The sequence below is a fragment of the Chelonoidis abingdonii genome, chromosome 4 (assembly GCF_003597395.2).
Source record: "Chelonoidis abingdonii isolate Lonesome George chromosome 4, CheloAbing_2.0, whole genome shotgun sequence".
Lineage (NCBI taxonomy): Eukaryota > Metazoa > Chordata > Testudines > Testudinidae > Chelonoidis > Chelonoidis abingdonii.
In genome coordinates, this window is record NC_133772.1 from 14,911,137 (window position 1) to 14,982,111 (window position 70,975).

At 48.0% G+C, this 70,975-nt stretch overlaps 2 protein-coding genes across 2 annotated transcripts in view; both read left to right on the forward strand.

The window, feature by feature from the left end:
* Positions 1–10,734: 10,734 nt before the first annotated feature.
* On the forward strand, positions 10,735–53,502 carry SLC45A3 (solute carrier family 45 member 3). The gene is made up of 5 exons (XM_032792509.2): positions 10,735–10,805; positions 38,213–38,646; positions 39,300–40,127; positions 42,204–42,469; positions 47,479–53,502. The coding sequence occupies exons 2-5, from the start codon at positions 38,475–38,477 to the stop codon at positions 47,917–47,919; spliced, it is 1,707 nt and encodes a 568-aa protein (XP_032648400.1). The 5' UTR covers positions 10,735–10,805; positions 38,213–38,474; the 3' UTR covers positions 47,920–53,502.
* Positions 53,503–61,787: 8,285 nt separating this feature from the next.
* Positions 61,788–70,975, forward strand: part of LOC116832068 (Krueppel-like factor 15) — an 11,051-nt gene continuing 1,863 nt past the window's right edge. The window contains exons 1-3 of the mRNA XM_032792512.2: positions 61,788–61,836; positions 65,953–67,037; positions 70,601–70,975. The exon at positions 70,601–70,975 is cut by the window's right edge and continues 1,863 nt beyond it. Of these exons, the coding sequence (XP_032648403.1) occupies positions 66,079–67,037; positions 70,601–70,772 (1,131 nt within the window). The 5' untranslated portion in view covers positions 61,788–61,836; positions 65,953–66,078 and the 3' untranslated portion in view covers positions 70,773–70,975. The remainder of the gene's footprint in view (positions 61,837–65,952; positions 67,038–70,600) is intronic.

A 70,975-nucleotide genomic window follows, 5' to 3' on the forward strand; every position in this document is an offset into this window, starting at 1 on the left:
ACCCTGATGAGCATGGTGTGCGACAGGGGTCAGCAACCTTTCAGAAGTGCTGTGCCAAGTCTTCATTTATTCACTCTAATTCAGGTTTCACGTGCCAGTAATACATTTTAACATTTTTAGGTCTCTTTCTATAAGTCTTTAATATATAACTAAACTATTGTTGTATATAAAGTAAATAAGGTTTTTTAAATGTTTAAGAAGCTTCATTTAAAATTAAATTAAAATGCAGAGCCCCCTGGACCAGTGGCCAGGACCTGGGCAGTGTGAGTGCCACTGAAAATCAGCTTGTGTGCTGCCTTCGGCACGTGTGCCATAGGTTGCCTACCCCTGGTGTAAGATCACATAAAGAATAGGATATGGGCCTGGGATTCTAAGCTCATTGGAGCAGAAGGAACTGTGTGTGTCTATGTGTAAAGCATTGTGCACATCTGTAGCTCTGTATGAGTGAATAATAGCAAAAAATCCCATGCTGTGGCTTGACACAGCAGTGAAAAATGCTTCCACATCACTCCAGCATTGCCAACCCTAAATAATATATAACAAATGGAAGAAAGGGGAAATTGATAGTAATAACAGTAAATCAGAAGTCTGTAGAAAATAAATAAAGAACAAAGAATGTAGGCCATACTTACAGGATGTTGGAAGCCAGGTCTGAAAAAGATTTTGGGGTCGTGGGGGATAATCAGCTGAATATGAGCTCTCAGCGTGACCTGTGGTCAAAGGAGCTAATACTCTTTGTACTGGAATGCATAAACAGGAAAATCTTGTGTAGGAGCAGAGAGGTTATTTTACTGCTCTGCTTGATATTGGTGCAACTACAGCTGGAATACAGTGTCCAGTTTTGCTGCTCAGGAAGGATATTGATATATTAGAGACGTTTCAGAGAAGAGCCATGGGAATGACTAGAAAACGTGCCTTATAGTGAGATACTCAAGGAGCTCAATCTATTTGACTTAACAAAGAAAAGGAATTATTTTAGGGAAGTGTGATGGGGCGTCTACCCCACACTATCCCATAAATGATTAATTGAACCCTAGGGAGGCAGCCAATTGGAGAAGACCCTAGGGAGGCTATGACAGGCAATTCGAGAGGGCTATGAGGAGCAGCCAATCAGGGCTGGGCAGGCCCATATAAGAAAAGCTGCAGGGCAGAGCAGGTCTGGTATTCCCTGGAGTTTGAGGACGGAGGACGAGTGGGTGCCTTGCAGGCAGAGGGCAGCTAGCATCTTGGACAGAGCAGTGCTGGGCAGGATCAGGGGAGCAAGAGCGAGCTGACTGCTGGCATCCTGGGGTCCTGAGACAGGGACGGAGAGGGTGCTGGGGGCTGCGGAGAAATGGCCCAGGGACGTAGACTGCAGGGTTGGAGGGGACACAGTATGTGGCTGCCATCTACAGGGTCCCTGGGCCGGGACCCAGAGTAGTGGGTGGGCCCAGGTATCTCCCTACCTTCACTTGCCACTGAGCAAGTGGCGGGACAGTGGACTATGGTTCCCCTGGCAGTGGGGAGAACAGAGAGTGACACAGCCGGAGGGCTCTGTCCTTAAGAGGACGCCAGGCCCTTTGGGACAACACGCTTCCTGGAGCAGACATGACGGCAGCAAGACACCACCAGACAAGGGCACACTGCTGAACTAAGCTAATTCCCAGGACAGCCAGCAGGAGGTGCCACAGCAGTGAGTCAAACCCCATCACAGGAAGTTCTATGGCCTGTGTTACACAGGAGGTCAGGCTAGATGATCACAAAGGTCCCTTCTGCCTTAGAAGCTATAGGGGGAAAAAATCTTCAGAAATCATGTATGGACACCAAAAATCATGAGACTCCCAATAATAAATGTTGGGTTCTTTTCATTTGCCTTCTCGTTGGAAGTTATGCTGCTCTTAGGTCACCTTTTCAAGCTCTGCAACCAAGAAGACTAGAAACCTGCTTTTATTTTTTTAATAAAAACGGAGAGTCTCCCCCAATCACTGCCCCCTCGATAGAAAGACCCAACTATCACTAGACTCCCAGTGAAATCACGAGAGACAGCAGCTCTATAAAACTGGCCAAGTGCTGCTACTCTCTCCACATGGAACTGGGAACACAGTCCAGAGAGGAGGCTGCTCCATTAGCCAGGACACAGGAATAAGCTGGCACAGTGTGGTCACTATAATTTGCTGTGACACACAAGAAAAGGAAATTATAACATGTTTTTTCAAACCTTCAGGCCCAGACGTTGTGTAACCTGGCAACAATCCAGCTGCAGTTAATGTCCCTCCCTGGGAAGCCTGGCCTCATGCCTCTCACTGGCAGCAAACACCGGGTGTCATTCCTGTAGCTCCTGAGAGTCTCTCCCTTCATCCCAGTTCTGCCTGCTCAGCTCACTTGCAGAGTCTAAAAGGCATGAAAGCTGGAACTGACCTTCCAATAACATCCCCTCCGTTTCCTAGAGCAGTCAGTGACATTGTTCTGAGGGTTCCTTGGCTAGCCTGGGGGCCTTAGTAACTTCAGCACTTTTGAAAATCTCCCTTCAGTCTCCTGTCCCTATGAATAGGGCTGGGGTGAACCTCTGTCCCTGGCATTCCTCCTGCATTTCAGAAGCCTGCCCTGGACATCTTTCCATAACCTGTTCATCTCTTTCTTCTTATGCTTGTGAAATGCTGCACAAAGCATGTGCACACACGACTATTGTGTGCACAGATTATATTCTGAGCCCTCTTGGGGTGTCACGATGCTGAAACCTTCCCCCGGAGCAAGAGAAAAGCTCACTAGATCAGAGCACTGTCTGCCTCCCGCACCTCCCACTGAGACAGGACACAAGGATTATTTCCTAAAACAGGCTCACCTCTGTCTCTAGGTTAGGGCAGTCAGCAGCAGCAGTGGCAGCTCCAGTCTCCTTTCCCCTCCTCTCCCTTTGGCAAAAACGGTTGGTCTTGAAGAACGCTCAGAACAAAACTCAACTGTTCCAATGGCTCCTCTTCAGGTTTGCTGGCAACTTTCTTCCAAAAGGATCAAGAAAATCCTTGGGAGCCAGCTGCCTCTCACCTCAGGCTGGAGAATGAACATGTTGTGGATTAGGGAGACAGCACAATGCATTGGACTCTGGACTGGGAATCAAGAGACATGGGTTGTCTTCCCAGCTCTGCCTCTGACCTGCTGTGTGTCTTTGGGTAAGTCACTTCACCTTTCCCCTGCACCCTTTGGGTTGTCTGCTTAGACTGCAAACTCTTTGGAGTGGGGACGTCTCTCATTGTGTGTACATGTGCAGCACCCACACAATGAGGCCCTGCCCTCAGGTGTCTTCTGGAATACAAATAATAATATGCTCTGAAGTCCATATCTAGGCACTGAAATCAGTAGTTTGATTTTCAAAGATGCTGAGCACCCAGCATCTTCTATTATCTTCAATGGCAGCTACTGATCTGGAAATCTATCCGCTGATCTAGGTTCCTAAGTATGGCATTAGCAGTCTTGCTTTAAACCCCCAGCTCTGAAAATCTGGGCCCCTTGTTTCTTCTCCTAAGAGAAAAATGCATGAGAGAAAAATACATTTCCTGTTTAGGGAGAATGAGAAGATAAGCCCTAAAGTGCAGCTGTCTGCTCTGGCCACCCTCTGCGCAAACAGCCAGCATACCCCTCTGCTCCCTTTGTCAGCTCTGTTGACTTTTTTTTCCTTATAGATGCATTAGACACAATTATACTCAATGCATCTCCCACGAGGATCACTTTGAGCTGGCACGAAAGTCTTGGGAATCCAGGGAGCACACAGGGCAAAGCAGGAGAAAGCTTCCTAAACTCACAAGTATCCAGCAAAAATTCCTCCCTTAATTCCAGAGGAAACTTCAGTGAGCACTAAATGAATATGTCACTTTGCAGTCAGCACACTTTCCCTCCAGAAAGAACAACGAAGAGTCATTGCGGCACCTGAGAGACTAACACATTTATTTGGGCGTAAACTTATTCACCCTTCCGTGTCAACTGTTGGGAATAAGCTACATCTACCCTGTTTGAATTGGCCTTGTTAGCACTGACCCCTCACTTGGTAAGGCAACTCCCATCTTTTCATGTGCTGTAATATATATACCTGCCCACTCTATTTTTCACTTCAAGCATCTGATGAAGTGAGTTTTAGCCCACCAAAGTTTACATCCAATAAATATGTTAGTCTCTAAGGTGCCACAAGGACTCCTTGTTGTTTTGCTGATACAGACTAACACGGCTACCCCTCTGAAACCTGTCTCTCCAGAGGATCTCCAAGGGCATTATAAATAACGGAGCCGCCTAAAACCTTAGGCAAGATGTGGAGAGAAAAGCTTATTTTCTCACTTTACAGAGAGGCACAGAAGATTGAGGTGATTTGCCGAAGATCATACTGCAGGTCAGTAGCAAGTCTGCAATGGAACCAGGGGCCGGATTCTGTGCTGCACCTTCAAGGTGGCCCAGCGCAGAAAGGTACAGCCCAGGAATGAGATGGGCTTTGCCCCTCCCGGATTCTGAGGTTTAAGGCAACTTCCTCAGTCCTGCCAGTAGGTTATCCCCATGGAATGGATGGAGTCAGAGCACTGCAGTCATGCCACCTGCTGCCAGCATGCCCCTATGCTGGGACTACGAAAGAAGGGTGCCCATATGCTAGCGGGTTAGGGGTTTGCCTGTAACAGGGTTCAAAAAAGAACTAGATAAGTTCATGGAGGGTAGGTCCATCAATGGCTATTAGCCAGGATGGGCAGGGATGGTGTCCCCAGCCTCTGTTTGCCAGAAGCTGGGAATGGGCAACAGGAAATGGATCATTTGATGGTTCCCTGTTGTTCATTCCCTGTGGGGCACCTGGCATCGGCCACTGTCGGAAGACAGGACACTGGGCTGGATGGACCTTTGGTCTGACCCAGTGTGGCCATTCTTAGCTCTGCGAAAGGAGAATTCCCCCAGAGGCCTCTCCATTGCCTTTCCAGGCCTGCATGGCAGGGACTGGAATCTGGCCCAAGTCTCCTGGCTCACAGTCTCCTCGTTGACATTGCCCTAACTGTTGCTAGAGAGGCTGAGCTGAATCTGCCACACTCCTTATACCCTGCACCAAATTGCCCAGGTTCAGGCTGTCTCAGTTCTCTGTTCACTCGTTCTGGGTTCTTCTTGCCACATGAGCTGCTGACACCCGGCCCCTGTCAAGATTTTGGCAGATACAGCAGGCACAGCGTGTACCCTGGTATGTTAGATTTGGATAAGCCCAGGGTAAATCGGCAATGTGATCTAATCGGGCACAAGCATCTGAAGTGGCAGTTAGTGGCAGTTAGCCCAGCACTTCCCCTTCCCCTTCCTCCTGATAGATTTAACTCTTGTTAAGTGTGTGTTTAACTTAAAGCACGTGGAATCAGTGGAACTAATGCTGTAATTAATGCTATGCTGGATTGGGGAGAGCATACTCAGGACCTTGCAGGATTGAGCCCTGAAACCATAAAATATAAAATGTTTTTAAAATTTGTAGCTGGGGCATGAGGGTGGGCAGTTTGGCTGGCTCAGGAGAGTTGCAGCTCTTCACCTCTAGCTGCCCAGCTCAAATACAGCCCGGCGACTGAGAGTTGTTACTGTATGGTGATGGATCAGAGGCCTCTGTGTAATGAATTTGTCAGGTCTCAGCCTAACCCCCTGTGGACAAGCATCAACACCACTCTCACTGTACGATTGAGAGGCAGCATGGAGGAAGATCTCACTGCCACTGCCCATACTCTAACAGTCCTGTGGCTAAATGGCATTGTCTTTTCACTGCCTGACAGTCACATTAAAATAGTAGAATCCCACAATCCATTCTCACCAGCAACTGCACACTGCACCATAGTAACTCTAGCTCAGGAACCAATCCATGCAACAAACCTCGATGCCAACTCTGCCCACATATCTACACCAGCGACACCATCACAGGACCTAACCAGATCAGCCATACCATCACTGGTTCATTCACCTGCACGTCCACCAATGTAATATACGCCATCATATGCCAGCAATGCCCCTCTGCTATGTACATCGGCCAAACTGGACAGTCACTACGGAAAAGGATAAATGGACACAAATCAGATATCAGGAATGGCAATATACAAAAACCTGTAGGAGAGCACTTCAACCTCCCTGGCCACACTATAGCAGACCTTAAGGTGGCCATCCTGCAGCAAAAAAACTTCAGGACCAGACTTCAAAGAGAAACTGCTGAGCTTCAGTTCATTTGCAAATTTGACACTATCAGCTCTGGACTCAACAAAGACTGTGAATGGCTTGCCAATTACAGAACCAGTTTCTCCTCCCTTGGTTTTCACACCTCTACTGCTAGAACAGGGCCTCACCCTCCCTGACTGAACTAACCTCGTTATCTCTAGCTTGCTTGCTAGCATATATATACCTGCCCCTGGAAATTTCCACTACCTGCGTCTGACGAAGTGGGTATTCACCCACGAAAGCTCACGCTCCAAAACGTCTGTTAGTCTATAAGGTGCCACAGGATTCTCTGCTGCTTTTACAGATCCAGACTAACACGGCTACCCCTCTGATACTAGAATCCCACTGGCGACTATAGCCCTGCCATTCCTGCTGTATTGTGCTTACAGCTTACAGCCACACGTACAATGCACCTGAGCTGTGGCCAGACAAGCCCTGCAGGTGAGGAGGCTGTGCCCTTCTGGTCCATTTACGGCTGTAACTTTCCCAGGCAGACCCGCCCCATCCTCAGTGTCAGTCTGGCGCATTAATATTATGTATTACTTACACAGTGCTGAGTGCTTTGCTGACAGCTAAGAAGGATATGTCCTTGCCTGAAAGAGCTTATCATTGAACATTTTCAATAAGATGCACTGGATGATAGCAATGAGCAGTGGGGGTGGAATAAATGGAGAGCAGGGCAAGGGTTACAAAAACAAGATCCTGCAGCTTCTTAGGGTGCCTGTGGGCCTGTCTTGTTCCAAACAGATCCATCCTCTGGCCCCAGTTCAGCAAAGCCTTTCAGCACAGAATCCATCCCCATTCAGCAAACAACGTAAGCACAAGCTTAACTTGAAGGCAATGGGATTTAGGCACAGGCTTAAAGTTAATCATGCACTCGCATGCTTTGTTGAAGAGGCAGGAACTGGGGCCTGTGTGTGCATGTGCACACATCATGCATGTCTTGTACAGAAGATGAAATGTGCAGAGTAAATGCTAGGAGTGATCGTTAATAATTATACTTGGCACGTGTGGTGTTTTTCATCTGTTGATCTCAAAGGGCTTTACAAAGGTGGGTAAATATCGTTAGCCTCATTTTACTGAGGGGGTGAATGAGAAAAGAGATGTGAAGGCTCAAATGCTCAAGAGCGACCCTTCATTATGAGCACCTCTGTTTGTGAGACCCTAGCTGGAGATGCTTTGGGCCTGATATTCAAAGATACTGAGCAGTCATAAGCAGCACAGGCACTGAACCGGTAAACGGTGGTGTGGCACACACGGGCATCTCCACCAAACTGCCTTCTCGGGCACCAGAATCTCAGTTTTCATATCAAGTTTCAAGCTGTTATAGCTGGGAAGAAAACTATGAAAATGTAACTGATACAGGGCTGTCTGCCTCAGTGATAATCATGTAAATGTCAGCATCATTAACCATTTCATTGCTCACGGAAGCAGGCAAACAAGGAGAGGAAAGATCATGGATCTGCACCATCTGCTGTCAGTGACGTCCCATTTTGGCTCCATGATTGGGTGGAGTTTGGGAGATGCCATCACTTTTTTTTTTCCTGCCACAGTCAAGACAGAGCAAAGCCCAAGGTGCCTAGCAAAGCTCATGGGCATATTCAAACTCCACTGAGCACTGGTCATGCCCTTGAGCACCCCCAAACACATGTAGAACATCTGCACAATCTACTGTGAGCAATGCCTCATTTTGATGATGACTCAGCGGGCAGAGCTGATTTCACAGTGGAGCATGGAAGAGTTTTGCCACCTTGTTTCCCCACTGTTCCCCCCATTCCACCCTTAACTCCAGCTGAAGTCAACAGGAGCAGCGGATGCTCAGCATCTTCAAAATTCCAAACCAAGAAGTCTCAAAGTGGGCTCCTCAAGAACAAAGACCCCTACCATTACAGGCCACCTTAAAAAATCTGGCTGCTTGTAGCTAGCCCAATGTCACACAGAGAGGCAGAGGCAGAACTGGGACTAGAACCCAGAAGTTCTGACTGCCATACTATGGCTCTAACCATTAGACCTTTGCAGTGCATCCTGGAGGCATGGTGTTTTGGGAGTCAGACATATGTTCCAGCTGAGAATACACCATACAGACTACACTGAAATAACACTCACTTACTTAATTGCCCATCTATAATTATAAGTGAACAAGGTTTCCCCAAATAGAAAACATGGAGGGCTCTGCCCACGCAAATTTACAAGCATAAACATAAGGAGACTCTTTTAAAATGTGCTTCCAGCTAAATATGGACTGGAGGGAACTTTTGCAGGAAACAGCAGCAGCGTTTCCACCCGTCAGCCATCCCAGTGAGCTGTGCCAATGAGTCAGTTCCCATCGGTTCAAGTGACAACAAGTGCAGGTGCTCCTGTGCTTTTCCCAGCAGTGCATGGATTCCCTTCAGCAAACTGTTCAGGAGGGAACAGCTGCTCAAAATGAAAACAAGACTGTCCATACACAACTGATCCAAACTGGAATACAAAGTGGGACTGAGACCCAAGCAGAGACCCAGTGGTACTCAGCTAAGGGACACTGTAAAAATAAGTGTCTGTGTCTCTGCAGCTGATAGAGCTGGGTGAATATATTGCAAAACAGTGGGCAATATATTCACCCAGCTCTCTCGGTTGCAGAGACACAGCTGGGTGATGCATCGGCATGCCAGTTTGACATCAGCTGAAGAACGGGCCCAAGTGACTGTTTGCAAACACTAGTTTGAATTAAGAGCAGCTGTTCGTGTCCACCACATTCCTGCCTTTTTTTTCATCTTCTGTTCATGAACATTCACACAAACAGATATTTGTTCACATAGATGTTTGGGGAATGGCTGTTGTTCGTACGGGCACCCGTCTTTACATGTGGATGAGGGGATTCATGGATGAACAAAAGCATTCATTATTCCTTAAATCATTCCATTCAGGCATCCAATCAAAGAGAAATATATATATATACCGAGTGACTTAAGCAACAAATCACACACCATGAATAATGAATAGGGGACTGGTCACAAACTGCCCATAGTGTGAAACGTGTTTTCATTCAGTTGAAACAATTACAGATTAGAGGGGCTGGAGACGGAAGGTCAATACTGTGGATCATTCACAATCAAGGATTAAAAAAAAAACTGGGGCTAAATTGTTCAAAATGACTAATGACACACTTTGGTTTGTTATTGTAGGGTTGCTGATGGCCTGGGCATTGGGGGCTGTGTTTTCTAGTTTGTTCAAGGGCTCTGTGGTTCTTATTTGTTATCATAGGTCTTGTCATAGGTGTTGAGACTGCATGCCCTGGATTCTTATTGTAGTGTTGCACAGGACCACAGGTCGATGTACTTTGTATTATTATTGTGGGGTTGCTCACAGGTATTTCATCTCTGTTGAATGAAGTCTAGTGCCTGGAAGCCAGCTTCACAGATCCTGGTGAACCACTTGATTATACAGGGCATTAATGTTCCTGGGTCTGGGTCAGCCAAGTATGGTGCTACGGTTCTGGCACGGTTCACTGGTGCCACTTCAGTGAAGTGGTCCAGCACCAGCATAGGTAGTGTTAGGTCTCAGGACCTTCTGGGTTGGCAGAGTCTAGTGCTCTGGATCCAGCGCATTTGACATTGGTCATCTACTTGCTTGAAGTAACTTGGCTGGAGCCCAGTGTAACTGGCACTAGAGTCAACCATGGTGGTGGAAATTGAGTTTGTACCCAGGTCAAGTGAGCCTTGGGCCCACCTAGGACTACATAGTTCAGTGGCAGAGATCCAACGTATTTACTTAGCTAAACCACTTGTCCAAGTGTCAGCAATACCTAGACCTCCAGGATAGTCAACTGGGGCTCTGGCATTCCTCTCCTGGGAGTTTCTCTTGACAAAATCAGGCTGGGGTCCTGACTAGGACATGGTATGGCCTCCTTGCCTCCCGAGTCCTTCCGCTGGGTTAGCTCTTGTTTTACTGTAGGCCTGCTGGAGGGCACCTGGCTGGTATTGTAGGGTTGCCCAGCGGCTGTGCCCTGTGGTGTGTTATTGTAGGGTTGCCCAGCGGCTGTGCCCTGTGGTGTGTTATTGTAGGGTTGCCCAGGGGGCTGCGCCCTGTGGGTGTTATTGTAGGGTTGCTCAGGGGAGCTGTGCCCTGTGGTGTATTATTGTAGGGTTGCCCAGGGGGCTGTGCCCTGTGGGTGTTATTGTAGGGTTGCCCAGGGGGGCTGCGCCCTGTGGTGTGTTATTGTAGGGTTGCCCAGGGGGCTGCGCCCTGTGGTGTGTTATTGTAGGGTTGCCCAGCGGCTGCTGCTCTTTTAACGTGCATTTTAAGCGGGGAAGGGAGGCATCTGTTTGAAAAGCAAGAGGCTCTCTCAATTCTCTGTGCTGACGCCAAGACACGGGGGCAGGGCAGGCTGGAGCCCCGCACGCCCCAGGAAGCCCGGGGCCGCGAGGGGATGCCCCCTCCTTCCCCCGCCCCAGCGCACCCCGCCGGGACAGTGCGTTCCCCCCAGCGCCGCGGCGGCGCATGCTCCCTGCGAGTGTCCAGCAGCGAGGAGATTTAAAAGGCGGCAGAGCGCGCAGCCCAGCGGAGCAGCCGTCCGGGAGCCGAGCCGAGCCGAGCCGAGCCGGACCGGACCGGACCGGACCGGACCGGACCTCCTGCCCCTCTCCAAGGTAGGGCGAGCGCGCGTGCGGGTCCCCTGCCCGCCGGGCGCGCTGGGCACTCGGGCTGAGCGGACGCGGCTCAGACTCTGCCGGGAAGCGGGGGCTGCCCCCGGCCGGGGAGAGGGGCCAGAGAACCCGGCCCCGGCAAAGGGCGAGCGGGGCGGGAGTGGCCGAGAGCAGGGGCCCGGCTGGGCTGCCCCATCCCTTGGCCGCTCAGCCACCTCGCCCGGCTTTCCGTGGGAACTCGGACCCCCCACGCGCGGGGCGGCTGACTCACTCCTAATCCCTGGGCCGGGGGTTCTGGGGGACACGCAGCAGCCCTCGGCAAAGCCTCTGTCAGATAGTCCCTGCTCCGCTGTCCTGCGTTTTGGGTTATTGCTTTCCTGGGGGGTCAATCAGTTCTGTCCTGGGACTGCCCTTGGAGGACACGCGGCTGCCTTTATTTTGGCTTTTTTTTTTCTTTTAAATAAATGTTTATTCCTTTTCATATCGGGCAATGAAATAACTTCATCTCTGGATCTCGCGTGTTTATTATGACCTTTCAGTGCTTTCCTTTCCCCAGGTTTGTGTTGTGCTGGCTCTACTTAGTTCAAAAACAAACCAGGAATCTGAACTATGTGGAACTCCGGGGTTGCTGAAGTTTGTCAGTCGTCTAATATGACTGTAAATATATATACATAGATATTCAGTTTTGACATACTCCAGCCTTTCCCTCTCATGCATAGAGCAAACAACATGCTTTTAACACACTCCTCATCTGTCAAGGGGGTGAGAGACCGCAGAAACTGGCGCTTTCTGGAGGAGGGAAGGGATTTTGAGGGCTAACACTCTTCCTGTAGCTGTAAATAAATGTGTTCTACCTCTCCTGAGGTATTTGAAAAGGTAGTCAAACGTGGTGCCTTTTTAAGTAACATTAGTAATAACAATGAGGCCATTGGAGACAGGGAGCTCCTTTTAATAAAAAAATATAGAAGTAGCTTTAGTCAGCACCAATGGATGGTGTAAAAGTGCAGGAGGTAGGTGAGAATGTCACATCACGTAGTGCCAATAAGAAACCAGTGTGTTGTGTTGTGTTGTTTGTGTCCTCCTGATCCAGTTTTGTTCTTGGTGGATTTTGTGTATTACTCTTCTGGCTGCTTTTGTGCAGTCCAGAAGTTGTTACATATGTTAGTCCTAAACACTGGAGGAAAGGGGAGGAAAGTCTCTAGGCAAGAAGAGAGATGAATCTGGACTTTCCAGAATCTTGGGAGACTTGCAGGGACAAACCAGCCAATGCGGTAATTAACCTGAATCAAAGACAACAAGCATGTCACAAAACTAGTAATGTTGGTATGACCTGAGTTCCTGATGGCCATGCTGTTTTAACTGAGTAGGTACCAGTTCATGTTTCCCTGTGTGCAGGGCCCTCCTAAATTCACGGCCATGAAAAATGCATCAAGGACCATGAAATCTGGTCTTTTATACAGCAGTGGTCCCTAAACTTTTTTGTCTGGCGGGCGCCAGACGACGAACCGCCGAGGACCGTGGTTGGCAGATGAGCATCCACTGAAATGCCACCGAGAAGTGGCAATGTCAATAGGCGTCGCCGCCAAAATGCCACTGACAAGCAGCGTCATCCAGAGGCGTCGCCACCAAAATGGTGCCGAAAATCAGCAGCATTTCAGCAGCGATGCCTCTGTATGCTGTTGCTTCTTAGCAGCATTTTGGCGGACGCTCGTCCGCAGACAGTACGCGGGCACACTTGGATGCCCTAGCGGGTGCCATGGCACCCACAGGCACTGCGTTGGGGACCACTGCTATACAGATTTCACAGGGGAGGCCAGTGTTTTTCAAATTGGGGATCCTGCCCAAAAGGGAGTTGCAGGGGGGTCACAAGGTTATTTTAGGGGAGTCATGGTATTGCCACTCTTTCTTCCATGCTGCCGTCAGAGCTTGGCGGCCGGAGAGCTGCGACTGTTGGCCAGATGCCCAGCTCTGAAGGTGGTGCCCCATCAGCAGCAGTTCAGAAGTAAGGGTGGCAATACCATACCGTGCCAGCCTTACTTGTGTGCTGCTGCTTTCAGAGCTGGGTGGCCAGAGAGTGGCGGCTGCTGATTGAGGGCCTTGCTCTGCAGGCAGCAGCACAGAAGTAAGAGTGGTAATACCATACTATGCCATCCTTACTTCTATGCTGCTGCTGGCAGCGAATCTGCCTTCAGAGCTGGGCTCCTGGCCAGCAGTCACTGCTCTCTGGCTGCCCAGCTCTGAAGGCAGCGCCGCCACCAGCAGCAGCACAGAAGTAAGGGTAGCAGTTTCACAACCCCTCCTACAATAATCTTGCTCCCCACTACACACACACCAACTGCTTTTTGAGTCAGGGCCCCTACAATTACAACACTCTGAAATTTTGGATTTAAATAGCTGAAATCATGAAATTTACTATTTCAAAAATCCCATGACTATGAAATTGACCAAAATGGACCATGAATTTGGTAGGGCCCTATCTATGTGTGACTGCTTTTAGATTAAATAGAAAGTGTAAGGAATTATGATTTTTTTGTTAGTGTCCTATCACTGATTTCAGTGCTTCTCCAAAGTCACTTGGTCTGCAAAACTGGACTGGGAATGTTTCAGGAACAACACTTCTACTCCCAGTCTGGACCTGGAAGGTTCATGGATAATGAAAAGGAATAAATCAAACTCAAACAAGGTTCAGTTCAGGTTTGGTTACGGTCTGAGATAAAGGTTCAAGGATGTCTGTATGTGACACTTGATCAGAACTTAACTGGGAGTTTTTTGAAAATTTTACTCTATTTCTCAAAGTGCCTAAATGACATAGGTTCCTAAATCACTTTCAGAAATGGGACTTGGGGTGCTGAGTCACTCAGACACTTCTGAAAATCTTTCCTGCTAACTTTTGAACAACTTCTAAGTTACTCACTATACCTGCAGGCCTCTTTCTATCAAAAAGGATCAATTCATGCCACCGGGACCCTTCTCGCATCTTTCCATTGTTCTTTGGTAGCTTTCCCACCCTTAAGGGAAGTGGTTCCTAGGGGCTTGCAGTGAAAGAGCCAGGCTTGGAAATCAGGGATTTCTAGCTTCTAGTCTTGTGCTGAGAATGCCCAGTTAGACTCTGGAACATGTTGCCGTAAGATATCCTTGAGGCCAAGGACTTAAGAGGATTTTAAAAAGGATTTGACATAATATGAATATCCAGAGTTGTTAATAAATAACTTTATGAAAGAAAGAAGTGAAAGCTTGACAAGGGAGAGTTTGATATATAAAACATCACGCTTCAGGACATAAACCAACCTTGAAGTACCAGGAGACAGGAGGAAATTTTCCCCTGTGGGAGGGTTTCCCATAAGAGTCTACTGCAGGGCTTATTCCTCTAAAGCAGCTGAAGTGGGCCAGTGTTGCAGAGGGGATACTGGACTAGATGGACCACAGCTCTGATCGTGTCTGGCAATTCCCACAATCATGTCTTGCCATCATCTCTAAGGGGTGGTCTGTTGTTTAAAACACAAGACAGCACTTGCTTGGGGAAAAAACTTTGAAACCTCTTGGGATGAATTACTGATAACATTAGGCCCAACCCCTATTGATTTGTGTTGGAGGTGTCCAGAGCTAGGGATTCTCCATACATAAATCTGAATAAGATAAAGATTCCTAAAGAATCCTATTGATTCAGAAATACATCGAATTCTGTACAGTACATTACAGACAAACACACAAGGAAATCCATCAGCACAATCTTCTAGAAGGTGAGGGGGGGTGGCATTGCTGCATTTGAGGTTGATGCTGGCAGTCAGAAACACTCGCTACATAAATCATGAGGGATGCTCATATCACCAGACTCTGAAATAAAAATAAAACCTTCTATAAAATCTGGAGCTGTCTTATTTTTGATGGAGTAACTACACAATACAGATGCTGAAAATAAACTCTTAATCATTTAATCTAACAATGTACTTCTGTTTGGAGCGCTAAAAGGATCAGTCTTCCCTTGGTTACACCTCTGTACCTCTCTGTGGAAATTCACCCTGGGTGGAACCTAATGTACTGTGCCAGTTTCATGCAATCAACTAGAGTAACTGCTAGTGTGTTCTCCAACGGAAAATCTGACATAGGAGTGCAGCTCTATGAAGTTGTGCTCTGGAAATCTCATCCTGCTTGTAATTTGTCTTGTTTTATTTTCACAATATAAATTACTGGCAATTGACAAACTGGATCAGACAACTTGTCCATGTAGCCCAGGATTCTGACTCCCACCATGGCTGGTGCCAGATGCTTTCTAGAAAAGTGCAAAAAAACCTCTTAATGGACAATGCAGAGTAACTTGTGTCTAGGGGCAAGTTCCTTCCAGTCAGTTAATGGCTGGCCCATTCACTGAGCATGGGAATTCATGCCCTTAAATTTGTATCCTAGCTTCTGTAGCAAAGGATGTTCTTCTAATTCATATGCATGTCTAATCCACTTGCTAAGCCCTTGGTTTGGCCCCAACCACTGGCGCAATGGCAGTGAATTCACCAAGTTAACGATTCATTGTGTAAACTATCTCCGTTTGGTCAGTTTTTAAATCTGTTACCTTTCAGTTTCATTTTGTGTTAAATTCTCAAACCATATAATTCTGGTGATCCCCATGCTGCAGCATCTGTCGCTCCACTTGGACTCTTCCTAGCTGTAGCCCAATTCAGGACTCTGTTTGTAGTGTTTCTAAAAGCTGTTTTGACTCTCACTTACAAAATCACAAGTCCCTCTTTGTCCCCTCCAGGCTATTTCTCATCTGTCTTTGCCACGTATTTCTTTGGTGTAACTTCAACCATGATCAGATTTGTGGACAGCTCCAAAACTGGAGTTGGACAGAAGCAAAGTGACCCAGAAAGATAAGAGCAGAGCAGAGGAAAGCAATAAAGGGGAAGATTGCTACTAATCAGTGTAAAGCCCTGCACCCTGGGAGAAGAAATAAGCAGCACAGAAGTAAGATGGGGGAAGGGAAAGGAAATTTAAAAAGCAGCACCTGGCAGGTTTATTTTCCTCTCTGCTGTCCCAGAGTCACTCTTTCATATAACCAAACCCTGTAGCTTCTGCATGAGAAGGTGCAGGGCTGGGATTGGGAGACAAGGAAGGGAGGTGTCCCTGGGAGGCTCTTTGTCTTAAGAATAGCAGAGAAGCTTGCAAACAGTTGAAGGCATCCATGAAATAATATGTGCTGCACCAGGAAAATATTGCCTGGAAGCATGTGAGTGAATTTCACTTTAGGATATGCAAGCAAAATCTCCACGAGCATGGAACATCCAGAGGACAGGAAAAGAGTAAGACAAAGATGTCCTTTGCAGTTTTTGTCATTTGGCTTGTCAAATCCCAGGTACCTGTTTTAAGACTCAGTGCAGAAAACTCTGACATCCTTTAAATCACAGTATTGCTTGTGCAATATGGCATTACTCACTGCAATAAGAGTAGCAGTGAGAGAGGTGCCTGTGTGTTTCACATCTAAGCCACCCAGGGGCTTGATCATGAAATATAACTATATGGAATGCTAAAAGACTCCTTTATTATTTTTGTGCTGCTCCTTGGAGGTCTCTAAACTTGTGGCTTTTTTTGTTTTCATAGCCTCAAATGTCAGTTCCTGGTTTAGTTTGACAATATTTAACATTTTTGCTAATCTGCATAAGAGAAAAAGCAGACCCCATGAATATTGTCTGGCAAAATAAGAAATGTAATAGAGGCACATAGCCCGAATGGCTTCTTTGTCTTGGTGGCAGAGGGAGGCTGAAACATGTTCTGCAGTAAGCAGGTGTTTGATCTACAGGCATTGAATAAACATTTTTCTTTTCCTCTAAATGCCCATACTGTGAAATTGCGGTCGCCGGTCCAGTTCTCAAGATCTTGTTCCATGTCTATGTGCGGTTAGTACCTCTGCAATGAAACGTGGCACTGATTTCCAGCTGTTTAGAGCCAGAATCCCAAGGCTGCCATTCCCAAGAGTTAAAAAAATTAGTCCCGAAGATCACAAGATCGTTTGGTTTTTGTTTTTTTTTAAATACATGATTTAATCCAATGTTGGGTTCTTTTTACCTTGCTTTCTGGTTTCTGAGCCTTTAGCCTACGTAGTCTTGTATACGTTCAACTAGCCTCTAACTATTTACATATCCTATTTGTATTACTGTGTGAAGAATAGGAGCCCCAGTCATGGGCCCAGGCCGCATTGCATTAGATGCTGCACAAACCCAGAACAAAAAGACAGTTGCTGCTCCAGGCCGCCTACAGTCTAAGTATAAGATGAGACAACAGATGGATACACGCTAACCAATGGGGGAGGACAAGGAAACAGTGAGACCGTATTGGTCCGTGTAATCGGCACAACAGCAACCTAACCATGGTCAAGTTTTTGGTGGGCATCACAACCAAGGAGGGTTACGGAGGAGAATGAGAGAGCGGTGCGGATGTTAAGGAGGAGCTGAGGGGCAGCATGGGCAAAGAACAAAGATGCTTGTTTGAAAATTAGAGCTCTCCCTTCCCATGAAATCTCTGGGCTGGTGTTTGAAATTCCCACACTGGGTATAAAACAGCAACTGAAATGATCAGTGGGCTGGATTTTCATGAGGACTAGCTCACAGCTGTGTAAGTAGAGCTTGGCTAAACAACATCTGGAGTGGGATGTACCTCACTCACTCACTCATGCCCGTCACCCCAATCGGGGTATGGGCCGCCAACCACAGATCTCCAGAGTCCTCCATCCTGGGCCATTCGCTCTAGCTGGTTCCAGGTATAGCCCATTTTTTTGCTATCAGCCTGAAGGTCGCGTTGCCAGGTGTTTTCAGGTTGTTGCTCCTCATCTCTGCTGCAACCTGCGCCGTCTTTCCTGACTCGTACATGGTCCTCACGTTCCATGTGCCTATGGTAATCCTCCTGGTTGCAAGAAGGGTAATCAGCTTAGTGGCTTCCTCACGGCTTTCACCACCCAGCGTCATGCATCTTCGAGTTGAAGACCCTTCTTTTTCCAGGGTAAAAGTCTCTGTTGTTGGCGTTTCTGTAGCAGGTTGATTTTTTTTACGGGGTGGAGTTGCTAGCCCCACGCCCAACCCTCCTCCTTTATCCTGACTTGGGACAGGCAGATGGCCCCAAAGGACCTCTCTGGTGGAGTTGGGATGTACCTACCCAAGTATATAAAGGGTGTAAGTAAGTGGAGGGGCACAGGACTCATACAGGGTATATAACCTGGACTAATGGGAAAGGGAAGAGGGAAATCTGGTGCATGGTTCTGAGGAGAGAACCTTCCCAGCTCTCAGATCTATTAGACTGTCGAATAATGCCCATGGGATATGCTGACAACCTCAATGCTTGAGACACATCAAACCAGACTGGACAAAGCACTAGAGAATGTACTGTTGGGAACAGTCCTGCATTCTCCCCTGTGGGGGAGATGATGCAATAGGGCCTTTTTCATCTTTAATTTCTCTGAACACAGTCCACTCTTATTCCCCCAGAAACTCCCATTCATCGTTGTTCGCAAATGCCATTCATAGCAGGGCACGAGCCTGGTAGGCGAGAGCGGCAAACTCTAGCTTTCCCCCGCACCAGTTGAAACTGAGCTTGGGCACTGGTTTGCATGTGTCCTCTTTTCTGGTCATCTTGGCTGCACAACTGTTGTGATAACCCTTGGCCAGGTACTTAGTAACGGGCAGTGCCAGCACCATAGTTTTGTGGCTGCAGTAGGCAGAGTGGAAAGCTCCAGCTCCTGCGATAATGGAAACTGCTGCCCATGGTGGCCTCACTATGTGCTAGAGGCATCCCCAGGGAGTAATGCAGAAGTATCCATAACTCACCAGAGGTCTCCTTCCCCTTCATGTGTATCCATGTAAATACGGCAGGATGCTAAGATGCCTGCAGGAGGAGAAAACCCTGCCTTTTCCAAAGAGAGCCTGCAATGGAGAGTGCACCGCTGACATCCTGCTAAACACAGCGTAGTTGTAAGAGGGGTCTCGCCCATCTGTCCTCTTCAGCAAATGCCTCCAGCATTAATGCAGCCCACTTTGTATCAGTGCAATGCTAATCTGTTAAGTGTGCACAACAAGAGATGAGCCCAAATTCTGGCTCCAAGCACTCCTGCACTAAGTGGCTGATCCTCCTTTCTCTGGACTATCACCCTGATAGGAACACAGCACTGGAAGGGATCGCCTGGGTCACTGACTCCAGTCTCCTGCTATCTCAAGTTACCCTATCACATTTCTATTAATAAATTTATCAAGCTTCACCTTAAATAACTAAGGCTGGGATTTTTACACAAGCGTGTAAATGGAATTAGATGCTCAATTCCCATTGGATGTCGGGGCTTTAAGTGAAATCCCAGCCTAAAGCCACTTCTTTAGAAAGATGAAAATCTCCTTCCAGGTACATAGAGCCGAGCAGCACCCTCATGTGAATTCTTACAGCTGTCTGTTAAATCCGTGGGAGATGGGAATTCACGATGGTTTGAGATGGTTTAAAAAAATGCCAATTTTCATGTGAAATTTTGAAAAATCTGTTTTTCCTCACCTCAGATTAATAAAAAACCTGACAGATTTCTGTGGGTAAACTTGATATTTTGGTAAAAATCTTTGGTTTGTTTTTACAAAAGTTGGAGATTTTCAACCACCATGAAAAGGTTCGTTTTGGTCAAAAAGCCATTGTTTCATCAGAAAAGCGTTTTGATGGAAGATCTGCGACCTGCTTTATTGATGATGCCAGGACCATAACAATCTTAATGAATATGAACGAAGGGAATGGGCTATAAAAGTGTCCCTAAAAGCGCTCTAACACCCCTTTTCATGGTGGGGTGGAGGGTAAATGCCAGACATTTCAGGGAGAACTATGGTCCACTGCCCAGTCCAGCTGCTTCTCACACACTCAATGGTCTGATATGACTCAGGGGAACTCCCTGCTTCTAGCTATCTTGAGGCTAGTCCTCAAACGGCAAGGTCTTTTGTCTGTTTCGAAGACTATTTCATTTTGATGACTGAAAACGGGAGGGAGAAACCCACCACCCTGCTGGTGGGGGTCAAAGGGCATGCTGAAAGGTAAGTTCGCATCAGTTCCTTCAGCAGAGACATAAATAACTGGAATTGCAGGCCAGAAAATTGCTATGAGAATGTACTAACTACCATGTGATTACAAAAGAGCCTATTCGTTCTATGTGCATCTGGGATTCAAAGTGTGTCCTCCAAGGAAGAGCACGACATCACACTCCTGAAATGTCAAGGACAAAGGGCTGTATAACTTTGAGATTGTTTTACTCCGGGATTTTCATGGATGATTTCTGGACAGTTGTGGTGCCCTCCCCACCCCCCACAGTCCCCAGTGGTGATCCTCTGTGTCTATCAAAAGATAGATTCACACACATACACACTATGTTCTCAAGACCATGTCTGCAAACAGCACTGTTCAGTGGAACTCCCTTTGGAGGGAGTGCTACTGGAGTACTCTTGCTACTTCTGAATTGGCCAGCAGGGGTATTAATAAGGCTAATGCGTCATTCCCTTCTGCCACCACTCACAAGGTTTGAGCATTTTGTCTCTGCTGCATTCCCAGAGAACCACAAATCATTTCAATAATCCAGCCAGGATGTTTTATATGTCAGTGCAGACCAGAGCCATTGGTCTGGCAATTAACTACATCAAGTGGAATATCTCAAGCACTGCAGCTTTCTAGCATTGCAAATTCTCCCCAAGGCTGGTGCTGGGAGTTCAAGGCACGATGCTGGCTCAGCAGTGAGTTAAGTCTGAAGCATCTGGCACCGGCCACTGTCAGAAGACAGGATAGGTAGACCATTGGTCTAACTCGTGATGGATAGTCTCATGTTCTTAAATCCCTGATTGTGAAGTATCCACCTTCCCGTCGTAAGCAAGAAGTTCTGCTCTCGCTTCCTATTTTCCCAGCTCTGTACACAGGCAGTGTGGTCTCAAGACAAGATAACCACTAACACCCTCACAGTTGCTACAGTCTTTGAGACTTTTTGTTGTCTCATCATCATAAATGAGTAAAGCAGCTATAATGCTGATACTGCAGGAGCCAGGGCTGACTTGCCAGTAGTGTGACTTGAGTTCAGTGTGACTTCAGCACATGTTGCTCATATGGGAAGAAGAGACTGAACTAGTTTTCCTTCCTATTGTGTTTCCAATAATGGAACTAAGAGGGACAGGCACTTTATACATTTCCTTCTTGTTTGTTCTCTTCTTTACCCCTTTTTTATGGCCAGTGCTGGACTGCTCCCCCAGACAATCTACGGAAGCATTACTATTTTTTTAACAAAAGTAATACAGGGGATCATGGGAAAAAAACATGTCAAATCTCATATGTTTTCCCAGGCGGATCTGATTTACACTGAAATTCCCTTTGCACCCTGAAAGAGCTTTGAGGCTGTCTCGCCTTCTGCCAGGACATTAAGTTGCAGAGGGGTGTGCTAGGGAAGGCCTTGTCCCTGGCATCCCAAGTGGAGTTTGAGTGGTCCAGCTTCAGCCATCCCTACTCCATTGGGTACCTCTGTCCAAGAAATTCAGTTGTTTTGAGCCCTTTACTAGCTAGTAGGGTGTGGTGCAAAAGTGGTCTGGTTTTTACATGAATGTCTAGCTGGTGGCAACACTTCCTCTGACCCTATGGATTTGGTATTGACTGTGTTGGTTGCTCTCAAATTCTGTAATTGCAGATTTTGTTTTTTTTTTAAACTTATTTTATTTTGCTGCCATTCTCAGTCTCGCATTTCTAAGCCTCTTGCATTTTTCAGATTCTTGACACCATGGAGAGATGTTAAGCTGGTGAGTTATCTGTCTAGGCAGGAGGACATGTGTGGAATCCCTGGATCATATGCTTCTTTCTTTTAGTTGTTAGTCAGAATGTTTCTAATTGTGGAATGTAATGATGAGCTAGTTTCCCATCTGTGACTGGATGTTTCAGGGCTTTTTTGTAATTTCCTTTGTCTTTGCTGTGTGCATGTGTAATGTCAGGGCTGACTTTTAACCTTCTTCCTCCATAAAAGTCCCCAACCACTCTCTTTAGGACTGCTGGGAAACTACTCAAGTGAGTCCTCAAATGTCCAGAACAAGAGGTTTGGGACACACTTCCTACAAATGGGCCTAAACCAACAGGTGCAGCAATGAGCCAGGGAATCTGTCCAGAGAGTCTGCATGCTCCATGTGGCTCAGGCTCAAATTGACCCTTGAAAGCTGGTCACTACTGGAAATGAGGCCCAGTGGGCCTGGTTCACCATTGCACTGCACCTTGCAAAGTCACTTGCACGAGTTGAAAATGCTACCTGGTCAGAATAGGAGCAGTTCACCCACTTTATGCCCATATAAATGGCTGTGCAAGGTGCTGGGAAAGGGCAAATTAAACCCTATCTGGCTTTCCTGGCACCCCCTGAATCTAGCTAAGCTATCCATGAGTATCCGTGTCAGCACCTAAAGAGTCTCTACCTCGTGTAGGAAGAAAGGCGGAGAGAGTTGTACTGAGGACTCAAGGGAACCTATTTCTTTCCATAATGAATTAACCCCTTCCTACCAAGAGCTGGGAATTGAGGGACATGGTGGCTGTTGAGCTGCTTCTGTTATTGAAAATCTGGTGACAAAAGCCCACAAGGTGACCTGGGAATGCACAGTACCCATGTGTTATTATACAGCGACTGAACGGGGGAGAGTCCCATTCCGACCTCCTCCTGCAGTCAGATGAGTCTGGAATTGGATCCAAGCTTGGCAGGCTGGGTCCTTTTCTAGTACTGAGAGAGGCAAAGGCAGATCCTGAACTTGGCAAAGCTGGGTGGAAGGAGCCACCTGAGGCATGGCTAACCCATCCAATTGCTTCCAGAAAACCAGACAGGCTTCTTTTGCGAATGAGCGGGGAGTGTGTGTGTCTGGCTGGAAGTAGGAGGGTTGTCACATTTTCTGTTTTATTATTAGTCTCTTTTGAGCGCTTCTGTTTCTGTTCCTAGAAACAGAAAGAGAGCAGCAGGGTGTAGGGGGGAGGGCAGATCCTGAGCCACCTGTTGGATTTCCACACTTGTGGAGGCCACTGTCCTTTTTAAGTGTCTGTGTCTTTCTCCTCACTCCCTACGCCCCAGCATTCAGTTCACAACCAGCCCATTGTGATGCCGGATTAGAGCAGCTGGGTGGAGCCTTTCAGGCTCAAGCGTAACTTCAGTCCCTTTAAAAAATCTTTGGAGGCTTTTTCTTTTTTTAATTTTTTTAAAGAGGATGGCAATGCCAACAAGGGGATAATTTGATGGATTACGCTGCGGGGCTGAGAGGCTCTCCCTAATCCTCTTTGTGCGTCTGTTTGACCAGACACGCAGCAGAAGCCCCCAGCCTCTGGCAGAGAAAAGGCAGCTCAGCAGGGTGTGTTTTACACACTGACATATAAATACGGGGGCCTAGTCATGTGGGGCTCCTCGGATATAATCTGTGCCAGTTCCCACTCCACGGAGGAGGGGAGGGAACCTGGCTGGAGCTTATTATTCTCCCCCCCCTATTCAATTTACATTTTTATTCTTCTGCTAATAATAAAAACTAGAGCAGGGGAGGGAAAGGAGAGGGGCAAACTAGGCCAGATGTCATGGTGATGGGCACAGTAGGCGAACCAGAATAAAAAGCAGAACCAAGTTTTCCCTGATCCCTGGGAGTGTTTGGATCCTGACTTCATCACATGGGCCCATCTCTTAAAATAAAGCCTGAGCAGGCATAGTGCTGTGGGACCCGCTTAGAGAGGAGTTGGAATGAAACTCTGGTTAGTTATTGAGCATCAGTCACAGGCCCAGTTGGAATGAAACTCTGGTCAGTTATTGAGCATCAATCACAGGCCCAGTTATCAGGTCTCAAAAAAAGATATTGCAGGACTGGAGAGGGTTCCAAGGAGGGTGATGAGAATCATAGAAACGTAAGGCTGGAAAGAACCTCATGAGGTCACGTCCAGCCCCCTGCACTGTGGCAGAACCAAGTAAACTAGACCATCCCTGACACGTGTTTGTCCAGCCTGTTCTTAAAAACTATTAGAGATGGGATGAGACCGATGTGGGAGGTCGATTATCTGCCTATGGTGGGGCTCTTACAGCTTCATCTGAAGCAGCTGGTGCTGGCCACTGTCAGAGACAGGATCTGGGCAAGATGGACCTTGTCTGGCGATGCTTATGTTCCTCCTGTGTTGAAGAAACAGCACTAGGGCCAGCCTCCGAAGTCCTGGGGAATAACGTGTTGTGTCTGAGACTCCCAGGTCCTGGATGCAGATGACGAAGCAGAAATTTGGTTCTGAGCAAACAAAGTTGTTCAGGGCTGGCTTGCAGGGCCATAGGTGCAGCAGTCCCATTGCTGTTCCCTCAACATTGTCCTAAGATCTCCTTCTTATGGCCAAGTTCAGCCCTGCCATATCTCAGTCACTGTGTTTGGCCCCTCGTTGCTGATTTGACCCTCTGAGTGGGCTAATGTCTTCCCTCCCCGACAGGTTCTAGCTTCTTTTTGATGGAAATGTGCCTGAGCTACAAAGCTCCAGTGCAGCTCTGAGCTTTCCCAGTGTTTGAGAGTGCCGGGATTGGGAGCCTTGGCTCTGGCATTTCTCCCTTGCACAGGAGTGCCTAGCAAGTCACGGTGAGAGGCCCTGCCATGTCCTGGCTCCTATCATTCTGCACTAACCGCTACGCCACATTCCCTCCTAATGCCGGCAGTAGAAGCCTGCAGCGCTGGCTCCTCATTCCTTGTCTTAATCACTCAATTAAGCCCTTCCATGGTGGGCTGCAACTGAGCCTTCCAGGCAGGAGGTACCTTCCTCTGCTACTCGACAGACCTGAAGTGGGCTGACCTCTGCAGAGTACTGACCACCATGATCCTACCCACTGGGCTGCTGATGCACTGCCCTCTCTAGAAGCGTAATGTATTCCCTGTGGTGTCCAGCATCCACCCATGGCCTCTGCTTCTCTGGTGAGTCAGTCAACTCCCCTCTTGGTCAGGCATGTGGTTCCTGTTTTAACAGGGACAGGCGAGCATGTCAGGCCACCGCCTTTGCTGCAATATCGTTCCTCTGGGTTGGAGAGGGTGAGGGACAGGGAAGCAGGACACTGGAGTTCAGTGTGATGGAACCTCCCTTCCTGGTTCTCCTCCTTTGTCAACCAAGTAGAGGGAATGGATGGCTGGGCCAGAGGTCTGTGGAGCCCGGCTGGCTGCTGAGCTCACCGGAAGGGTGAGGCTTCAAATAGAGAGTCCCACAGAATCTCTGTTGTGGCGCCACCAAAAAGCATGAAACGGGGAGAAGTGCAGGGGTAAAGAGCAGGGGGACTGATCCACTCAGGGGCACTCATTTCTACACAACAGGCTACATGTAGCTGTTAGCCAGCCCGGCATCCCCAGGCCAGGAAAGAGTCCTGAGGTAATACTTCTTCAGAACAGTGAATTCTCTCTTCAAGGTGATAGACTATTCTGTAAAATCACACTGGCTCTGATCACCGTTCCCTCCGCCCCCTGCTCTCTAGCAAGATAAATTGGTGTGGCTGGATGGTCTGATCAAAGTAGGAGCCTGTCTGAGTCACATGCAACCTCTGAGGCAGTGTTTCCTAGTGGCCTGAGCACCGGAGGGACTCGAGATCTCTGCTGAAATCCCTAATTCTACCATTGACCTGCTGGGTGACCTAGGGCAAGTCACGTCACTTCCCTGTTCTCGGTTTTCCCCCCCACTGAAATGGAGATGACGAGCCAGTGGAATAGTGAAGGGGGGAACAATGTGTTTCACAGGTTTTGAAAAGAACGGACTTGCTGAAATCTTTTAGCAAATATTTTCAGTCCTCTTCTCTCTCCTCCTCCCCCACGTCCTTCAACACACAATTGTAGGGTTGTTTTTTTTTCCCTCCTATTTTTTGCCACTGAAAAGGAGCTTAGGAGGGAGATGTGATTTGGGGGCTGGGGGTTGGAGGAAAAAAACAATTGTTGAAAAATCCCAACCTGCTCTACTTGCCTCCTTTGCAAAGCCCTCAGCTCTCTGGATGAAAAGCCCACCATAAAAGCTCTCTATTACTCTCATCCCTGCTACTGCTGACTCAGCGTGTGGCCTTGGCAAGTGGCCATGCTGAGCTGTGCCTTAGCATCGCTGTTGGTCAAATGAGGATAACTACTGACCGGCTACCTGAGGCCTTGCTTGCTTCTAGGTGCTTTTCAAAGATGACAGGAAGTACATAGGCACAAAATACTGTAGTGTAAAACAGACTGAGCTGAGTCACCCATTCAGTAAACAAATGGCACCTGAATGAAACACACTCTGGTGTCTGGAATAAGTTCAGAACTCCTGATTTTTCTGCCCCTCCTCTGCATTTTTTGGGGTTCCCTCTGGATTCCTGGGTTCCTTCCTGGACCAGTAGATCTCTGCCTCCTTCCTTGACTTGTTCCCTAACAAGCTGGAAACTTTCACCAACCATCCCAATTTAGCTTTTCAATCCCTCCAGCAAACTTCTGCTGGCGTTGTCTGGCCAGGGGCCTGTGTCTGCTCTGACACAGTGCTAGTATCCTGATGTCAGTGCAATCACTCTGAATCCACACCAGCATCACTGAGATTAGAACCAGGCCCACAATCTTACATGAGATGGCCTGTGGTAGGCCAAGCTTGCATCTTAAACAACTCCATCCAGGCAAAGTAGCCTGCCAGCAGACCAAGGCTATGGCTGGCAGCAGCTTCATTGGCCATCTCAGCATGCATGTTCTGGTCATCAGCCTCGCCTGCCGAGCCATTCCTTTCGAATCACAGATCAGCCAGTACCTGCTGCATGAGGGAACTTAGCAAGAGAATGGACTCCATCACCATAGTTTTGAACAGACATTGGGCAGCAGCCAAATACAACATTTTTCGCTTCCAGATTATCAAAAGAGCTCTGAACAATGAGTGCATGTTAGGTGCTCAGCTCTCTTGAAAATCCACCACTAATTGTGGGTGCTGAGCAGTTGAAAGTCTGGTCCTTCCTCTCTCTCTTGGCCTCTGTCCCCAATGGGGGATAATCCTTCCTCTGTCTCGTCTGTTCAAACCAAAAACTCTTTGGGGTGATGTAAGTTGAGGCTTCTAGGTGTTATTGCAAGACTAGTAATAATGTCGTCTGGATTGGCAAGAGAAATCCAAGGGATTTTTATTGACTAATATCAATGTCCTCCTGATGGTTTAACATCTCCCTGCAAATCAAAGTGAAAGGGGCCTCCCAACCTGCAGCACCAAACATGGTGCCCAAATTCTACACTAGTCTTTGTGCCACACTCTGCCCTCTGAAGAGCTAGGGAAAGCAATGGAATTGCAGGTGGATTTTGGACCTTGAAGCCTTCCTGGACCTCCCGCGTTTGGTACTGAAGGGAAGGGATTTCCAGCATTTGCTTTCCTCTTTCCCTAAAGCATTGGCTGAACCCAGTGAGGCTGAGATAATGGAGTCCTGGGCTCAAAGGAAACATAGTGTTAATTCAGAGAGACTAAATAAATTACACTTTTCCACCTCCTCTCCTCAGTGGTCACTTTCCCTTCCCCTGCTTTGAGAGGGGTCAAGGAGATTGTGGGGGGGCGTCAGAGGAGGTCAGGTGAGTTTTGTTTCCATTTCATCCTGCACAAGTCTGCCACAGCTATTCTCCCTGGGGTCTTTCACAGTCAGCCGCAGTGAATAGACTCTGGTAGTTGTGAAGGGATCTGGCAGTGTCTGAACGGCCCTTCTTTAAACACTTACGCTCTCTTTCTCCCACACAGCCTTGATCCCAGAGGGCTCCCAGAGAGGGGGGAATTAATAATCATCCTAACAATGTCCCTCAGAGGTTAGAAATGTAACATTGTGGTGGTTGTAAATGGAAACCCCGCACCCCTCTTTCTGCCCTTTGCTTGGAAGGACTTTCTGCACCAAACCTGCTGGGTTCTGGAGAGGCAAAGGGGCAGGCAGGATTATGCTGGCTGAAGCATTATGCTACATGCTGGATTAGACCCACGTCTCCCCAACAGTGGCCAGCACCAGTGTCTCAGAGAAAGGTGCAGGAACCATGCAGCAGGGAGATACTTTGCTCTCCATGTAGTTCCTGCCCTGACCATGGAACCATAGGGTTAGTGGGGACTGCAGGAGTTATCTTGTCTAACCCCGATAGTTGGAGATTGACTTAAACACTGAGGCCTGAGGTTTTTATTTCATTTCCAAAAATGAGCTGTGGAATTAATTGTTAATCGTGGTCCAATGGCTAGAACATGAGGCTATAGGAGTGGGATCCACAAAGGTACGTAGGTGCCTAAATTCTGTTTTTTAGGCACCAGTGTGACCCACAAAACTCTCGCCCAGCTTCCCTCTAACCCTGGAAGCACCTAAATTCACTCGTCACCTGTCTTGTTTTTTTCTCTGGATATGCACACTGCAGCCTCACTCTAGGCATCCGGACACCTGTCTCCCAGAGCAATTCACAAACACGGGAAGACAGGCATTTGGCTGCCCAAATATGGGGTGAGGGGGCACGCGGGATAATCCGGTAGGTGTGCTCAGAAGCCGTGTACCAGATTAGCCCCCTCAGGCAAGTTCATAGGAAACAGTTAGGGGGAGGAGGACCTCCCTTATAACTTTAGTTATTCAGGTGGGAGACCCTCATTTCAAGTCCTTCCTTCTGATGAGAAGAAAAGAGTCAAATAGGGATCTGCCACTTCTCAGGGGAGTGCTCCAACTGCCCAGTTATAGAGTAATTCTAATGCTTTCTCTGGACCAATTAATATCTAAGTATTCCGTTACTGAATTAATCTGAAGTAACTTCAATAGGAAAGACCGAGGAAGCCCCACATAAGAATATTCCATAGCCTAGTGGTTAGAGCACTCAGCTGCTCTGTGTTCAAATCCCTTCTCCCGCTCAGGAGGAGGGGGCCTAGAACCAAGGTTGGTCTCTGACCTCCTGGCTGAGTTGCCTGTCCACTAGGCTAACAACTAGAAAGGAGAGCTTTGCCCCTGGTTATTTCCCTCCTCACCCTGCATGGTTGCACTTAGCCAGCTGAGTGCCCGTCTTCCCCGAGTTTTTGGATCAATAGCAGAGTTCCCTGCAGTCCTGACCGAGGTGCCTATCTCTGTGAGGCAGGCAGGGCTTAGGACACCCCTAGCCACATGCCGGCTTTACAGATCACCATCTCAGGCTCCTGTCGTCTCTCCCCACCATCCACCAGAAGGGTAACCTAGGCAGCCAGCTCAGGCTTTGTGGATTGCAGTGTTGTTCCTGTGGTTTTCTTCTAGGTCCTTACACTCAGTGTTGCAACACCCAAGTCCCTTTGTGGATCCCCTGCTGGAGTCCAGGCAGGAGATGTACTTACAGCTGCACTCACTGTGGGACCTTAGGCAAATCTTTGAAATGCAGTGCCTCAGTTCCCCTCTCAGTAAAATGGGGATCCCACTGACCTATTCTGTAATGTGCTTTGAGACCTGATAAATGAGGCTGTACAAATGCAAAATACTCTGACTGTGTTCATTACGAAATCTGAGTGATGCCCCCATCACAGGGTGACACTGGCCCTTGAAGAGAGCAGGGCCAGTGTGTTTTGTGATTGGTCAACTGATCCCAGTTGAGCTTGAAAAGCAGAGAGCTGGTGAGGGGAAGCCTGGGTGTGTCAGGCTGAGCTGGATGTGGGGCTCTCACTGACTGCTTCCCCTGGGAATAGGGAGCCCAGAGGGCTGAAGAATTGTTTTGGTTTGTTCAAGTTTGGACAGTAAAACTGCTTAAGAGACTTTGTCCATGGCAACGAGTCCTCCGGGAGCTGTCTCGTTACTCTCCTTTTTCCCTCTTCATCTGCATAAGATGATGCTTAGCAGTTCCTACCAACCCTGGTGGTTCACAGAGAGTCACTGGGTCTGGTTTTCTATTGCCCTGCAGTTTGCACAGTCAGTGATACCTAGTGCCAAGTGGGTGAAAGGCTGGGCAGACCTGAATGGCTGCAATTTTGATTTGGGAATGTCTTTGACCCTTTGGCACTGGAGGAGATGCAGAGCACTGGAGAATTGGCCCTGGGGCCAAGGGGAATGTGTATTGTAACAAGGAGAGAGGTAGAGAAGTGACAGACTGAGGCAGGCCAAGAACATCAAGGGCAAACAACCTGTTGTCTCTATCAGTGACTCATTCCTGTAAGGACATCAGATTTCTTGAAAGAGAAAATGTTAGGTATCCTTGCAATTCAGTCTACAGAGTATTGATTTGCTAGTTGAGGTATCTCACTCAAACTACTTAGCTTTTTAAAAAGCTATCAGAAATTGTGATTTTTTTTTTTCCCCTAAGAAAACTATCCACAGTGAGAATTCATCCCAAAGGCAGGAACTTTCTCAGCCAGCTGATCATAGATCGACCCAGATCTTGAAAGGACATCGAGTTAAAAATAATCTCCCTTCTGTCTGAACAATGTTGTTGTTACTTGCAACTCTCTGGCTTTGATGAGATCAGAATAAAAAGAGTCCTTTCTTCAGCTAGTTTTGTGCAGCTGACAGCATGTTGTGTATAGGCCATTTCCCAGTGTCTGTGGGGAGGCTAAACCTTAAATAAAAGGTGTTACTTAAAGCCTGATTAGCTAAAAAGCTTTAAAACCCTAGTGTAGCCAGGGTAAATTGTATTTTAACTTGTCAGCTGGCAAAGGGGAAGTATAGGGGTCACCTCTACCAACTACCATGAGTCACCCTGTCTACTCTAGCCTCCAAGGCTGTCAAACTAGTTTCTTTTACCGGCTTTAAACTCAGTGTTGTTCCCTTGTGTTCCCATCTGTCTGTTCCACTTCTGGTCTCATATTTTGAGCGTGAGCTCTTTGGGGGCAGGGATCATCTTTCTGTTCTGTTTGAACAGCACCGAGCACAGTAGTGTTCTGGTTCACAACCAGGGTTCCTAAGTGATCCCACAACATAAATAATTAGTAACCCATTGAAATCTGCCTTGTAACCTTTGAATAAGGAGAGGATATCAACGAGGGAATTGCAAGAATCTAAAGAAGTCACTGGGCTACTAGCTAAAATGAGTTAGCTTCCAAGAATTGTGTCCCCTAGGCAGCTATCTTTCTTGGATTTATCTCACCTTCTTTGGCTGCTTGAATAATAAAGGACCAGTCTTTTCAGGTCAGCTATATTTAGCTGGACCCAGTCAATCCATCAGTCCCTGAACACTTAAAAGTCTCTCCTCCCGCTTTATTGGAGAGGCTGGGACAGCAAGAATGTCAAACATCCAGGGTTTGCCTTTTTTTGTTGTTGAAATGGATCCCCTGTCCACCTCAGAGACTGAGAGTTTAATTTCCCTTTGTCTGGCCAGCAAACTCGTTTTCTTCTGGCTTTCTCCCTTCAAATCATTTCAAGTCCCACCCACCTACCTGGTTACCAGGGGAGGAAGTCTTTACAAGCTGATCTGTCGTTTCTCTGAGTGAAAAGCTATTGCCAGTTCAGTCAGTAGGGTGTAAAAATAATTAAAATGAAATCCTGAATTAAACCTGTGGCTGCGGGCAGGACACTGAGAGCAGGCAGGGCAGATCTATAATATCCAAATGCAGATGACACCCCATGTTCCCCAGCTGCACTAAAAGCCGGTTGGCCAGGTTTGCAAATCTGAGCTAAGTTTCAGAGTGGTAGCTGTGTTAGTCTGTATCAGCAAAAAGAACGAGGAGTCCTTGTGGCACCTTAGACTAACAAATTAATTTGAGCATAAATAAATAAATTTGGATGGTGCTAAGTGTTGTTGTTATTGTATTGGAGCGGAGCTTGAGCAGCAAGGTTTGGATATGGATCTGATCCTGGGGGCTCCCATCTGTAGAGAGGTGGAGTTTGCTTTCCAACCCATCTCTGTAGAACTTGAAACAGAAGAACAGTATCCTTTGTAACGTGAAGGTTGTAAGCTCTTTGGGGCAGGGACTGTGTCTTTGTAGAGAACCTTGCACAACAGGGTGAGGCCCCTAGATGCTGGGGTAATTATACTGTGGTTCTGTGTTTAAAAAGATCAGAGGCAAGGGAGGGCTCGGCAACCAAACCCCATAGGTGTGCTGTGTGTGCCCACAGGTTGGCTCCACCTCCCGCTTTCTGCAAACTCTACTTAACAACTTTTCCAAGGAGTGCTGAGCTCTCTGCATCCGGGCCAGACTGGCTTTATTAAATGAAGTTCCTGCAGGGCAAAGACAGGAATTTACCTGGATCATCTGTTGGCTCCTCTGCAGGGAGAGAGGTGAGTCTGGTGTTCTTCATTTGAAGAAACGCTGGTTCTCTGAGCCGTTCCAAGACTACGCTTTTTGTTTGTGTTTGCCCAAATCAGTGGTTTGATCCTATCCTAACGCTTTTTTAACTCTGTGCCTTTACTCTTGCCACTTCAAAAGTTATTTTTCCTCCCGTGGTATCTTGCTGTTAATTGATTTATCTCGTTAGACTGACTTCACACTTGGTAAAGCAACCCCCATCCTTTCATGTATTTATACTTGCGTCTGTATTTTTCACTTCATGCATCCAGCAAAATAGGTTCTAGCCCACGAAAGCTTATGCCCAAATAAACTTGTTAGTTTCTAAGGTGCCACAAGGACTCCTTGTTCTTTTTCTTGTGGTTCGCTCACCCAGCTCCACTTGTGTGGCCAAAACCAAGTTGTATGCAGTGGTGTTGTAGTCATGTCAGTCTCAGGATATTACAAAGATAAGGTGCGGTAGGTAATACTTTTTTTATTGGACCTACTTGGTGAGAAAGACAAGTTCTGTGTAAGCTAGAAAGCTTGTCTCTCTCCCCAACAGAAGTTGGTCCAATAAAAGCTATTATCTCCCCACACCTTGTCTCTCCAAAACCAAGTTGGCATTTACCTTCAGACTGGTAAATGCTTATCCTGAGAGAGGAAGAAAAGGGACGTTTGAGCAAGGTGCAATTTATACCACAAGGGCTCCTGGCAGCAGCAGCATCACCTGTAACTGGGTCACAGTTGGTAGCTCCCAATCTGCTCTTTAATCCCAATGTACACAGCAGCAATGTCAGGTGTAATCTTCTTACTAAAGTTTAGTGGAGGCTGGATGTGGGGGAGAGAGACACACCTCGCTTTTCTCTCCTGATACAAGAGAGGCAGATCCCGTCTGCCTTGGTCTGAAATTCTAGGGCCGTCTGAGATCCTACCTTCTGCTTCCCCCATTACAGCTACTCTTAATTAATGCTAGAAATCCCACTACAGTACGAAATGGGAAGGGGGGGGTTGCATCTGAGGTCTTTGTATTTTTAAACTTCAGTCCGTAAACCATCCAGGCATCTGGGACTGCAGCGCATGTAACCCACTGGTCAGTGTACATTGTCTTCAGCTCTGTGCCTGATCCACAGAGGATAAGGGTGTGTTTATAGCTCTCGACGTGGCTGTCCAGCTAAGAGTATCAAGGTTCATATTGTCAGGTATGTCCCTGCTTCAGTCTCTAGTTTGCTGTCTAGGATGGTGGCTGTCGCATGCATGATGCTTGGCCTTGTTGAGATGTCCTGTCTAGTCTACGTCTAAGAGAGGTGGATTTCTGCCACCTCAATCCTTTCCCAATATACATTAGTGTATCTCATGGATTCAGAATATCCGGGCCAATCCCAAATCAGCCTTCAAATTTCCCATATTAGCTTAGGGGACAGGACTCCTGGGTTCTGTTCCCACCTCTGCCACTAACTTGCTGTTTGACCATGGGCAAGTTGTTTAAACCCTCATTGGATGCCTCTGTTTCTCCTGCTGTGAAGGGATAACCTCTCAGAGGAGTGTTGGGAGTCTTAATGGTTGCCAAAGCCCAGCTGTTTTAGAGGTGCAAAGTACTTGTGTTAGGCACTCTCTGGCTACGTCTACACTGCACGATTAATTCGAAGTAGTTTAAACCGATATTACAAAACCGATGTTATAAAATCGGGTTTGCGCGTCCACAGTGCAATCACAAAATCGATTGCTTGCATCCCTGGTCCAAGGCTACCAATCGATAAGGAGCGTGCACTGTGGGTAGCTGTTCCTCAGCTATCGCATAGTTCCCATTTCCGTGATGAGAGCACAGTGCCTGATGGGCAGAAACATGCCCCGTGGTCTGGGTACAGCCCCACCCCTCCCTTGTTGGAAGGCAGCAGACACCCTTTGGCGCCTTTTCGTAGAGTGCATGAGCAAACGCAGTAGCACAGCAATCTTTCCCTTTTTTTCACTTGGTGGGGGGGGGGAATAAACTGAGGAGCGCCTGTCCCCTGACCACGCCAGACAACTGTGTTTAAAAACTAGACAACATTGGGGAGCTCAGCCAAGAATGGAAATAATTTCAAGACGCCACTGCTGTGGACTGTGGGATAGCGGGTCCTCAGTTACCCCCTCCCTCCCTTCATGAGCGTCCATTTGAGTCCTGGTCCCGTTAAGCTGTCACGCAAAGGCGGTATCCTGCAGATTTTTTTGATTCAAACGCTTGGCATGTAGTGTTCTGTAAACGAGCAGGATATACAACAGATTGTCTCCCCATAACAGCGATCAGACCTAGTATCTCCCGTCGGTCCATGCTGGAGCTCTTTTTGGATTTGAATGACCTGCATCGCACGCCGGCTGATCAGAGCTCCACGCGACAACAGGAATGTAATTCAAAAGTTCGCGGGCTTTCCTGCTTTCCTGCCCGCTGCTCAGATTTCAGATTGCGTCCAGAGCGGTCAGTGGTGCACTCTGGGAATACCAGCACGCGGGCCATATACGGTCGATTTCCGTCCACACGACCTAATCTGAGTTATCACTATCGAATTTAGCGCTACTCCTCTCGTTTGGGAGGAGTTCCAAAATCGATTTAAGGAGGCGGTAAAATCGATATTAATGACGACGTCATGTGAACGGATACAGCGTTAAATCGGTATATCGGCCATTAAACCGATTTAAAGTCGCAGTGTAGACCTGGCCTCTGGCAGAGCAATTGACTTGGATGAGGTTTGATCTTGTTTCTGTAGCACCTTACATTCTGAACACTCCCAACACAATTTACAGTTGCTGCAGTTGTCCCCATGTGGTCGCACTCTTAACAAATGTTTGGGAGCCCCATTTAGTCACTGTGGCCATTGGGGTCCACCTATGGGGCTCAGCTTGTAAAAACTGATGCTTTGCACTCCACCTCAGAGGTGGGTGCATGAATCAACAATTAATCTGCTTGCAGCTCCTGGCATGGATCTTTCTGTCTATTCCCCATGCCACCTAGGGTCTGGGCTATCTGTCTCCCACATAATCTAAGGAAGATAAAACACCATAAGAGACACCCTGAAGTCATTAACCCCTGGGAAGCTGGGGGCAAGCAAATGAGTCTCAAAGAATTGAGTGGGAGGGGAGACACATTAGGCATGAATCCATGGCCTTGGTTATCTGTGATGAGTTAATGACTGCCCATGAACTTCTCAACTCTGTGAAGGAAAGACTGCTCTGTCAATTATCATAATTGCAACAGCAGGGAAAGGTTGGGAATGATGCTCTGTGAAGCCTCATCAACATGCTCCAAGAAGAGATTTTTCCAAGTCTGGGCTGAGCTATTTGGCTGGTGGAGAAATCCCAAACTCTCCCAGACTCTGAGGAAGTGGGGTTTAACCCACAAAAGTTTATGCCCAAATAAATTTATTAGTCTCTAAGGTGCCACAAGGATTCCTCGTAGTTTTTCCTATCTAGTGATGAAGGTGACCCTGGGTAGACAGATCATATACATTGGCCCTAGGGAGTTAAAAACCCCACATTCTTGTGGTGGTTCAGTCACTGGGGTGAAAAGCACAATTCTGTCTTGTCCAAGGCTGCAGCAAGAATCCAAACCTGGCTATACTTAATCCAGTGCCTCGCTCTGTGGGGTTAACAGATCTCCCTAGGCCATTGAGGGGAAGTGCATTCAGAAATAAAGGGGCCTTCATTTGCTTTATTGTAGGGTAATCCTCACTAAACTAAGGGTTTACATACATAGTTCAATCGCAGATGTGAATCTACCCCACAGTAAAGCCTGCCCCAGGTTACTTGTTCCTGGGAACCTCTGGATGTCCATTAATAGTTTGTTGAACACTTTGATCTTGTCCTCACACCACTCAAAGTGTTCTAACAAACTGTTAATGTGCGTGTCAGCAGGGCACATATAACTGTCCTTGGCAGGCTAGTACAGGGTAGATTCACACTCCAGCTTGCTGCAGACTAATTGTTCGTGCAGACTAGACCTTAGGCCGCTTTACTTCTGAATGAGAATGTCCACTGGGGAGAGGGATGTTAATGTGCTTTAACTTCCCACTTTAAATAAATTTGCCCTAACTTGTCTGAATGTCCATTGTGCCATTCCTCCAGCATTCTTCTAGCAAAACAATTGACTAGGGAGATCTGTGTGACACCGGACAAGTCATTTAGGCTATGTCTACATGGCCCCACAGTTCAGACTAGGGGTGTGTGAACTGCAGCTAGTGCGCTGTGCTTTAACTGCCGCATATGGATGCTGCGAGTCCAAAATAAAAGGTACATAGTTAGTGTTACCTTGGTTTGCTAGGACTAATTTATCCTATGTATAGTTCACTCCGACAGCGTCCACACAGGAGATTAAGGGTTTGTCTATAAAGCCCCACAGTTCAGACTGTGTAGTTCACCCCTCCATAGTCTGAACTGTGGGGCTTTATAGACAAACCCTTAATCTCCCTGGATTTCAGGGCTTCTCCACATGGGGAGTTTTTCCAGCATAACTATTCTTGATTACCTATCCCTGATTAACTCCATGTTTGGATATCCTTATTTGGAATTATTTTAATCCACTTCCAATCTGGATTAAGGTAATTCAGAATAAGGCACTCTTATTCTGGAAAAAGAACATCCACACATGGAGTTATTCAGGAATTCCACTTAAATTTTCATACTCTGCCTTAATCCAAGTTTATTTCCTGGTAGAGACAAGCCCTCAGTTCCCCATCTATGAACTGGGCAGCTATGATATTTACCTCCCCAGGGTGTTGTGATGACCCCATAAATACTTGAGCAGACATCCCACAGCAGTGGTGTATGGGTCACAAAGAACCAGGATAGAAAACATGCCCCGAGGACTTCAAAGAGCAGAAGTGGTCTGATCTCCAGCTTTAGAGCACATGAATGCCTGTTCCCTCCTCAAAGGGTGCTGATTCAGTATGGCCCCAGTCAGCGATTCCATCTACTGAAGCACAGCTGCCTGGAGGTGCTGTTAACTCTGCCATCCTATGCCTGACCAGGTCAGCTCCTGCTGAGTTTACAAGATCTACTGAGGTGGAACAACACCCTGGTATATCTACAGAGGACTCCTTCTGATTTCTCCCCTTCCCTTGCTTTGAGCCCATCCTCACAGAGTCCCTATGAGAAGCTGCATGAGCGAGGTGGGAGAGATGGAACATGTTAAAGGGAAAACAGATGACTCAGCTGCCAATATTAGCCCAGATGACAAACTAATGCTCACAATAATTGCCATTTACTGGCAGAGGAGGATGAACTGGGTCATATTTATTTGTGAAACTCAGTGAGGCACCATCTGTGCTGCTGAATATCACGCTCTTGCCGAGATGATGGGTACATAGTTCAGGTAAAAATATTGACCTGAGAGCTTTGTGCATCTAGGCCGGGGTAGGCAACCTATGGCACAGGTGCCAAAGGCAGCACGCAAGCTGATTTTCAGTGGTACTCACACTGCCCAGGTCCTGGCCACCAGTCCGGGGGGCTCCACATTTTAATTTAATTTTAAATTAAGCTTCTTAAATATTTTTAAAGCCTTATTTACTTTACATACAATAGTTTAGTTATATATTATAGACTTACAGAAAAAGACTTTCTAAAAACGTTAATTTTTACTGGCACGCGAAACCTTAAATTTGAGTGAATAAATGAAGACTGGGCACACCACTTCTGAAAGGTTGCTGACTCCTGATCTAGGCTGTGGGAAGGAACAGTGTGTGACAGCTGACTTCGTGATCAAGGCACTGGAATCAACTTCTGGTTCTGTCCCCAACTCCTTCTGTGACTTGGACAAGTCACTTAATCTCTCTCTGCCTCAGTTGCCCATCTGTAAAACAAAGATAATCTTTCGTTTTGCCTGTCTTGTCTAGTTAGCTTGTGAGTTCTCTGGGATAGGATTCATCTCTGATATTGTGTTTGTACAGAACCTAGCACAACAGGCCCTGATCTCCGTGAGGGCCTCTAAGCACTTACTATGATGCCAGTAAGAAATGGAAGAGGGTCTGGGGTGACTGACAGTGGAAGGGGCTGAGCCTTCGAAGGCTTGGCCTCTCTGTGAACCATGGTCCTTTGATATTGCCGATATTGACGCTGTTTGCAAAGGCCAGTGGGAGGATTTTGTGTTGGGGAATGCTGTCCAGTGCCCTCCTCGTGACTGTAGCTTTGTGTCCCATCTCAGTGGTGCTGCTGACGTCAATGGAATGGGGAACGGTTTCTTGTTTTGGTCCCCTTAAGAAGAACCCACCCTGTTGTGGATTTCTGATTTCTAATGTGCTCTTTTTTCTCCATAGTACAGAACATGAAGCCGGGGGAGAGACCCGGAATATGAAGCCTGTCTACCGGTGCCTGGACTCTGTGTTGTAGTGACTGCATCTTGCAACCTAAGGAGGAAGAAGGGACAAACTGTTCACTGCTGATTAAAAATGGCAGCCAGCGTCTCTCCATTGGACTGTGAAAGGGGTCTTTGGACCTTGGTGTCTGTCTGTTGGGCGCCCCAGGAAAGCTGCTGTCTGGTTGACACAGCCTTCTCATATTGAGTGGAGCAAGAGCAGCATGGCTCAGAAAGTGTGGGTCAGCATGGTCTTCCACAACCGCAAAGCCCAGCTCCTGCTGGTCAACTCACTGACATTCGGCCTGGAGGTCTGCCTGGCTGCTGGGATCACCTATGTGCCACCACTCTTGCTAGAAGTGGGTGTGGAGGAGAAGTTCATGACCATGGTTTTGGGTAGGTGGCTTCTTTCTTCTTCGACTGAGATGCTCACCCCCTCTGTGGGTTCAGAGGGCAGTGGGGAATTGGGGCATGAAGACTTGTATCCCCATGCTCTGATCAGCTGAGACAACTCTATTCCAGGGAGAACGTGCAGCCTATTGGTTTGGAGCCAGGGCTCCTGGGTTCTATTCCTAGCTTCTGCCTCTGAATTGCCTGTGTGGCTGTGGCATGTCTCTGCCTCAGTTCCCCTTCTCTAAGACAGGGATACTTCCCTGAGGGGCTGAGGGCTTAATGTCGATGAAGTGCTGTGACGTGCATGGTGGAGGGCTGTTATAGTGTGCGCTTACCAAGTTGCCTAGAAGCTGTAAAGTTCAAAATGGAGATGGGGCAGGTGGTGGTGGGGGGCTGGTTTCTTGGGCTGAGCTAAGGCCAAGGTTTCCACAAGTGATTATGGATGTCCCACTTGAGAGACCACTTAAAGGGGCCTGATTGTCAGAGGGTGGGTGCTGAGCACTTTGACAGACAGGCCCCCTTAAGGTGCCTCAGATGGGCAGCCACAATCACTAGTCGTTTGTGAAAGCCTTGGCCCTAGCTCTTATTGCTAGGCACAGGGATTGCCTGCAGCAGTAGGACGCTGCCCCTAAACCACGTCTCTGTCTCCATTCCAGGGATTGGGCCTGTCCTGGGCCTTGTCTTTGTACCACTGATTGGCTCTGCCAGCGACCACTGGCACAGCAGCTACGGCCGGCGGCGGCCCTTCATCTGGGTCTTGTGCCTGGGAGTCCTGCTGAGCCTCTTCATCATCCCCCATGCCAGCCGCCTGGCAGGCCTCTTCACCCTCAATGCTCACCCCCTGGAGATTGCCTTCCTCATCCTGGGCATTGGCTTGCTGGACTTCTGCGGCCAGGTCTGCTTCACTCCCCTAGAGGCCTTACTCTCAGACCTCTTCCAGGAGGCTGACAACTGCCGGCAGGCTTTTTCCATGTATGCCTTCATGATCAGCCTGGGTGGCTGCGTCGGCTATCTGCTTCCGGCCATCAACTGGGCCGGTAGCTTCCTGGCCCCTTATCTGGGGGGGCAGGAGAAGTGCCTCTTCAGCCTCCTCACCATCATCTTCCTGGGCTGTGTCCTGGCCACCCTCTTTGTGACGGAGGAAGCAGTGGGGCAGGTGGACGCTCTGGCAGGCCCTGCGCTGAAGGACTCTTCCCCCAAGCCCCTATCCCCCAGCTGCTGCTTGTGCCAGGTTTCCAAGAGCCTCTTGCGAACCAGACATGTGGTCCAGGCCTTGAGGAACCTCTGCGCGTTGGTCCCACGGCTGCATGGCCTCTGCTGCCGCATCCCCAAGGTGATCCGGCGTCTCTTCGTGGCCGAGCTGTGCAGCTGGATGGCCCTCATGACTTTCATGCTGTTCTACACGGACTTTGTTGGCGAAGGGCTGTACCAGGGTGTTCCCAGGGCCGAGCCAGGAACAGAAGCCAGACGTCACTATGACGAAGGTAATGAATGAACCAACTGCCTTCAAGGCTACGGGTGCAGAATTTGCTCCCATACGCAGGGGAGTTGAAACACTGAGATGGGGTCAGGATGGGCTCTACCTTTAGGGTTCATCTCTCCCTACCCCCTGGGTCAGAGCTCAGGTGAGTAGCCCAAGCCTCTGCTAGTGCCACAACATCCACACAGCTCCCTTTAGCACACTAGCTTGAGTTCTGCCTACATAAGTCTGTCTAGTCGGGCTGGGAGGCACTCTCCCAGTTGCAATGTAAACATGTCTGAATTGCGTATCCTCTCTAGCTGAGATGGAGGCAGGGAGGTAGGTATATTAATATCTATGTCTGGCAGCACGTGGTGCTCTATTTGGGCTACATGTGGCTTTGCTGCATAGGCTGGGGTGAGAATCTGCCAGTTTTTTAATGACTATTGTAAGTAGTTCATCCCAAAATCTGAAAGGTGGGTAAATGGAACTTTCACCATTTTACAGATGGGAAAACTGAGGCACAGGTAGATGATGAGCAGAACCAAAAGCCAACTTCTCTCTACGTGGTGTTGCAAACCTCAAAGCCACCCCTGGGTTTTACTCGTGTCCAGCACCTAGCAACAGTGTGAAGAACTGAGTTAGTTTCCTTGACATGAAATCTCATGCTCCAAGGGATGTAACCTGATCATCTTGGGGGTGGAGGGGCAGGAAGAAATTTACCCTCCCTCTCGTCAGGCAACATTACACAGTTGGTTGGCTACATTATGGGGTGACTTTCCTCTTCCTCTGAAACATAAAATATGGGACTAGAGCCTGATTCGATGGAGCACAGGTCTGGTGCCAGAATTCTTAAGCGATACTGTAGTCCAGCAGCTAGCACGCTCAACTGGCCATTTGTGGCTTTTGCACTGAGCCACTGTCACATCAGACAAGTCACCTCACCACTCTTTGCTTCAGTTTCCCCATCTATACAATGGCACTCGTGATGCCTGCCCACCTCGTGTAAATCGCTTAGAGACTGGGGGTGCAAAGCCCTGGGGGTGTTAAGTAGTGGTGAGATGAGCCAAGCTGCAATAACGATGTTCAGATCCCTGTCTCCGGACTGACTTGCTCATTCCTACACTGCTCTCTTCCTGGGTTCCCTTCCATGTGCATGTTCTCTGGAAGCCCTGGAGCCCTTTGGCTCAGCTCCATAGCCTCTCATTTTCTGGTCCTCCCAGATTGAAGCACATATGTCACCCTCCTCTTTCTCCTGCATGCATCAGTTATGTACCTTGGCCTCTAGATTTCCTTATGTCTGCCTTGTACGTTTCATCCTTTGTTAGGCTGTAATCATTCATATTAATGTCTCCATTAGCTCAAGAATCAGCTTAATTGTTGTTTAACAGTTATGCTATGGTAGGCCCAGAGGCTTCCACCAGGTAGGGCCATTGTGCTAGGCACTGTACAAACATCCTGTTGGCAACAGTCCCTGCTCCAAAGAGTTAATGGTCTTATTACCTGTAACCCGACGTGCCTCTCCGAACGGGAAGGGCAGGATGGCTGCCGGATGCTTCAGAGCAGCTTGTGGATATCTCACTCTGTGCCAAACTCTAGAGTTCCTCACCAGCTTAAAACCACTCTTTGTTCCCTTTTGTTGTGTTGCTGCTTTGGTGTCAGATAGCGCTTCCTGGTTAGCAAGCGGGCAAGAGATGGATTCTGGGGAGAGAGTCGGGAGAAGATGAGGGACTGACTTTCTAAGGCACAGCTGCCAATGCCCTTTGTGCCTCTGAAAATGTTCCCCTGGGTTCTTCCCCTGACAGGGGGTGGTGTTCTCGCCAGCACTGTCTGGGGGGTCCTTTGTGCGTAATCTTGGCAGAGAATCAAAGGAGTGAATGGACTATGGAGACTGGCAGTGTGGGGAATCTTGCGTTGCTCCGAGCAAGGATGGACTCTGGTCTCCAGAGCTTGTGTTGGAATGTGCTAACCTCTATGGAGTAGTGCAGAAAGACGCTGCTTCAGCCCTATGGAGTCCCCATAGTTGCTTGGTTTTTGGAAAGCTGAGCAGGGGTAGCCTGCCCACCACTCCCTTCCCCACCAGTGTGTCTGTTGTTTTCAGGGGTCCGCATGGGCAGCCTGGGCCTGTTCCTCCAATGCGTCATCTCCATCTTCTTCTCGACAATCATGGACCGGCTGGTGAAGCAGTTTGGGACCCGGGCAGTCTACCTGGCCAGCGTGGCATTCTTCCCCCTGGTTCCTTTTGTCATATGCTTCTCCCAGAGCGTCCTCATCGTTACTGTCTCGGCCGCCCTGACGGGATTCACCTTCTCTGCGCTCCAGATCCTGCCGTACACCCTGGCATCGCTGTATCACCATGACAAGCAGGTGGGGGCCTTCTAGGGGGTGATGGGGGGCAATGTGCACCATGGTGGCAATCACAACATGGGGTGCAGCTCAGCTTGGCTTGTGGCTGGAAAAAAACACGCCCCCCAAAGGGTGTCACTTGTGCCTCACAACACAAATGGGACCTCTCATCTGAACCCTCTTGATCTTGGGGCTCTGAATAAAAACACAATCTGGATCTAACTCAATGCTGGTTTGGGGGGTGTGTGTCCAATTTTCTACCCCCTCCCTACTTGCCACAACCAGCACATGGATGTGCATATTGCTTTGAATGAGGATTGCATATTTCTAAAGGCAGCGACTCATCTCCTCCACATTCTGAATGCTTGGCTGGAAATCAGTCCAAGGTCCCAAGAGGCTCTGTGCTTTTTGCACCCAATCACCTTTGCAGCATCACCAACCTCAACTCAAAAATCACGAGTCAGGTCCCAAAAACCCACCATGAGATAGTAAGTAATAAATTACAAATGCTGGGTTCTCTATTTGCCTTCTGTTTGTTAAGCCTTTAGGGTTCACGCTTTCAAGCTTTTGTCCATAACCACCGAGGGTGTCTGAAATGAAAACTGAGAGCTGGGGCTTGAAGAAAACATCAAATGTTGAGACACCATAAAATCACAATAGTTGGCGATGCAGCTGTTGTTCCACAGCACTGGGAGCCTCTCACACACTGTAAACGCACCAGTGACTTGTGGCATGAGACCACTTTTCGTCCCCATGGCAGGCAACTTGCTGTGACATTAAAACTAGGAGCTTTTGCTGCAGGCATCCAAGTGCTCGCATAGAACTAACACTTTCAGGCAGCCCATCCCAGTATGCACTAGGATGCCTGTCAAACTAAAGATGCATTTGGAGGGCCTGTTCCACTTCGGTTCCCTCCAAAGTCCTGGTCTTGGGATTTACTCCAGCTAGCAAAAAATTAAACCCACCAGGGCATTTTCCTGTCAAGCAGGGATTAGTGAGGGGAGAGGTCCAACTGTTTCCTCAAAGGGCTGATGGGGAAACACCATCCATGACCAAGAGATGGACCTTCACAAAGCCACTTCTATGACTAGCTGTGAGGTCCCACCTTCCTGCTTCCATTGTCTTCCTAGCAGCTTGAAATGGAACCCCAGAGGAGATAAGTCCCAAACAGTGCTTCTGCAGAAATGTATCCATCTTCTTGGATCCACTTCCTTTTTGTTTCTTTTTTTACTGTTTTAATTCTTTTTCTTTGTTGCCTTTTGTCGTTCCTTTTTTCCTGCTTTCTGTTTTCCTCTTTTTTTTCTCCCTCTCCTCCTGAAGTGAGTCAATGAAAGGGTGCCGCATAACGGCTGCTCCTCCAGTGTTGTGTGGAACCTTAGTGCAAGCCTGCAAGACTAACCCATCTGATGCTGCTCGCATGGACCGTGTAAGTTGGTCTCTTTTCGTGCATGCCCTCGATTCTACCTGTACTAGTGAGACCAAAGAGGCCTTGTCTAGAGTAGGATAAGATGTTCTAATTAATGCATTTGAATGTCTATCATAGACGAGGCACAAGGCATTTAACACATGCTAAGGTAGATGAGTTAAAACCGAGGATCTCTTCAACTCAACTAACTTGAGTTGCAACAGGGCTCCAGCTGTCAGCCCTGCATGGGGTAGTGGGGCTTTGGCTGTCAATGCCCCACAATTCTTCACTGAAGTCAGTGGAAGTGCTCCTAGTGAGGATGGATATGAAGAGCTGCTTTAATTACTGCAGCGGCTGTAGGTTGACCTAACTTAAGTCAATGTAATTTTGTAGTGTAGCCATGCCCTTAGTTTTTAAGACTACACTAGGCTTTGTGTGCATGCGTGTGTGTGTTAGAACGTGTACCCCTTTAGAATTCTGGTCTAGACCAGGTCAGAAAGAGCAAGACATTGTGGCATGTGCCTTCAGGGTATCCGAGTAGGCTTCTTAGACCATCCTGCATCAAGTATGAGGTGTCTAGAGCTCTGAGGAGTTTAGCGCTAACAGTTTTTGACCAACTTCTCTTCTGTGCTGGATCCCTCTAACCTGGGTGTGGTAGGTGTAAATGGAGAGTTTTGTGAAGCTCTGGCCATTGCATGTGGGAATCAGGTGACTTGACTTAGATTCATAAGACCAGTGAAGTGACAAACTTTATTACAAAATACTGTCTTGGTAAGATTCATGGCTAGTCAGAGTCTATGTAAAGCTGTTTGACTCTCAGCTAAAAGTTCTTGGGGACCAAGTCTCATCTGGCTTCATTTCTTTGCTTGAATTGGAAACTGGTGCATTGCAGAGCTGTAGCCAGGGCTTCAGGGAACATTAATGGAAAATAGCTAGTGATATTATACCAGAGCAGAGTCTTTGTCAAGTGAGGTACAAGATGCTGCCAATTGCTGTAGTGTGCCTTAGGCATAGAATGCAGCAGAGATGCCTGTACACCCTGGAGTATCCTTGTGTAATTCTCCAGTGGCCCCCACCTTTCCCTTGTGAGTGGAAAGCTGATATTGTTGGTACTTTGGGCAGTGCAGCTCTGACCCTTGCACTCCTGGTATAAAATTCTCTTCTCTCAACCAATCAGTCTTCTTTCTCCTGGCTGGTTTTATTTATCCCATCACATGGAGAACGGATTAATATATCCTTGGCTAGCTACAGTGCATGGGATGTGTATAAGCACAAATGTCTTGACATTTCAAGGCAGGAGTTTTTGCAGCAGTTTCACTTGCTGCACATAAATATTGATTATTTGTATTCCAGTAGCCCACAGAGGTGCCAGCTGAGATCAGGGCTCCAAGGTGCTAGGTGCTGTACATACATTCAGCAAGAGACAGTCCCTGCCTCAAACAGCCTACAGTCTAAATAGACAGGCAGACAAAGGGGGGAGGAAAGGCAGGATTATTCTCCCCATTTTACAGATAGCAATGTGAGGCACAGAGAGGATTAAATGGCTTTCCCAGGATCATCCAACGTGTCTGTGGCAGGGCTGGAAACAAGGCCTCGGTCCCCTGAGTCCCAGTGCAGTACTTTAACCTAGCTGGGTGTCATTGTAAAATTCTTGGTAGCAGTGGAAGGAACTTGGCTGAAGAGTCTGCTTGGGTTACCCAGAGCGATGGCTCCTTTGCAGTGATGCTCCCTGCCTCACTAAGAGCTTAACTAACCAGCCGTGGAATCTCCCTAGCATTGGAACCTTGGCAGATTGTCTTGAGAGGCTACTCTGCTGCCCAGTTGAATAGGGAACCTATGCAGCCTTAGACTGCACCGAGCGATGTCACAGTTCACACTGGGTAGTGTCACAGAAGTTACCTAAGGGCTGGTCTATGCTACTGAGTAAGGTTGACATCAAGCAGCTCACATGGACCTAACTCTGTCAGCATGCACACTACAGCGCTACTCTCCCTGATGTAAATCACCCACTACACCGACCTAATAACTCCATCTCCGTGAGAGGTGTAGTGCTTAGGTGAAGGCGATGCAGTGTCTGTGTAGATATTATGTTACTTATGCGGTGCTGACAGCTGCCCCCACCCCAGCACTGTCAGCCCGAGCTGTCAGCTGGGTGCTGGGCTCACAACTGGAGTCCCCCGTCCCTGCCCCCAGGGTTGACAGCTGGAGCATGGCAGGTGCTGAATTTCACAGCAGAGAGCCTACCAGCAGTGAAATTAACATTCTTGTCAGTTTCACAGCTGCTAGGATTTCTCATTTTGTTTCCGGCTCTGGCAGTCAGCCCTGCGGCAAGAGGACTCCATTTCAGTTGGCACATCCGCTCCTGGTGAGGACATGCAGAAGGAGCGCAGTGTGAACACCAGCAGCTGATGTGATTGCTGCGGTGTCTGTAGGTCGACGTGACTTAAATTGGCCTAATTTCATAGTGTAGACAAGACCTGTGATGGAAGGTTAATTCAGACTAAGGTAGAGTATGAATTTGAAATGCAATAGCTAGTCCTGAATAACTGCATGTGTAGACAAGCCATAAGGGCCATTGCTTGAAAATTTGAGCACTTGAGTTATGCAGCTACTCACCTCTTATTTGCAGTGATAAACCTTTCAACGCACAATTGCCTCTTCGCCTACCTGTGCTCCAGTCTTGAGACTATCACTTCAACACTCTGCTTTTGAAAAATAATAGTGCCAAATCCTCCGCCCAACACATTGCCTTCGGTTCATGTGAGTGGTGCCCATGCTTCCAAAGCAAGGGTTGGTTGTGAGCAACTCACATGTCCTACAGCAGGAGGGTGTTAAGTCCCTTAGATCAGCTGCTTCGGCGGTACTGCTGTTTGCCTTTTAACAAACTGCACCCACCCCAGATGATTCCTGTAGCCCTGGGTGATGGTATCACTCCCTCATTAGACCAAGTTCATCCCTGGCCTGGCTGCAGTGGCATGAGGGTGGGGAGGGCTTTGGCTGTTCTCCCTAGGTTATGGAGCACTTTCTATTTAGAGGGATTCAGAGGGAGGTATTTGGGGCAGGATTCTCCCCTTACTCTAGTGTGTGCTGGGAGTTGGGCCATTGAAGTTCATAGAGTTGTGCTTTGAGAGAGAAGAGAATTGGGTCCGTTATGGGTTTGCACCACCTGCTTCTCTGAGAGTCCAGTGATTAGATGACTCTCAAAAGGCTCAGAGCGAAACTGCCCCAAACCTCAGAGCCTTTTTTGGCTTTGGGTTGAAATGCTCCCCACCATTGGTGATGCATGAAGCAAACACACAAAGTTGCCACTTCGAGCCAAGTTACCACAGCAGGTCAGGATCACCTTGAATGTGAAGCCTAACAAAGAAGTTCCTGCCAATCCTACCCGCACTACTGGAAACCATCAAACTCGCCCCAGACTTACTGCAAATGTCCCCAGCCTTTAGCCAAACCTGGCCTGAGGATTTTCATGGGACTGGAACGATTTGAAGCCAGGGGGAGTTTTGCCAGGCCTAGGGGTGTATCGCTCCTGCTCTGCACTGCTCTAGCTAATGGCACTGCTCTCCTGGCCCCACCCCCTGCAGTTTCTGACCTTCCCTCTCTCTCTCTCTATTTTGTCTCTCAGGTTTTTTTGCATAAGTACAAAAGCAAAGAAAAGGAAGAAGCTGCTCAGCTGGACAAGAAATCAGGCTTCCCCAAAGGCCCCCTGTCCAGCCAGAAGCTGACCTACCAGAACGGCCATGCTGGGGGCCTCTTCTCCTCCTCTCCTCCAGCTGCCAGCTCGGCCATATGCGTCAGCTCCACCTGCGAGGTCTCGTTCATGATGAGGGTGGGAGACTCAGACCCTGCAGCGCCCGGTCGAGGGATCTGCCTGGACCTGGCTATTTTAGACAGCGCTTTCCTCCTTTCTCAGGTGGTCCCATCCCTCGTCATGGGCTCGATCGTCCAGTTTACACAGTCGGTGACTGCCTACATGGTGTTCGCCACTGGCCTCGGGTTGGTGGCTATTTACTTTGCAACCAAAGTTGTCTTTGATAAAAGCGATATGGCCAAGTATTCGGTGTAAAACGGGGTACGTGTGCACATGGCACACTGCCAACTTGTTTGTACGCGTGCATTGACACGATTTACTATGGCAGACTGCACGTTGTGCACACCTCCTTTCTGTCTCTCATGCTGTTTCCGTGGGGCATGTGGCTGGACAGAGGCTGTTGGACTAAGCACTGGTGTATTAGAACAGCACGGTGCCCTTCCTATCTCCCACCATCAGAGCTTGCCCTGTGGTGCTTTTGTCTAAGAGCAGTGTTGCACAGAGGGCATCAGCGAGGTGACAGGAGAAGAGTTTCCCTTCAGTCACAGGGTTAAATTTCTGTGCAATTCTGCAGTTTCATCCTGGAGGGAGAGTGCTCCTCCTCTCATTCCTGGAGAGAGAAAATCTTAAATCCTGCCTTGCGCTGGCAGGCCTCACCTTGCTTCAAAAGTGTAAATCCCCTCTCACTGGTGGTTGCTGTGGACTGGAATATTTGGGGGACAGGCGGGAGGGTGCTGCATTGACAGAGCTGGGAGGGAAGACATCCAGGGTTGGAATGGGGTATTGCAGGTCAGGATGTGGGTGCATTGGCAGAGCTGTATGGACGCAGTCCTGCATGGCACAGGGGTGCTGGAGGTGTATGGGCAGAGTCTGGTTCTGTCCGGGACTGGTAATCCCATTGCTCTGATGAGCACTACACTAAGTGACCACTTGGTGTTAATGCACTCCAGACTGCCCTGCAACACTGGCTGGCTGCTCTGTGCACCACAAGTGCCTGAAACCTATTTGCAATAGCCTTATAAAATGGCCTGGTTAGAGGCAGTAGGCAGAGTTGATTTAACAAGGCTCCAGGGCCCTGTTTTTATGTCACTGCTCAGACCTCATTAGCCTGAACATTACCCTGTATTCAAGTGCAATATTCCCCAGCAGAACGTGCAGGGTCTGGTGTCCTCTGTATCCTGCAGGGGCTGGAAGCACTTATCCTTTGTTACCCTGCCCGAGGCATGTTAACGGGACACCCTGTCCCAGGTTACTGCTCTGAAGTTCTTTCCATGTAGGAGATGCACTAAGTCCTTGGGCGAGATCCTCTGCAGGCTCCCCTGTTGCATGGCTTAATAACTGGACGTGCTGCTCTTTCTTCGGGCCACGTTCACTGATGGTGTGAGCAGGCACATATACCCTGCCCTTTTGAAGGGTGTGCAGGAGACTCTTCCGCTGCATAAACCCCAGCTGGTGCCTAGCCTTGCCATCCCTTCCTTGTCCTTATTCATCCCACATGGCTCTGCCTGCCCCTCTCCCTCCCCACCTCATGAGGTGCTTCCTCCATTTCATATCTCTTGTTCCTCACATTCTCTGTCTTCTCCAGCCACGCTGGGTCCCCTTGATGCCTGCTCCCCTCCACTCGGGAATAGCCTTGATGCCAATTGGGTGCAGTAATTCCTTCCGACAGGAGAGTAAGCTGGAGCAGGCTCGAGAGATGACCCTGTAGCATGTCCTGGGTTCTACTCCCTTGTAGGGCCATATTTCTGCTTTGCCCCTTTTTCAAAGGGAAGAAGCTGAGAATGACCTTTCCACTGATCTGGCCCTGCTCTTGCTGCCATGAATTGATGGCAGAGCTGTCCTGGATTCTGAGATCCTGCTGCTGCAGAGATCATTCCCAGCTAAGAGGATGTTCCCAGGTCAATTATATCCCACCCACCATGAGTCACCTTTATGGAAACATGGAGTGTCTATATTGCAACACAAGCCAGAGGTAGTAGAACTTGAGTTAGCAAACTAGGGGTATGTTAACCTAGGGTTTGAGTGTCTGTGCTCATTTGGAACCCCAGCCTAGGAACTGTTGAACTCTGGGTCCCAACCTGGGACTCCAGCATCTACACTGTATTATGTGTACCCAAATTCACCCGTAGAGCAGACTTCCTCATGTCCTACCAACATGTGGTTGCTCTAGCCCTTTGTTTGTGGTGCAGTGTTGGAAAACTTGACCTTCCAGAGCCCAGAGAAGTCCAGGCTGTGGCACTGTGGGATACTTTCGGCAGACTCCCAGAGCATGCGTCCAAGGAGGTTGTATCTACACTGCAAAGCAATAGGGCTTGAACCCTTGGTCCAGCTTGACTCAAGTTTGGACCCTTCATCCCTGTGTGGTTCTGGGACCCTGGGTCTGAGCCCTAGCTTACCGCAATCTGTGTGTATGGGGAAGGGGGATTACGCTTGAGCCTGAGTCTAAATCCTGGGCTTACACTGCAGCGTAAACACAGCTACAACGTCCTCAGTGATTAAATTGCACCTGTTCCTACCTCCCATTTTAACTTCACAAACCCATTAGACCTTGAAATTATCAAAAGCAGAAATGCCAGTTGGGGCCTAACTCCCTTTGAAAACCAAACTACTATTTGGGCCTCTGAAAATCTACTGAATGGTTTATAAAATCCTTGTTTCTTCTGTTTTTTTTCCATTCACAATGGGACTGTCTTCCCTTGCCTCTTGCTATCGTTCTTCCCATGGGGAACTGTCCCACCAGCAAACTTCTTAAATAAGAATCCCGCTAGCCCAGACAATGCCTGGCCCAAGGAGCCAACTCAATAAGCCACCCGCCCACCCATGGGATCAATGCTCCTGTTCCATGGGAGAGGGAGAAGAGGGAAGGGCAGACACAAGGGCCAGCAGCCAGGCAAGAGCTAGTGTGGAGCTTTCCCATGTCAAGCAGAGCCATGGGGCTGATGACGTGGGAAATGGGTTCACAGTGCCCCATATGCCAATAGAGGACTTTGACTTCCAGCCCTCTCAGTCTCTTTAGCTTTAACCTAGATCCCTCACTGCCAAGCCGACCCCAAGTCACTGTTTTCCAGCTCTAGGGAGGACCTTCCCAATGAGCTCATGGGGTTGGGGGTGGGTGGAGGGTTGGATTCTCCCCCATGGACACTTCTGGAATGTACCACTCTGGATGTGTGTGTAAGAGTGTCTGCTGCTGGCTGGGCTCGTGGAGATTAATCTCGAGCTCGCTGAGTAGAAATCTGTGTTCTGGGTCCAAAAGGTTACGTCTTATGATTCCATCGATAGAATTTTCTGGGGAACGGGACAGTGGCTGGAAAGCACCCTTCTAATTTCCTTCCATTCCCCCCCTCCCACCATCACCCAAAACAAAATCCCATCCACCGTTTTTTAGATGAAGTAGGCCGGACACGGCACCTATCTGAGACTGGTGTGTCATAATGTTAAATATAATGATGTGTGTTTTAATCATGTATTAGAGGCTGAAGTAACCCGCCCATGCAATGAGCAATAACATTTGGGTTGCAGATGAGAAGTTATTTACTATGTAAGGAAAACCCCTTTACATTGTATAGCAGAAAGGTGCAGGGGGGAATCTTAAGGAGGTACAATATATTTACCTAAGATGGCATTTGTTCAGGCTGCCAGACCTAATGACCAGACTCCGTAATAACCACTGATGAAGATATTCATATTAAGTCCATTCTTTGATACCTAAATAAGTGGCCTGGTTTTTTGAAAGCGCTGAACACCCTTTAAAGTCACCGGCAGCTTCTGGGGGCTCAGCACCTCTGCAAACCACTTATTTAAGTACTAAATATGAATTTAAGAGCCTAACTTTGGGCACTCAGGTTTGAAAATAATGGTCCATGAGTGCTCGGGCCCTCTTGGCCACTCATCTGAAAGATGCATGGAAAAGTGATAGGATGGAGGAGAAGTGAAGGGCTCCTTGTAATATGTCCAGGTATCAAGCAGGCACCGCCTAGAAGAATAAACACACAGATCCTGAACCAGAGCCTCTCCTTTGCCCCTGATTAAACATAGGCTGAGATTTTCAGAAGGAGTGGGGCACCCAAATCCCAGTGTAAACCCTAGCCTTTGTCTCTATTGTCATACCCTGCTCTGACCAGTCCCAGGAGGGGGCAGACCCTGTGTGCAAAAGGAGCCTAGTCAGTTTGCTTATAGCTAAGATATGATGGCAGGGGAGGTGGCTGTGTTTGTGTTTGAAAAGAGAGAGTTGAGCAATCGAACTTCTGACTCCTCAGCTAACTTTCATTTGTATCTGCACCACCTAGTTCAAGGTGGGGCTCCAGTTGCCCCAGTTCTGACCTGAGCGGTCTCCTGAGCTCTCCATTTCAGCTAGGAAGATGCAGCAGGCTCTGGGAATTGCTGGAACTGTGGGGGGACTTTAACTGTCTCAACCTGGTAGAGGCTTTCCCATCACTAGTGGCAAAGGAGGGAAGGTGGTGGTGGCACTCTAGTGGGGTTTCTTCATAGTCAATAAGCTAAGAAGTTGCCCTCTCCCTCTTCAGCCCAGTGGGTATCTCAGAGGGAGAAGCTATTTAATGTCCGACTTGTCAGCAAGGGAGTCCAGATTTCCCCCATGCAGAGCACGGAGTTGAGCAGCTCCCTTTTCCTCACTTTCCCTGCTGGGCTGTGTGCCAGGAGGTGGCACGGTGAATGGATGGGGGTGGGGGAAGAGAAGTGCATGCCAAGAGCTAGCTATAGCGTCAGCTCCAGCCATCCCTGGCCCCTCTGCAAGGTCAGGCCCAAATTGTCTCAGGTCCATCTCTAGCAGGAAAACTGCTGTTTCTGAGAAAATGCAAAGACCATAGCTTGTGCCCGGATAATCAGCACGCACATGGTGCATCTACATGGATAAAAGTTGATTCAGGCTCGTGGGACTTGGGCTGTGGGGCAAAAAATTGTGGTGTAGACATTCAGGCAGGAGCCTGAGCTCCTGGAGCCTCCAACCTGTTGCTGAGGTAACTTGTGTGTAGATGTAAAAATCTCTCTAGGATGCAAATTACACCCTCCAACCACTGGTGTTAGGTCCGTAAAGGAAAGGGCAGTTCCTGGGAACTCTGCTGGGTTTGGGTGGTAGAGCCATCCCCTCTCCATTGAGGAATCATATTATGCCTCTCCATTCCTGATTGCCCATGGGGTATTTAAAGGGAACAGGTTCAATTCTCTTGGGTCAGTGGAGAGGACTGTAAAGGGAAGGTTGGGTCTTTCTTTTCTAATCCATAAGAATGCATCATTGTGAATCCCTTGTCCTAGGGAAGGATGTTTTGATGCTGTTTTCTTTCAGGAAGATACACTGTCTGTAATAGGGTCCTGTCTTATTTATTTAGTGAAGTAAATATTTTGTACAGCGTAAGGGGAGGGATATTAAAGTTTATTAAGGAGGGAAATAAAAGACTTTTATGTTGGATCACTGTGTGTGTCGCTAAGTTAACTGCGCTGCTGAGAACATTTTGCATGAGGGATGGGTCACCCCAGCCTGAACACTAGTGGGCTAGATAAAGCAGGGCCCCACATCTCACCCCCAAGCTACTATTGCCCTTCTTTGTGTGGCCTGATTGTGCTGGAAGACGTCGGGAAGCAGAAGGCAGCAAGGGAAGGAGGAGATTGGATGAACGAAGACCACCCTCCAGTGAAGCGTCCCTCTCCTTTCTTTTCCACCAGCACCAGGAAGACATTGCAAGGGGTGAGCTCATTTGGGGAGGACAAGCTCCCGACCTGCTGCACATCAATCCATGATGGCTTGGAGTGCGATATGGGCCACAAGCCAAGCCCACAAAAGCGCACTGGCCAAGCAGAGAGCAGGGCATCATCTGTCCTAAGGAGCAAACTAGATGACTGTTAGTATTCATACAGCAGTAGTAATGGTGTTCAAAACAACACGTGGGATGGATTGATGATGCCTGTGCCTCCCATGTTTTGGGCTGCTCTATTGCCAAGCTGTGCTCTACCCCCCGTTTTCCCTACAGAAGAAGTTGCCATCAACTTATGTCACCACCGCCTCCCTTCCTGGCAGACTTTCCCCTGGCTCTGAGTCTGAGTCCACGGAAGACAGCCCAGACTTTGCAATTAATCGGATCCAATAATAATTTCTGATCCCTTCCTCCCTCCTCAGAATGTCCTCTCCTGCTCCCCCGCCAAACACTTTCGCTCTTTCTCTAGTTCCTGCGCTGCTCCCTGTGCTGTTGTTAGAATTGCACTGTTAGGAGGAGAACATAGCTGTACTCTCGCTAGTTGCACCAGCAGATGGTGCTATTACACGAGTTTTATTGCAAGAATACTGTTTCCTTCTGCCCCCAACCTGTTTCCAGACTCTCTTCACTTCTGCAAACTGCATCCCTTCCTGATAAGTGAGCAGCTCACAACCATACGCACACAGAACCAAGACTGTGCTGAGGGTGAGACAGCTGAATTGTAGCAGGCACTGGCAGGCTGCAGCCCTGCACAGCTGCCGATGAGCTGCTAATTCCTACAACATCCCAAGTGTGCTAGGAGTATCATTGGCAAATACAATGACACAGTCCCTGTCCTGAGAAGCAGCCAGAGTAAGGCAGTGCGACTCAAGACTGCAGCCATCTCTCCACAGGGAACAACTTGCAGAATCGGAGCCTAATGTAACCCATGGACCACTGTGGTTTATTTCTCCCCAATCCACAGAGGACATGCGTCTATTACAGTCCCCAGCACGGACTCATGCTGTGATCCATGATGCTTTTCACTCCTGGATGGGCATGTACAGCAGGTCACACTCTGACCCTTAAGCATCAGGATGACAGGTGCTTCTGGAATACTATAGATGAACAGGCCAGGCTCTGTAGCTCAGGCAGTAAATAGCCCTGCTTATAGTTCTAGAGCAGTGGTTCCCAAATCTGTGCACCCCTTTCACTGAAATGTCAAGTCTCGCGACCCCCACCTCCTAAAAATGAATATTTCCAGGGATTTTTTTTCTTTACTTGAGTATAAATGATAAAAGCAGTGATCTTGGAAATATACAATTGTTTTTTGTGCTTATTACACACTATTAATTATTTATCTTTATAGTATTTTTATCACATTATGAAAACGGCAACACTCTTCCAAGATCTCACTTTCGTAGCTTGTATCTCTTTGAATAAGCCTATTATATGACAAGGCTCCTATGTTTCATCAAGGAGTATCAGATGTAAAACAGCATGAAGGGATTTAAGAAGCCAACTCAAAGAGTTTCTCCTACACACACATTCAGGTCTTGAGTAGTCCAGGCAAACAACCCATATTACAACAAAGCTTAAACATGTTTTTCATAATAATTTTAAAAACAATACTAGCTGCCAATTTAATTTAAAAAACAGCAAAAAATATTCACTTCCCTTCCATTTCTTATAAGGAGTCTTGAAGTTTAAATCTCCTCAGTGTGATAGATACGCTTGCTTTGATCAGCTGAGCTCTTGGAAGTCCAGGGACTCCAGGCTCCTGGCTCTGTGCTGCCTTCGGTCCCTAGGGACAGCTTTGTCCACCATTAGGGAATTTTTTCGCTAAGAACCGCCTACAACATTTCACAAATCCCCAGGAGTTCATGAACCGCAGTTTGGGAACCACTGCTCTAGAGGTCCCTGGTGTATTAGCCAAGCTGGGAGCTGAACTGGCATGATGTGATACGAGCCTCATTACTGACGTGATGAATAAGGAGGGGAGGGGAAGACCAGGTTAATGATCCGATAACCCCGCTATGCAGCAAGGGCTAGAGTATGGACCAAACGCTTTATCCAGATGTAACCTCTGTTGCAGTATAATGTGCCTTTGTGTTGCCTAGGAAGGAGCCCTAATGAGTGAATCCTCACAAAATCCCTGCAAGGTGGCTAAGTATTCCTTGGCCCCTATTTACATAGGGGAAACTGAGGCACAGAGCCAGGCAGTGATTTGCGTGCAGTCCTCCCAGCAAATCAATAGAAGAGCCACAAACAGCATTTGCCTTCACCAAGTGACCAGCCAGCTTCCCCTGTATCATTAATTTTTTAAAATGCCTTGAAAACATTTCAGGGTCAAACTTTGATCTCTGGTACAGGAGAGTAAATCTGGACTAACCCCATTGGCTTTGATGCAGTTACTTTGCATTTACACTGCAGTACATGAGAGTAGAATCTAGCTCCTCTTGAACATATTTCATCCTGAAACTCCCCTTTTTTTAAAGAGACCCTGGCCACTTAAGCATTTTCAGTTAAAAGAGTTATTTTTAACAGCAAACCCTGCAGTTGTTCTCAGAGATTGGAGGAAAACTGATTTCGCTCTAGTCTATCTGCGTGTTTGCCTTGTGCATTGGACTATAGGTGCTGGAACTAAGTGTTCTGGGGGGCTGCCGCACCCCCTGCCTTGAAGTGGTTTCCATCATACACAGGGTTTACAGTTTGGTTCAATGGCTCAGCTCCCCCACCATAAGAATTGTTCCAGCCCCCCTGGATCGGACAGCACTGGTTCCTTTCATAGTTTCCATGCACCTTTCACATAGCAACAGAAGAGAGAATGTCACGTACAGTAACACAAATGCTTTCACTTTAAAAAAAAAAAATCAATCTAGGGACAGGTGTTTGAAGGTATTTAGGCATCAGAAGATATAGATACATGGCTCGGGCTGTTACAAAAGTGCCTTGACAGCTAGGGCCTAGGGGCTGCTTCGCCCCAAACAGGCTGGAACTTTGGAATGTTGCTACAGTGTAGTGTCGGTTCAGACTTGCTTTCTGATTCCTGCACCTTACACGCTGCATAGTCCACGCCACCCCGCTCCCTGCCACAGAGCAAGGGAGAAACATGGGGCTTGAGCCTGCAAACCTGTACTGCTGTGTGTAGTGCTGACTTGGGTGACTGGCTGGTAGGTGACAGCTCATGTCAGTATGCATAGTTCTTGGTAATAAGGAGGTCCAAGACTGGACCCAGTGACTGGCTAGGGAACAGCCCTGCATGCAACATATGGTTTATAGGGCACAAGAAAACACGTATTGGGTGAAATTTAGCCCAGTGCAGAGTCATAACAAAAGGCCTCTCCATCCCTTAAGTCCGCGCAGTAGGTTGTAGGTGGGTCATAGATCTTGTGCATAAGGGTGAGTTTTGCCCTAATGGAATAAGAACAGCTGCTACTGGGGCAACTTGTGTGATGCTCATGTGTGAGTCAAAGCAGCAGGAGGGTGACTGCTTACTTCTGCTATTAAACCCATCCCTGGTGCTGATGGCCAGGCAGATCAAGGGGCATTGGGTTGATTCCTCCACGGATAGAGTATGGGATTTTCTCTTCCAAGACTGATAGGATTATTTTGGTCCCTTGTTGTGAAGCTGGATTCATAGAGGAGGCTAAGGTGTAATAAAGAAACCTTGAGCTCTGCTTAAGCACCACTGATTTATTGTCTTAGTGGCCTGGCTGTTTTATGGATGGGACCTTGTGGTGCCCTCTCCTGGTACATGGATGGAAAATCACATACACAGCTTCAGAAAAGAACAGGGTGGGGAAGGAAGCAGAAATTAGTACAAACTGAAGGTGGGCTCGATTCCAGTTCCTTCTAGCAAACCGAGACAACATTCAAAACCAATACAAAGATTGGCCTTGTTAGCCAAGCCATCCAGATGAGAGAATGGGGACAAAACATTTCTGAGATGTAACCAAAGGAATCTACTAGGTGAGAAAATGACTCAAGAACAAGACAGACCCTTAGAAAGCAATTACGCTGGAAGACACTTTAAAAAATGACCAGCCTTCTCTAGACACACTGGGACAATGCAAGACCTAAAGAAAAACCTCAGTTCAGAGAAACATATAGCCCAGATAATAAATATATTAAAGCAGTGTTTCTCAATCTTTCCAGACTACTGTACCCCTTTCAGGAGTCTGATTTGCCTTGTGTACCCCCAAGTTTCACCTCACTTAAAAACTACATGCTTACAAAATCAGACATTAAAATACAGTGTCACAGCATGCTGGTACTGAAAAATTGCTGACTTTCTCATTTTTAGTATATAATTATAAAATACATCAATTGAAATGTAAATATTGCACTTACATTTCAGTGTATAGTATATAGAGCAGTATAAACAAGTCATTGTCTGTATGAAATTTTAGTTTGTACTGAGTTAGTTAGTGCTTTTTATGTAGCCTGTTATACAACTAAGCAAATATCTAGATAAGCTGATGTACCCCCTGGAAGACCTCTGTGTACCCTCAGGGGTACATGTGCCCCTGGTTGAGAACGACTGTATTAAACCAAGTGCTGAAATGCAGCACTGAACCCGTGCAGGGAGCCCTTCTGACATTATTTAACTTAACCTTCCAATCTAGACACTTTGCTGGAGGATGGCCAGCTGAACTCATTAGCCCAATACACAGAAGCAGAGATGGCCTCAAAACAACATGAACAAATATTCTCCGGCATCCACAATAAAATAATATTGCAATGTCTGACTGGCACCAGCATAACCCATTACAAGAAATAGCTCTGTGATCTTGGTGCTGTAAAGAAATGACTAATTTTTCAAAGGCACCTAAGGTCATTTACAATTGAATAGGAGTTGGATGCCTGACTGTCTTCAGGCTCTTTTGAAACCCCCAACCTAGATGGATAAAACTATCCAATTAAACTATCTGATGATATAATTCAACCCTCTCTGTTGTAAAGAAGTGAAGTTCACGGCCCAGATTTGTCATCAAATAGTTACAATGATTCAAGCCAAATCAAAAGCACTGAAGAAAAAAAACACTAAATGAAAGTGAAAGCTTGATCTTCACATATAGGACTGCCCCCATGTGTCAACAAATCTAACAGCCTGAGCAGCAGAGCAAGCAATCAAGAAAGGCTCACAGCATTAGAACAACACCTACAACACAAAGGTATAGGCCACTGGGAACCACAAATCTGAAGCAACAATCTAGACTGCTACAGCTCCTGGCACAGAATGATCATGCTAGTGGGTTATCTCACTACAGTGAAATGTACAAAGCCTTCACCAAATACAGAATCAATTGCCATAAACTAGAGATGGAAAGCACAGACTGAACCTATGAGAAGAATAGGTGTGGAACCCATGTGACAAAGGAGAGACTGAGATAGAGAAGTGCTTCCCAGTGTCTGGAATGGACATAGGCTCAAACCCAAAACATCATTCTTGACAAAACCGTACCTACCCCTGCCAGAGACCTGCAGAGTCTGTCTCCTTTACACACTGGCAGCACTTGTGCAGCTTGTCTTGCCAGCAAAGTCTTATTGAAATGAAAGACTCTTTCAAAATCCATTTAATCAGGAGCCATTAATTGTTCCTGCCTGCTCGAACATGATCTTTAACATCTAGAGAAACCTGCGCTGTTCCCAGTATAAATGAAAGAAGGAAATGGAACACTGCAGGAGAGGAATCAAAAGCATATATCTCCTCAAGAGGACCATGTTAGTAATCTGATAAACCAAGACACAAGTCAATACAGGATTGTAAATTTCCAAGAAAGAACATGCTGGGTTATGGCCACAAGGAGAAGAAAGGATGAAGGTTTCCTGAAGGTGGGTTGAGGAACAACTGAGCTGTTGGGTGGCAGAGAAAATGCTAGCCTAAGAGCAGGCAGGAGTCTACTGCAACAAATTTGTAGATATGGAATATGACCATTGCTTCTACATATGGGCACTTTGCAGATGATTTCAAAACCAGTGTGTCATATCCAGATTTTTTTTTTTTTAATTCCCCACATTGCACATTTCCTTTTTAGAAAAAAGGGAATTAGGTACAGATTCTCCAAGGTATTTAGGCTCCTAACTTCCATCAAAATCAATCATCTTTGAGGATCTTGGCCTTAGAGTGTGCAGCCAGATGAAAATAAGTGACAAGACAAGGATTCCCATGAGAAGGGACTGAGGGAAACAATACCCTCTGAAACAAGCCCACCTCCGCAGTCTATAGGCAGTGTAAATAGAGGGGAAGAGCAATCTGGACTCCTTGGTTCCATGCCCTGCTCTGCCACTAATTAATTGTGTTACTTTAACAAGTAATTTCTCTCGTGGGCATACATGGTATTTAGGTGCCATCCTCCCAGTCAAGGTCTCATTCCCACTTTGAACTTTAGCATCCAGAAAGTGGGGACCTGCATGTACCCCTCTAAACTTAATTCCTATCTTAGATCTGATAATGCTGCCACCAACCAAAATATAGTGTTTGGTACACTTTCTGTCCCCCAAAACCCTCCCCTGGGGAACCCTGAGATATACACTGATCCAAACTCCTTGGATCCTATAACAGAGAGGGACTAACCTTTTCATCCCCCTCCCAGACTTCCACTCCCAGACTTTCCCTGAGAGTAATTGATCCAACTCCTCTTGAATCTTAAAACAGAGAGAAATTCACCTTCCCCCCTTCTCCTTTCCCCCCCACCAATCCCTGGTGAGTTCAGACCCAGTCCCCTTGGGTCTACACAAGGACAAAATCAATCAGGTTCTTAAAAAGAAAAGCTTTTAATTAAAGAAAGAAAAAGTAAAAATTATCTCTGTAAAATCAAGATGGAAAAATGTTTAGAGGGTCTCAGCTTTACATAGACCAGAGGGACTCCCTCCTCCCTAACCTAAGTATAAGTTACAGCAAACAGAGGTAACATATCCTTCCAGCAAAATACACATTTGCAAATCAAGGAAACAAATATAAAGACTAATTCGCCTCCTATCTGGTACTTACTATTTAGAACATGATAGACTGTTTCAGAAAGATTGGAGAAAACTGGTTGCATGTCTGGCTCCTCTTAATCCCAAGAGAGAACAATGAACAGAACAAACAGGACAAAACAAAGATTTCCCTCCACCAAGATTTGAAATTATCTTGTCTCCTGATTGGTCCTTTGGTCAGGTGTCAACCAGGTTCACTGAGCTTGTTAACTTTTTACAGGTAAAAGAGACATTAACCCTTAACTATCTGTTTATGACACTCCCACTGAAAGTCAGTACCCCTAAGGCTGGGCCTTTGACTATCTCCCCCTAAAGCAGGCTCTAGTATTTTTCCCCTTTGACATAAATTCCTGGCTAACATAAATTCTCTGTCTGATTTAAGGCCTCTTTGGAGTGCAAAGCAGGAGGAATTCCTCTCTCAAGTCAAGCCCTAGCAGGTGTACAAAACTGCTCCAGTGCAGAGGATGTATAGTCAGTGCTTTGATGGAGGGTGCTCTAGAAATGTCAAATATGGTGGACTCTGTGCATCTCACACATGCCTGCATGAAGAATAGTATTAATCGATTATTATATTTTATAATTATTCTGGACTGTTGGAGCCTGGATCCCAGTGTTCCTAGTGACTGAGTGTATCCTTAGGAACTTCTGTTCAAACAATAAAACCACCTCAAGGTGGACTATGGAGGCCCTCCCCTACCTGGACCTGGGTACTAAGGGATTGTGACTCCCTGGAACAGCCTTTGTCCCACACACCTGAGGCCAGATTTTTAAAGGTATTTTAGGTGCCCAAAAATGCAGCTAGGTGCCCAGTGGCATTTAAAGTGGGGATTAGGCACTGTAGGTGCTTTTGAAAATTACACCACATGCTGATCAGCACCTTTAGGTGCCTAAATACCTTTGCAAATCTGGCCTTTCACTGTCCCCACCGTTCCTTATTGGCAGATAAAGACTCAGTACTTAAGGTCCATATTATTATCCTTAATTATCCAGTATTCCTTAATTAACCTCTTCATTATTGTCCTTTAGTGGGATTGCTGCATCCTCTAATTACAATTAACTGCTGGTGGCTATTCACCGTTAACTCTGAATTGTGAATTCATCGTCAGCTGCTGGGATTGTTAAACTTCTAATCATGCGATGATTGTTCTCCAGCCCTTAATTATTAAATGGTGATTATTAGCTATTAGACCCCCCCATTAATTACCGGAGTAATGACCCCGTAATGACCCTATTTTTATTAAATACCCCTCGAGAAACACCTCCCCACCTCCTCAGCTATAGTGAGTGGGGCTCACGACAGAGGCGTGTCCCTGCTCTGCTGCGCACACGCTGCTCCCTCCGGCTGCGGCCCAGGCGAGCCCCAGCTGCCGCGCACCAATGGGGCTGCGGGGACCGAGCCGAGCCCTCGGCTGGGCGGGGCGGTGGCTCAGGCTGGAGCTTCCCTCGGATCATGTGAGCGAGCGGAGCTGGAGGTGCCAGCATGGAAGCGGGCAGCCGGCTGGTAAGAGGAGCGGAGCCGGGCAGGGGGTGTCGTGGGGATGCCCGGCCCGGTCTGGGGGGCGAAGGGAGGGGATGGGGGATGCTGAGGTTTTCACTTCTTCCAGCGCGGTGGCCTAAAGGAAGAAGTAGCTCCCCTAAACTCCCTATTCCCCGGCGGAGAAGTGGGCGGGCTCCACTTATCCTCGGCGACTTGACTGTGTTAGGTTCCCCCCACCCCCGCCTCCCTAATCCAGCAAGGGAGACAGGCGGTGGCCCCTCCGCCCACGAGACCCCAAGCACAACACCCTTGGCGGTGGGGAAGGCCCCCGCCTGCGCTGGGAGGGGAGAGAAACGAAGTCGCCACGTGTGTGGCTCTGCCCAGATGCGCTCCCTGGGGGCCTGTTCCTGCGCGTCCCGTGCTCGGTGGGGAGCCGGGCTGGCTGCGTTCACACGGGGCGGGCTCGGGAGAGACTCCTGCTCTGAGCAGGGGACTCCCAGGGCTGGGCAGCGGGCAGGCGGCTCAGTGTGCGGATGCGGGGGCGGGGTTGTGTTTTGCGGGCCGAGACACGCCAAGTCTTCTCGTGGAGAACCCCCCCCCCCCCCCCCCCCCCGCGGCTGGGCTTTAAAGGCGCCCCGCGCTTGACAGGCTGAAGCACAGATAAGTTTTCCAGGCTGAATGGCTGCTGTGGACTTGGCTGCGTCACGTGGGGACTGTAATTCAGGCCGGTCTCCCCCGGCTTGAAGGGGGAAGCGCGCTATCACAACCCCCCAGACCGGTTGGTTGACAGAAGAGCTGGCCAATCAGGAGTGCCCGGGGGGAGGGCGTGGCCTCATTTTGCCATGAATGATGGTGGGTAGAGTAAGCAGAGAAGTTGTATGGTAAGCTGGGGAATGGCACTAAGTCAGTTTACAACGTGCTCTCTTTGGTTGTGCATGCTTCCTTTGCAGTCCCTTTCACTGTGAACTCACGGCAGCATATAGAGCCTGCAACTAAATCATGTGAGACTCAGCTCCCAGGAATCACCAGAGATCCATGTGGCACACAGTTGTACTCTCACAGCCAGTGCTTTACTGCTAACAATCCCCTGCCTTTCATCCCAGGGTCTGGGAGCACTCTAAAAACCACACCTTAGCCTGGTAACACCTTGTGAATGAGGTAGGGCAGTTTTATTAGCTCCCTTGCACAGAGGGGCAAACTGAGGCAGAGAGAGAGAAGTAATTTGTCAGAGGTCTCTGAGGTGCAGAGAGCAAAGGAACTTGCAGGATCACACAGGGTGTGCGAAGCGGAGCCAGGGATAGAATCCAGATCTGAGTCGCAATCCCATATTTCAATCATTTTCCTTTCCCTCAAGTAAGTCTAATCTGTTTTGTGGACCCATTCTACCTGGAAGTGGTTATCTCCTTGTGCTCATTTTTGCAGAGTAGCTTTTGAATGCTAAAGCCTGTGTATGCTCACTAGCCCTTGACTATTATATCTGTGGGCATTTCTGTATCTGCTGTTTTCATGATATCTGGTCACTGATGATAGTGCAAATGCTGTAATATCATAATTATTGATCATTTATTTTGCAGTAGCTCAGAGGTCCCATTGCGCTAGACCCTTTCAAGCCTAGTAAATTACAATCCTTGCCCTGAAGAGTTGTCACTTGCCATTTTGATCCTTTAAAAAGAAGGGGTGGGAATGTGCTGTACTGATTAGCGCGGGAGGTTGGAAGTGGGGACTTCTGTTCCCAGCTCTTGCCTGTTGTGTGACCTTCGGCAAGTCACTTTACCTCTTTGTGCCTTGGCTGCCTATCTGTGAATTCAGCATATTTACCTACTTCCCAGGGTCATTGGGGGGAGACTTACAATGCTTTTAGATCCTCTCATAACAAAAGGTGCTGTATAGAGACAAGGTGGGGGAGGGAATATCTTTTATTGGACTACTTCTGTTGGTGAGAGAGACAAGCTTTCAGCCACACACAGCTCTTCCTGAAGAGCTTCTCTTTCTCTCACCAGCAGTATTACTTCACCCATGTTGTCTCTAATATCCTGGGACTAACGTGGCTACAACAACTCTGCAAACAAAAGATGCTATTGAAACACAAACTAATGTCTAAAGAGCTAACCTAGTCCAGCGATACGCTTTGGTGAAAGCTGGCTCTGCATTTTATACATGTCATGTCTGTTAACTCTTGAATGTTGTCATCCATGTAGATTGATGCTGTGAATTTTAATTAAACCTGTTAAAAATCTAAAAAATGCTTCCAGTAGGCAAGATGCTGTCATTGATACATGGCAAATCCAGAGCATGTCTGTCTTAAGTACCTGGCCCCATTGATCTGAGCATCTTAGGACTTTCTTAATGTTTGGCCTCACAATGTTCCTGTGAAGTAGGGCCATGCTAAGGGGAAGTGAGGCACAGAGAAACAAAATGACTTGTCCAAGATCTCACAGGGAGTCTGGTGGAGCAGGGAATTGAATGCGGGTCTCACAAGTCCCAAACTAGTGCTCTAATGGCTGGACCCTCCTATGACTGTGCTGCTTAGCTGTCTGTCTTGTTAGTGGAGGGGTTGAAGAACAAGTCAGCTCACCTGTCCCTGGTGGTATATTTGTTCATTTAATCACTCCAAGAGCTATGATGGGATGTTAGATGGGGTGGGATCTGAGTTACTACAGAGAATTCTTTCCTGGGTGCTGGCTGGTGAGTCTTGCCCACATGCTCAGGGTTTAACTGATCACCATATTTGGGGTCAGGAAGGAATTTTCCTCCAGGGCAGACTGACAGAGGCCCTGGCGGTTTTTGGCCTTCCTCTGCAGCATAAGGCACAGGTCACTTACTGGAGGATTCTCTGCAGTTTGAGGTCTTCAAACCACAATTTGAGGACATCAGTAACTCAGACATAGGTCAGAGGTTTGTTACAGGAGAGGGTGGGTGAGATTCTGTGGCCTGCATTGTGCAGGAGGTCAGACTAGATGATCATAATGGTCCCTTCTGACCTTAAAGTCTATGAATCTATAACCTAGTCCCTTCCGTCTCCCAGAGGAGAGCAGCACTGGCAGGTTTCAGGGAAGAACTGGCTTTTAAGGGGAGAGGGGAAGGAGGATAAGGAAGGGCGCATGGTGTGCAGAGAGGGGGGAGGCTGTTGTAAATGTAGCCAGCAGCCTGAAAGGCGTAGATCTGAGGCAGGATGGAGAGGGAAGTGTCAGGATTGAGGTGTGGGGGGATGAGAGATGAAAGGGGAGCAGAGCTATAGGCAGGGTTGAGGCTGTGTAGAGCCTTTAAGTTCAAACTCTTCATCTTCATGTGAGAGGAAAGCTGGAAGCCCAGCACAGAGATCTGAAGATGGGGTGAGACTGATATGATCCAGTGTCACCTCTTGCCTCACATACACCCGATGTTGGCTTCTGTTCATTGTGAACCGTCCGGGCAAGATATGCAAAGTCATGCCAAGGACAGGTTATGAACCATGTTGCAAAAGGCCTTGAGCAATTTTAGAGTCTTTGTCCTACGTTTTGCCCTTGGCAGATCATGAACTAAGTCAGGTGCTATTTTATTTTTAAGGCTGGGCTTGCTACAACTGGAAAGCTCCTCAAATCTGCCCTTCCTGACAGTAAGGGACCTGGGGAGATGGCGCTAGCAAGGACTGGCACAACTGGTTTGGACAGCTCTGAAGGAATCCCATGTATTTTGTTATTCACAGGAAGCTAAGAGCTCGCAAATGGCTCTAGCCTGGGCTTCCTTTCGCTCTCAAACTCTCTCCTTGCTCCTTTTTAATTATATCTTGGATTTTATCTCATGAATCACCTCCTTCTCCGAGTCAGGCCTATGCAAACCACTTCCCCTCCCATGTGTTGTTGCAAACCATCCCTCTGGCAACTGCAGTGATTGTTGAACCAGAAGAGCGATGTCAGGAAAGTGTTTCATACATGTGAAGGTGGCTGCTAATGCAAATTATGGAAACAAGGAAGAAAGCCTACATCACGTGGCAATCCGGTTCTCTGTAGACCATTTAGGTAGAGAATAACTGGGATGTGTGTTTGAGCAACAGAGCAATTTAAAAACAAAACAAAAAAACCAACAGTGGCTTGTTTGTAATCAAATTGTTCCTAGATGTTTGCACTGGTAAATAATCTCATTGGTGTCGCTCCTTTGCAGGTGGGCTAACGCTTTCCCCGCAGTATCAGGACTACCAGCCGTACTGCTGCCCTGCTGAATTGTTACACAGGCTTCCTACCCAGTCAGTTTAACGTCTTTCCGTGCAGAAGAGACGCTGGTCAACAAATGGTCTCTCTAAACTGCAGTGAGTTGCTCCCTGCTTCTGATCCCCTGAGCCCTGCAGCTGGTGCCTCTTGGCTAGACAGCAACGCTGATGCTCGTAAGACAAAGATGCCATCATCTGTTCTGCCGGAGGACTGTGACGCAGGAGTGTCCAACCCTCAGAATGACTCCAGCCTTCTCCTTCGCCATGGTAGCTGCCCTTCGCAAGACACCCACTTTGTAGTGTCCAAGGTGAAGAAAGAAGGTGAGAAATCCCAAGCCACCCTCTATGAAGCTCATCTGAAACTGCCCGACTTCTGCAATGACCTCTCCAGAGATTTCACCCCCACCCTGGAGGAGATTGAGGAGTTCCTGAAGGAGAAGATGGAGCTCCTCAAGGACGAGCTGAGTGAGAAACAGCCTGTCAGGGGGAAGCTGGAGATCAAGTCGGAGATCAACCTGGGGAGCCCTGGAGAGCAGCCTACACCCAGGATGGCTCCGGAAGGGCGTGTGTTGAGCTCTGCAGAGGCCGGGGGGGTAGCTGGTGCTGTGGGCCTGACAGTGGATATTGGGAGCATACCTGTTATCCTCCAGATCCAGCCTGCCCAAATGAACAGTGGGAGCCCCCCTCCACAGAGTGCTGTGGACGGCATCAGGGTGGCCCAGTTGGTGGTCAGTGTGCAGGGCCAAAGCCTGACCCTTGTCCCTCAGGCCGCCCAGCCCCCCATGACTGTCTTGGACCAAAAGTACGTCAAAATAGCCCCCCTGCCCATTGCTTTGAGGCCGGCGGCTCTGGGGAGTCTGAGAGGGGTCGAGGCTGCCCCTAAATTCCAGAAGGTCTCCCCTTCTGTCATCCGAGTCCACAAGTGCACGCACCCTGGCTGCAGCAAGATGTACACCAAGAGCTCCCACCTCAAAGCGCACTTCCGGCGCCACACTGGAGAGAAGCCCTACACCTGCTCCTGGCCCAACTGCGGCTGGAGGTGGGTGTGCAAGTGGAGAAGCCTAGCGCTGAGGTCGTCTTGCCACTGGCTGCCAGGCAGCCAAGCCATTGACTGCCTCCTGCAGGATCTGGCTTGTGCATGTGTGTTTATAAAGATGTGCAGCAGTCTGGTAGGGCCTGCTTTTCTCAAGTGCTCAGTACCCACACTCAGGACGAGGTTTTCAGAAGAGCTCAGCATCTAGCATGCTTAGGGCTGTGGGTGCTGAGCCCTTGGAAATCTGTCCTGTCTGGTCCCGGCAGATTGTGACCCTTTTTGAAAAGCACACAGTTCTGCTTACCCTCTGCTTGCTTCCTGTGCATTTGCAAGATTGACTCAGCAGGTGTCTTGTCCCTTTAGATAGCTGGCATTGTCTGCTCTTCAAAGGTACACAGCATCCTCTGCTAGCTCTAACACTCGAGAGAGATGATTCTAAAACATCACTGTTCCTTCAGTCTAGCAATGTTTTTTGGCACTGGGTCCTGGACTAAATATATAGCAAATCCAAGACTTCAGAGTGTAAATTTTCAGGCCTCGGCTTCCCCCAGCTGTTCATATGCTGACTGTGTTTTAACTGAGATCGTACCTTTTAATGCAGCAGGAGAGTTTTAACTAGAAGTAACCTGCCCTTGTTCTGGGATTCAGTTTTTACAGTGAATTGTAGAAAGCAGACCTTTGAGGAGGGGTGGGATAGAAAGACCTCTCAGGATATTTAGGTTAAACTTTCAAAAACAACTAAATCCCATTGAAAGTGATTTAAATGGTTTGGCTCCTAAGTCACTCAGGTGTTTGAAAATGTTACTCCTAGTCTGTTCCCTGGCCCGTGCAGGATTGTTTGCAGAGCTTGCGTCCTATAATTGGTCCACTTATAAATGTCTCCTCTATTGGATCGCCCATTGCTTTCCTCAGGAACTTGTCAATCAAATCGCTCACTGTTTTAAAAAAAAAAAAAAAAAAAAAAAAAAAAAAATTCTGATGAACTTGCTGCTCATGGCTAGGCTAGAAAATAAGCCATTGTTTCTCCTGGAAGGTCTGGAAAGACTGCCTTGGGATCTGTTGAATTTCTGCAGGGTTAGTTGTGAATAGACTCACAGATGCAGCATTTTACTGTATCAGATGTGAACTGAAATACACTCAGGCTCACTACGATAGTAACTAAAGCTGCTCGTTCCACATTCTTTTAGTATGTTTCAGCCATATGGAAAAACCCTTCTGTTTAATGCTTCTACCATACGTGTGAGCGTCTCAGAGCTAGAAGAGGGAGTAGATCCTCTCCTGTACACCTTGCTGGGTGTTCTCCAGTTATATTTGTAAACATGAAGCATCACAGTGTTATCACATCAGCTCTGAGGCTTTGTAATGCAGATACTGCTTAAACCCAAACTGGTGAAAGTCCAGTTCTGAGCGGACCTTCATGCTGATGATGCCTGAGGATTTGGATTCCTGTGGGCCCTGTTTAGTATGGTGGAAAAAGGGTGCTGGAGAACTTGGGCAGGGATTTGAATGCACTTAAAGAGCTTTCTGATCGACATCATATGTGGAATTAAGGAGCTGAGTAGATGGATCTATCCAGGTACCGCAATGGATGAGGGCCATGTGAGTATCTGGATCTTTTACTAACATGCCGCAGGATGGAAACTTCCAGCCTAGAACTGTGAAACTGGTGTATGCAGCCTTCGCACATGGAGTTGGCTATTTAAACCGGTCCCAGGAGGAGCGGATGTCTGTCCCGGGATTGGAATGTAGCCAAGGCTGATAGTGATGGGAAGTTGCTGCCTCCTGCTGGCTCTCGATCATTTGGGAAACGAACTGCTGTCACAGTTTAGAAGGGAGCCAGTGTCCCCTGTCAGACAAATCAATGCTGCTCTTCATAGGAAAGCCAGGGATTGAATGGGTAATGGAGATTGAGCTCCTGGAAGTGTCCCACTAGCTCAGGGCTAGGACTCGCTGCTGGTAATGTGTGGGAAAGCTTGCTTTGAGCTTGTGCCACAGGTGAGGAGAACCTTTGAAAGAGACTGGCCTGGCAGCCCCAGAATCCTTTGTTTACCAAGCAAGTGTCCCCATAGCACTGTGCCTCTATCTTGCCTTGGAGCAACTGCCTCCAAGCCTAAGGGGCAGCTCATTGTGCCAGACTCCATTCAACCTCTTAGCCAGTGCTTCCAGCAAGGGAGTAACTAGCCCCAGTTGGAGGGGAGGCTTGATGGTGTGACCATAGGGAACTGTAGTGAGACTGCTAAAGTCAGCCCGGCCAGTGAACTGCTGCCACAGGGCAAGGACTGGCTTTTGGTCACTACTGCCCTGGTCTGGCTCTGAAGCGGTGGCCTAGAGGTGCGAAGCACTGTACCCCATTCCCAGTCCATGTCCATCCAGTCTCCAGGGGTTTCTAGGCTCTGAGGGGAGAGCTGCTTCTGAACAAGGGAAGCATCCTAGTCACCTGCTATGGGGATGGCTGTGTGTGGTCATCCCTTTGGAAACATTTGATGGCAACAGTACTGTGTGTCTGGGGTTCTTTCTAATTAGCCCAGTCTGGGAGGAGAGCAGAGACAGGGCAGCCCATCCTAACTGGCATGAAATTCTTGCTGCTACTGTGGCCATGTTCCCAGCCACAAAACAGAGAACTGCCCAAATTCATCTCTGGTGCCAATCCACCCATGCCAGTGACTGAAATTACACCAGGAATCACTTGACCTGGCAGCAAAAGGGGGAAATGCCAGGCTATGTGCTGTAGTTGGGAAAGGAGAAACTGGGAAATCTGTAGTACATGGACTTCAGGCAAGGTGCACTCACCCCTGTGCCTTATGGGGGTCGTATTTCACAAGGGAGCTGAGGTTTCATTGATGTCTGTAGAGCTCTTAGGTGGAAAGCGCTATGCAAATGCCAAGTATTACTCTGGCCAAGAAGATATTTTCATTCAACCCCTTTGGTGCTTGCTATTTCTCTCTCCGCGTGCTTATTTGATCCTCATCACAGTAGTAGTCCAGCATCTCACTCACCAATTCTTTCACAGGGGTGTATAATCCCCATTTTACAGATGGGGAGCTGAGGGCTGGTCTGTGCTTCAAAGTTAGGTTGGCTTAACTATATTGCTCAGGGCTGTGGAAAAATTGTATGCCCTGTGATGTATTTAAGCTGACCTAAGTCCCAGTGTAGGCACCACTAGGTAAATGGAAAAGTTCTTCCATCAATGCAGTTGCCGCCTGGTGGAGAGAGAGATTTACAATAGTAACAGAAGAACCCCCTCGCTGTAATAAGTTTCTACACTACAGGTGTGCCACTGTAGCATTTCTGGTGTAGGCATGCCATTAGAGACTAAGGGACTTGCCCAAGGTCACATGGGGAGTCTGTGGCAGAGGTGGGAATTTAACACCAGGTGTCCTGAGTCTCAGTCCAGTGTCATGCCCTACCCCCAGGCCTTCCTTCTTACCCTTTCCTTGTTTGCACAATCCTCTTCTGTTCTGTTTCCTGTCTTGGTCCTGGTGACCTCAGGGAATGACAATCCTCTCCTAGGTTAGCTAGTAGTAAATGAGCAGCCAAAAGAACCCAACATGCTTCCCTTCTCCCGGCAGGTTTTCCCGGTCGGATGAGCTCTCGCGCCACAAGCGTTCCCACTCCGGTGTCAAGCCCTACCAGTGTCTGACCTGCGAAAAGAAGTTTGCCCGCAGTGACCACCTATCCAAACACATGAAGATCCACAGGGGCCAGCGCAGCCGGACAGCTCAAGGCAGCGGTAGCAGTTAACCCTTTCCTCCCTGCCTTGTGGAATTGGGGTGCAATCCAGCAGAGGTGGATACTGAACCAAACACAAAGGGGTGGTTTTTAGTTCACAAGGGAAAATAATTTTCTTTTTTGTACAGACTGGAGAAAATCTCAAGTCTACCTCTACCCATGGATGCCTTATGGTCAGGACTTGTCTCCTATACTACTGTGCCACTTGTAAATGC

What these genes read in the sequence shown, in the direction of transcription:
- SLC45A3 (XM_032792509.2), top strand. Translation starts at nt 38,475, where the DNA reads ATGGCTCAGAAAGTGTGGGTCAGCATGGTCTTCCACAACCGCAAAGCC. An exon ending in GTTCATGACCATGGTTTTGG is followed by an intron (nt 38,647 to 39,299) that starts GTAGGTGGCTTC and finishes TCTCCATTCCAG; the next exon opens with GGATTGGGCCTGTCCTGGGC. An exon ending in CAGACGTCACTATGACGAAG is followed by an intron (nt 40,128 to 42,203) that starts GTAATGAATGAA and finishes TGTTGTTTTCAG; the next exon opens with GGGTCCGCATGGGCAGCCTG.